This window comes from Triticum urartu, chromosome 4A, assembly GCF_056163025.1.
Source record: "Triticum urartu cultivar PI428250 chromosome 4A, HENAU_Tu73, whole genome shotgun sequence".
Classification (NCBI taxonomy): domain Eukaryota; kingdom Viridiplantae; phylum Streptophyta; class Magnoliopsida; order Poales; family Poaceae; genus Triticum; species Triticum urartu.
The window spans coordinates 503,062,068-503,134,156 of NC_141876.1; the positions used below are offsets into that span (position 1 = coordinate 503,062,068).

Consider the following 72,089-nt stretch of genomic DNA (forward strand, 5'->3'; position numbering starts at 1 on the left):
ATGATGATCAACACATTTTATTTACTTACAACTCAAGAATTACAACTCAATACTTAGAACAAAATATGACTCTATGTGAATGCCTCCGGCGGTGTACCGGGATGTGCAATGATGCATGAGTGACATGTATGAAAGAATTATGAACGGTGGCTTTGCCACAAATACGATGTCAATTACATGATCATGCAAGCAATATGACAATGATGAAGCGTGTCATAATAACGGAACGATGGAAAGTTGCATGGCAATATATCTCGAAATGGCTATGGAAATGCCATAATAGGTAGGTATGGTGGCTGTTTTGAGGAAGGTATTTGGTGGGTTTATGGTACCGGCGAAAGTTGTGCGATACTAGAGAGGCTAGCAATGGTGGAAGGGTGAGAGTGCATATAATCCATGGACTCAACATTTGTCATAAAGAACTCACATACTTATTGCAAAAAATCTATTAGTTATCAAAGCAAAGTATTACGCGCATGCTCCTAGGGGGATAGATTGGTAGGAAAAGACCATCACTCGTCCCCGACCGCCACTCATAAGGAAGACAATCGATAAATAAATCATGCTCCGACTTCATCATATAACGGTTCACCATACATGCATGCTACGGGAATCACAAACTTCAACACAAGTATTTCTCAAATTCACAACTACTCAACTAGCATGACTCTCATATCACCATCTCCATATCTCAAAACAATTATCAAGTATCAAACTTCTCATAGTATTCAACACACTCATAAGATTTTTTTACTAATCTTAAATGCCTATCATAATTAAAGAAAATTACCATGCTGTTTTGTAGGACTTTCAAAATAATCTAAGTGAAGCATAAGAGAACAATTGTTTCTATAAAACAAATCCACCACCGTGCTCTAAAAGATATAAGTGAATCACTAGAGCGAAAACTATATAACTCAAAAGATATAAGTGAAGCACATAGAGTATTCTAATAATTTTCAAATCATGTGAGTCTCTCTCAAAAGGTGTGTACAGCAAGGATGATTTTGGTAAACTAAAAATCAAAGACTCAAATAATACAAGACGCTCCAAGCAAAACACGTATCATGCGGTGAATAAAAATATAGCTCCAAGTAAAGTTACCGATAGACGAAGACGAAAGAGGGGATGCCTTCCGGGGCATCCCCAAGATTAGGCTTTTGGGTGTCCTTGAATTTTACCTTGGGGTGCCATGGGCATCCCCAATATTAGGCTCTTGCCACTCCTTGTTCCATAATCCATCAAAACTTAACCCAAAACTTGAAAACTTCACAACACAAAACTCAAAATAGAAAATCTCCTGAGCTCCGTTAGCGAAAGAAAACAAAACACCACTTCAAGGCACTGTAATGAACTCATTCTTGATTTATATTGGTGTTAAACCTACTGTATTACAACTTCTCTATGGTTTATAAACTATTTTACTAGCCATAGATTCTTCAAAATAAGCAAACAACACACGAAAAACAGAATCTGTCAAAAACAGAACAGTTTGTAGTAATCTGTAGCTAACGCAAACGTCTGGAACCCCAAAAATTCTAAAATAAATTTATGGACGTGAGGAATTTATCTATTAATCATATGAAAAAGGAATTAACTAAATATCACTTTCCAAATAAAAATGGAAGCAATTCTCGTGAGCACTAAAGTTTATGTTTTTTACAGCAAGATCAAAAAGACTTTCCCCAAGTCTTCCCAACGGTTCTACTTGGCACAAACACTAATTAAACACAAAAACACAACCAAAACAGAGGCTAGATAAATTATTTATTACTAAACAGGAGCAAAAAAGCAAGGAATGAAAAAAATTGGATTGCCTCCCAACAAGCGCTATCGTTTAACGCCCCTAGCTAGGCATAAAAGCGAAGATAGATCTAGGTATTGCCATCTTTGGTTGGCAATTCTTTAATGAGACATCTATCACCCTTAGGAGTTTCTTTATTTTTATTAATTATCAAACTTCTAGGCACAAAATCAAAAAATTCATTTGTGGCAAATGGTTCCTTAATGATAGCAAAAAGATTGGGATGAATACATATAGATTTGAGATCCGCAGTTTCCTTGCTAGAGGATTCACCCTTATTTTTAGGAACATACATAAGCTTGGCAATTTTAGTTGGAGGACTTGGAGTATTCTTTACGGAAGAAAAAGTGGTTCCCAAGTTGGTAATGATACCCTCAAGTTTATCGATTCTAGTGGAATCCTGATTTATTCTTTCATTAAGTATGGGTTCCTTCTCCTTAATATTTTTCAAAGTGACTCCTACTTTAGATCCATATTGGGTAATTTGGTTGTGGATCTTTTTATCCAAATTTTCAATTAACTCTACGATAGCAACTTTATTTTCAATAATTTCAAGTCTTTGCATTACATGCTCCAAAGTTAACATAGTTCCATTAACCAAAAGAGGGGGTGAGCCAAACAAATCTATCATAGCATTATAAGAATCAAAAGTATGGCTACCCAAGAAGTTCCCTCCGGTAATGGTATCAAGGATATATCTGTACCAAGGAGTAGCGCCTACATAAAAATTGCGGAGAAGAACGAAAGTAGATTGCTTCCTGGTAGATCTATTTTGAGCATTGCAAATTCTATACCAAGTGTCTTTTAGATTTTCTCCTTCCCTTTACTTAAAATTAAGAACTTCATTTTCGGGAGACAATGGAGAAGATAGGGGACTAGCCATAACGACAATCAAGCGATCCAACACATGAGCAAACAAGAAGCACGCGAAAAAGAGGCGAACGGAAAAGAGAGAGGGCGAATAAAACGGCAAGGGTGAAGTGGGGGAGAGGAAAACGAGAGGCAAATGGAAAATAATGTAATGCGGGAGATAAGTGTTTGTGATGGGTACTTGGTATGTTGACTTTTGCGTAGACTCCCCGGCAATGGCGCCAGAAATGGCTCGTTGCTGGGAGTCAAATCTTGACTTGACTTCGCGTAAGCCTCCCCGGCAACGGCGCCAGAAATCCTTCTTGCTACCTCTTGAGCACTGCGTTGGTTTTCCCTTAAAGAGGAAAGGGTGATGCAGCAAAGTAGCGTAAGTATTTCCCTCAGTTTTTGAGAACCAAGGTATCAATCCAGTAGGAGGCCATGCACGAGTCCCTCGCACCTACACAAACAAATAAAATCCTCGCAACCAACGCAACAAAGGGGTTGTCAATCCCTTCACGGTCACTTACGAAAGTGAGATCTGATAGATATGATACGATAATATTTTTGGTATTTTTATGATAAAGATGCAAAGTAAATAAAGCGAAATAAAATGGCACCAGAAATAGCTTGTTAACGGGAGATTAATATGATGGAAAATAGACCTGGGGGCCATAGGTTTCACTAGTGGCTTCTCTCGAGAGCATAAGTATTACGGTAGGTAAACAAATTACTGTTGAGCAACTAACAGAATTGAGCATAGTTATGAGAATATCTAGGTATGATCATGTATATAGGCATCACGTCCGAGACAAGTAGACCAACTCCTGCCCGCATCTACTACTATTACTCCACACATCGACTGCTATCCAGCATGCATCTAGAGTATTAAGTTCAAAAGAACAGAGTAACGCTTTAAGTAAGATGACATGATGTAGAGGGATAAACTCATGCAATATGATATAAAACCCATCTTGTTATCCTCGATGGCAACAATACAATACGTGCCTTGCTGCCCCTACTGTCACTGGGAAAAGGACACCGCAAGATTGAACCCAAAGCTAAGCACTTCTCCCATTGCAATAAAGGTCAATCTAGTAGGCCAAACCAAACTGATAATTCGAAGAGACTTGCAAAGATAACCAATCATACATAAAAGAATTCAGACAAGATTCAAATATTGTTCATAGATAAACTTGATCATAAACCCACAATTCATCGGTCTCAACAAACACACCACAAAAGAATATTACATCGAATAGATCTCCACGAGAATCATGGAGAACTTTGTATTGAGATCCAAAGAGAGAGAAGCCATCTAGCTAATAACTATGGACCCGGAGGTCTGAGGTAAACTACTCACACATCATCGGAGAGGCTATGGTGTTGATGTAGAAGCCCTCCGTGATCGATGCCCCCTCCGGCGGAGCTCCAGAAAAGGCCCCAAGATGGGATCTCATGGGTACAGAAGGTTGCAGTGGTGGAATTAGGTTTTTGGCTCCGTATCTAGTAGTTTGGGGGTACGTAGGTATATATAGGAGGAAGAAGTACGTCGGTGGAGCAACATGGTCCCCACGAGGGTGGAGGGCGCGCCTGGGGGCAGGGGGGTAGGCTCGCCCCTACCTCCTGCCTTCCTGGTTGCTTTCTTGACGTAGGGTCCAAGTCCTCTGGATCATGTTCGTTCCAAAAATCACGTTCCCGAAGGTTTCATTCCGTTTGGACTCCGTCTGATATTTTTTTTCTGCGAAACTCTGGAATAGGAAAAAAAACCCAGCAATTCTGGGTTGGGCCTCCGGTTAATAGGTTAGTCCCAAAAATAATATAAAAGTGTATAATAAAGCCCAATAATGTCCAAAACAGAATATAATATGGCATGGAACAATAAAAAATTATAGACACGTTGGAGACGTATCACATATCCTTAGTCCTTTTCAAGTACTTCAGGATGTTCTTGACCGTTGTCCAGTGATCCACTCCTGGATTACTTTGGTACCTCCCTGCTAAACTAATAGCAAGGCACACATTAGGTCTGGTTCACAACATTGCATACATGATAGAGCCTATGGCTGAAGCTTAGGGAACATCTTTCATTTTCTCTCTATCTTCTACAGTGGTCGGGCATTGAGTCTTACTCAACATCACACCTTGTAATACAGGAAAGAACCCTTTCTTTGCCTGATCCATTTTGAACTTATTCAAAACTTTGTCAAGGTATGTGCTTTGTGAAATTCCAATTAAGCGTCTTGATCTATCTCTATAGATCTTGATGCCCAATATGTAAGCAGCTTCACCGAGGTCCTTCATTGAAAAACTCTTATTCAAGTATCCTTTTATGCTATCCAGAAATTCTATATCATTTCCAATCAACAATATGTCATCCACATATAATATTAGAAATGCTACAGAGCTCCCACTCACTTTCTTGTAAATACAGGCTTCTCCAAAAGTATGTATAAAACCATATGCTTTGATCACACCATCAAAGCGTTTATTCCAACTCGAGAAGCTTGCACCAGTCCATAAATGGATCGCTGGATCTTGCACACTTTGTTAGTACCTTTTGGATCGATAAAACCTTCAGGTTGCATCATATACAACTCTTCTTCCAGAAATCCATTCAGTAATGCAGTCTTTACATCCATTTGCCAAATTTCATAATCATAAAATGTGGCAATAGCTAACATGATTCGGACGGACTTAAGCATCGCTACGGGTGAGAAGGTCTCATCATAGTCAACTCCTTGAACTTGTCAAAAACCTTTCGCAACAAGTTGAGCTTTGTAGACAGTAACATTACCATCAGCGTCTGTCTTCTTCTTGAAGATCCATTTATTCTCGATGGCTTGCCGATCATCGGGCAAGTCAACCAAAGTCCGCACTTTGTTCTCATACATGGATCCCATCTCAGATTTCATGGCCTCAAGCCATTTTGCGGAATCTGGGCTCATCATTGCTTCCTCATAGTTCGTAGGTTCGTCATGGTCTAGCAACATTACCTCCAGAACAGGATTACCATACCACTCTGGACGGATCTTACTCTGGTTGACCTACGAGGTTCGGTAGTAACTTGATCTGAAGTTTCATGATCATCATCATTAGCTTCCTCACTAATTGGTGTAGGTGTCACAGGAACCGGTTTCTGTGATGAACTACTTTCCAACAAGGGAGCAGGTACAGTTACCTCATCAAGTTCTACTTTCCTCCCACTCACTTCTTTCGAGAGAAACTCCTTCTCTAGAAAGGATCCATTCTTAGCAACAAAAGTATTGCCTTTGGATCTGTGATAGAAGGTGTACCCAACTGTTTCTTTTGGGTATCCTATGAAGACACATTTTTCTGACTTGGGTTCGAGCTTATCAGGTTGAAGCTTTTTCACGTAAGCATCGCAGCCCCAAACTTTAAGAAACGACAACTTTGGTTTCTTGCCAAACCATAGTTCATAAGGAGTCATCTCAACGGATTTTGATGGTGCCCTATTTAACATGAATATAACCGTCTCTAAAGCATAACCCCAAAACGATAGCGGTAAATCAGTAAGAGACATCATAGATCGCACCATATCTAGTAAAGTACGATTATGACATTCGGACACACCATTACGCTGTGGTGTTCCAGGTGGCGTGAGTTGCGAAACTATTCCGCATTATTTTGAATGTAGACCAAACTCGTAACTCAAATACTCTCCTCCACGATCAGATCGTAGAAACTTTATTTTCTTGTTATGATGATTTTCCACTTCACTCTGAAATTCTTTGAACTTTTCAAATGTTTCAGACTTATGTTTCATTAAGTAGATATACCCATATCTTCTCAAATTATTTGTGAAGGTGAGAAAATAACGATACCAGCCACGAGCCTCAATATTCATTGGACCACATACATCAGTATGTATGATCTCTAAAAAATCTGTTGCTCGCTCCATTGTTCCGAAGAATGGTGTCTTAGTCATCTTGCCCATAAGGCATGGTTCGCAAGTACCAAGTGATTCATAATCAAGTGATTCCAAAAGTCCATCAGTATGGAGTTTCTTCATGCGCTTTACACCAATATGACCCAAACGGCAGTGCCACAAATAAGTTGCACTATGATTATCAACTCTGCATCTTTTGGCTTCAACATTATGAATATGTGTATCACTACTATCGAGATTCAACAAAAATAGACCACTCTTCAAGGGTGCATGACCATAAAAGATATTACTCATATAAATAGAACAACCATTATTCTTAGATTTAAATGAATAACCATCTCGCATCAAACAAGATCCAGATATAATGTTCATGCTCAACGCTGGCACCAAATAACAATTATTTAGGTCTAAAACTAATCCTGAAGGTAGATGTAGAGGTAGCGTGCCGACGGCGATCACATCAACTTTGGAACCATTTCCCACGCGCATCGTCACCTCGTCCTTAGCCAGTCTTCGCTTAATCCGTAGTCCCTGTTTCGAGATGCAAATATTAGCAACAGAACCAGTATCAAATACCCAGGTGCTACTGCGAGCTCTGGTAAGGTACACATCAATAACATGCATATCACATATACCTTTGTTCACCTTGCCATCCTTCTTATCCACCAAATACTTGGGGTAGTTCCGCTTCCAGTGACCAGTTTGTTTGAAGTAGAAGCACTCAGTCTCAGGCTTAGGTCCAGATTTTGGTTTCTTCTCCTGAGCAGCAACTTGTTTGCTGTTCTTCTTAAAGTTCCCCTTCTTCTCCCCTTTACCCTTTTTCTTGAAACTGGTGGTCTTGTTGACCATCGACACTTGATGCTCCTTCTTGATTTCTACCTCCGCTGCCTTTAGCATTGCGAAGAGCTCGGGAATTGTCTTATTCATCCCTTGCATATTATAGTTCATCACGAAGTGGTGGCAGTGATTGAAGAATTCTGTCAATAACACTATCATTCGGAAGATTAACTCCCAGTTGAATCAAGTGATTGCAGTACCCAGACATTCTGAGTATATGCTCACTGACAGAACTATTCTCCTCCATCTTGCAGCTATAGAACTTATTGGAGACTTCATATCTCTCAATCCGAGCATTTACTTGAAATATTAACTTCAACTCCAGGAACATCTCATATGCTCCAGGACGTTCAAAACGTCGTTGGAGTCCCGGTTCTAAGCCGTAAAGCATGGCACACTAAACTATCGAGTAGTCATCAGCTTTACTCTGCCAGACGTTCTTAACGTCATCAACAGCATCTACAGCAGGCCTGGCACCCAACGGTGCTTCCAGGACGTAATTCTTATGTGTAGCAATGAGGATAATCCTCAAGTTACGGACCCAGTCCGTGTAATTGCTACTGAGGGAGTCCTGGATTAGGGGGTCTTCGGACAGCCGGACTATATCCATTGGCCGGATTGTTAGACTATGAAGATACAAGATTGAAGACTCCGTCTCGTGTCCGGATGGGACTCTACTTGGCGTGGAAGGCAAGCTAGGCAATACGGATATGTGTATCTCCTCCTTTGTAACCGACCTTGTGTAACCCTAACCTCTCCGGTGTCTATATAAACCGGAGGGTTTTAGTCCGTAGGACAACATACAATCATACCATAGGCTAGCTTCTAGGGTTTAGACTCTCTGATCTCGTGGTAGATCTACTCTTGTACTACCCATATCATCAATATTAATCAAGCAGGACGTAGGGTTTTACCTCCATCAAGAGGGCCCGAACCTGGGTAAAACATCGTGTCCCCCGCCTCCTGTTACCATCCGCCTTAGACGCACAGTTCGGGACCCCCTACCCGAGATCCGCCGGTTTTGACACCGACATTGGTGCTTTCATTGAGAGTTCCTCTGTGTCGTCGCCGTTAGGCTTGATGGCTCCTTCGATCATCGTTAGCGATGCAGTCTAGGGTGAGACTTTTCTCCCCGGATAGATTTTTGTATTCTGCGGCTTTGCACTGTGGGCCAATTCGCTTGGCCATCTGGAGCAGATTGAAAGTTACGCCCCTGGCCACCAGGTCAGGTTTGGAAGCTTAAACTACACGGCCGATATCCGTGGAGACTTGATCTTCGACGGATTTGAGCCTCTGCCTTGTGCGTCACACGGTCGCGATGAGTACGATTTAGCTCTACCATCAGACAGTGTTCAGGAGATCGCACCGGCAGCCGCCCCGACCCTCAATTCGGAGCCAGTTGCGCCATCCATGGATGGGTGGATGGACCCTACCACGGAGGCATTACCCTCAGCGGCGATCGAGCCGAACATCGACCTTACCCTTCACAAGAGCCGTGTTGTTAAACTATTGGATACTTCTCCGACCGCGGACTCCGAACCGCCTGCGCCCGCTCCTATCGAATCCGGTTGGGCACCGATCATGGAGTTTACCTCCGTGGATATCTTTCAGCACTCGCCCTTCAGCGACATACTGAATTCACTAAAGTCTCTCTCCTTGTCAGGAGAGTCCTGGCCGAACTATGCCTGGTAGGATTGGGATGCGGATGACGAAGAAATTCGCCGCCCACCCACCACCCACTTAGTAGCCACTGTCGATGACTTAAACGACATGCTCGACTCCGACTCCGAAGACATCGACGGTATGGACGACGATGCAGGAGATGAACAGGAACCACTGCCCACAGGGCACTGGACGCCCACTTCACCACATGATGTATACATGGTGGACACACCAAAAGAAAATGACGACGAGGAACGGAAGGACACAACGAAGGATTGTCCCCTCGAGAAGCAGTAAAAGTGGCAACGTAAGCGCCGCCCCAAATCCCGCCTCGGTAGAAACAACGATCATGCAGACCCAGCGTTAGAGCAGGGTGAACCATTGCCGAACAACGGCAACACGGAGAATCAAACCGAACAACCCGACTCTGTCAAAGATAATAGTCCAGACGACATCACACCGGACAGACACCCGGAGCAACAGAATGCCCATCAAAGGCTCATTTCCACCGTGAGGAGTCTGAAAAAGCAGAAACAAAGGCTCAAGGCTGCGCAAGACACACTCCAAATCAGATGGAGTAAAGTACTCAACACAACAGCGAAGTACGGCGGTAATTGCCCCACCAAGAGCTACCCAAAGCGGAAGTTGCTACCTGATTCGACGAGGAGGCCTTAGAGCCCCCACAACCAAAAATTAAAACAGCCATCTGGCCGGATAGACGACCTCACGGCCAACATAGAGCGGCAAACAACGCCGCACATAAGACAATACGCGATCCACGCGAGGGCTCGCATCAAAAGGACGGCGAACCCAGATCCATCTACGGACCACGCAAGCGTGCTCCAGCATGTGATGCAACACAACAAACATCCGAACAACGCGGTACACCCAGATACAGGGGTGCCACACCCCCTATGTTTCACCGATGAGGTGCTGGACCATGAATTTCCAGAGGGATTCAAACCCGTAAACATAGAGGCATACGATGGAACAACAGACCCTGGGGTCTGGATTGAGGACTATATCCTCCATATCCATATGGCTCGAGGGGATGATCTCCACGCCATTAAGTACTTACCCCTCAAACTCAAAGGGCCAGCTCAGCACTGGCTTAAAAGCCTCCCCGAAAGCTCCATTGGAAGCTGGGAAGAGCTCGAAGACGCTTTTTGGGCAAATTTTCAAGGGACTTATTTCCGACCTCCGGACGCGGACGATTTGATCCATATCACCCCTGGTAAACCCGCTAATCATACCCATAGAGAATGTTGGGTCTTCAAGCAGTCCGGCAAGCTCAACACCATACACAAGGGGGAGGATACACCAAGCGAAGACGAGGATGAGCCTCTCAAGCAAGACACTGGGGAACAAAAGAAATTTCTACCAGAAGTCAAAATAGTAAACGTGTTACACGCGATCAAGTGGAGAAACAAAGCGGCACTCCCAGAGAAATATGCCCAAGGGCCTATCACCGCGGAGTCCTGCCACTGGTCGTCTCAACCAATCACTTTCGACCATCGGGATTACTCAGCAAGTATCGGGCGTGCAAGATGGGCTGCCTTGGTATTAGACCCAATAATTGACGGATACCACTTCACACGAGTCCTGATGGACGGTGGCAGCAGTCTAAACCTGATATACCAGGACACAATCCGCAAAATGAGGATAGACCCAACGAAAATTTGCCACAGCAACACTACCTTTAAAGGAGTAACGCCAGGCCCAGGGGCTCATTGCACGGGCTCCCTGCTACTAGAGGTTATATTCGGCTTCCCCGATAACTTCCGTAGCGAACACTTAACCTTCCACATTGCTCTGTTCCAAAGTGGCTATCAAGCACTACTTGGACGCGAAGCTTTCGCTCGCTTTAATGCAATACCACATTACGCCTCCCTCACACTCAAGATGCCCGACCCACGTGGCATCGTTACAGTGAATGGAAATATTGAGCGATCTTTGCACGCCGAAGAGAGTGCGACTGCCTTGGCAGCCGCACACTAAAAACGGCCTCACCAACTAAAGCATTTGATAGGTCATCAAGACCACGGACACGGTTAGACGAGTCCGGCGCAGCTATATGTAATTCATACAGGATTGATGGCCACACCCCTATTACAAATACAAGGGGCTCAACGTGCGGAGACAAGTGGCAATTTTTACTCATCTTGAATTTTACATGGTTCCTTTAAAACTACCTTTTTGCACGACAACTTTTCACCTAAGTTCCTCTCTTTTACAGATGACCATCGTGCTACACCCGTCCAGGATATGGCACAACGGAGACACAGGTGCAGACGTGCAGCAGGGACCCGTTCCAAGGATTCTTTTTAGATTAAGACCCTGCGTAAACCTTTTTTACTATCTCTTGTTGATACACATCCCTCGGATTCTCAGTACAATTGAGAAGGATGCTGACGTCTTGGCATGTGGCCACGTCAGAATAACGCACGTACCTGGACACAAGGGGCTTCTTACAAAGGGCACTATTTAGGCCCGGTTTATACCGTAAAGACCGAATACCTTAGGGAGTGTTCGGCGTCACGAGTTTGGCCTTATATGCATCAGCTCCGAATCATGTCTTTGGTCAAACGTTGGGTTTTCCCGGCTCCTGTGTTTTGGTGCCTTACGTTCCGCTTTATCGGCTAAGGCAGCACCAGGAGAACTACTGTGATTGTGCCCTGGTTCATCCGGACGAGCACCTCAGTAGAGAAAGCCAAAAACTGACTATCATGATATAGCGCGAGACTGGTCAACCACTCGATGACCTATCAGAATGTTAGAATTCCTCCGCTTTAATGAAGGGTCGTTTCCCGGCCAGGCATATATGCACCCCAAGTTCGGGAGAGTGCGGAGCCACAAGGGGCTATATAGTAGCCCCACCGTCAAACTCCAATGGCTAAGTGAAAGTGTTAAAGCATCATAGTCCGGTTGCCTTGTTCGCTGCGCTATCACCTCCTTATCAGGACCAAGACATTGGGTTAAGTGTGAACACGCGTCTTCTGCGAGCACCTCCGCATTATATGCGTGGGGGTTGAAGCCGATGACTGCAATCTTTCAGGTTATATACATATATACATAAACGGCCGCACAAGAGGCATCATATTACTTTCAGGCAAAAGTATAAATACAGCCTTAAATATATTTCATAAAAACATTGTGTTTACAATGGGAATACATGTCACTCCAACATAATATTCTTCAAGCACTGGGTGTCGGTGTCAAAACCGGCGGATCTCGGGTAGGGGGTCCCGAACTGTGCGTCTAGGCCGGATGGTAACTGGAGGCAAGGAACACGATGTTTTACCCAGGTTCGGGCCCTCTTGATGGAGGTAAAACCCTACGTCCTGCTTGATTAATATTGATGATATGGGTAGTACAAGAGTAGATCTACCATGAGATCGAGGAGGCTAAACCCTAGAAGCTAGCCTATGGTATGATTGTTGTATGATGACGTTGTCCTACGGACTAAAACCCTCCGGTTTATATAAACACTGGAGAGGGTTAGGGTTACACAAAGTCGGTTACAATGGCAGGAGATCTTGAATATCCGTATCGCCAGGCTTGCCTTCCACGCCAAGGAAAGTCCCATCCGGACACGGGACGAAGTCTTCAATCTTGTATCTTCATAGTCCTGGAGTCCGGCTGAAGCTATAGTCCGGCTACCCGAACACCCCCTAATCCAGGACTCCCTCAGTTGCCCCTGAACCAGGCTTCAATGACGACGAGTCCGGCGCGTAGATTGTCTTCGGCATTGCAAGGCGGGTTCCTCCTCCAAATTCTTCATAAAAGTTTGTAAACACCAGGAGTAGTGTCCGGCTCTGCAAAATAAGTTTCCACGTATTGCCACAGAGAGAATAATATTAACACAAATCTAATCTACTGACGTATTCCGCAGCGTGTCATCACACTACGGCCAAGCCTTTATTCAAATCGTTTTCACTTTTCCACCTCAGCGTGTTTTGCGAGGCGGTTTCCTTGGCACGTCTTGTCAAAGCAGAGATCGTGTCCCCCATTTACGGGATTCTCACCAATACGGACGTGGGTAACCCAACCGCGCCATTTATCACGGCGCTTGGGAGGCAAGTGAGTTTTACTAGGCTGGTGGGAACGCATAGTCGCATCCGCTCATATAAGGGGATAAGGATCCACCTTTTTACCTACGCCTTCTTCCTCCTTTGCCTATCCATCTTCTGCGCACCCGAGCTCCAACGCCCAAGCCCCACTTCCTACCTCAACCTTCTCCAACAATGTCCGGAGCGGGAGGCAAGTGGATGGTCTCCTCCGTCACGGAGGGCCATGTCAAAAAGGTTAAGGAAGGCCGGATACCTATCCAAAGACATCGCGCACCGGCTTCCTAAGGAGGGGCAGCTTCTCCCCACCCCAAGGCCCCATGAGAGGGTAGTATTTCTTCCCCACTTCCTCTGCGGACTGGGTTTTCCTCTCCACCCATTTGTCCACGGGCTCATGTTCTACTATTGCCTAGATTTCCACGATCTGGCCCCGAACTTCATCCTCAATATCTCGGCGTTTATCGTCGTGTGCGAGGCTTTCCTCTGCATCCGCCCCCATTTCGGCCTCTGGCTCAAGACCTTCAACGTCAAGCCAAAGGTGGTGCGCGGCAACCAGGCGGAGTGCGGAGGTGCCATGGCGGGCAAAATAGCCAACGTCCTATGGCTCGAGGGCTCCTTTGTGGAGACCTTGAAGGGGTGGCAGTCAGGGTGGTTTTACATCACCGAGCCACGCGATCCGAAGTGGATCGCAGCCCCTGAATTCCGATCCGGACCCCCTATGCGGCTCACGTCCTGGAAGGAGACGGGCTTGTCGTGGGGCGACGAAGAAGAGGTGACCGGACTGCAAAAATGCATCCAGTCCCTGGTGAACAAGCAGCTCAAGATTGTCAATGTAGTCCAGGTCATGCTCGTCCGTCGGATCCTTCCGTGTCAAGAACGGGACTTCAATTTGTGGGAGTTCAACCCGGCGCAGCACCGAACTCTAAGCAGGCTCTTCGATACGACGTACGAAGATGTCTGGAAGGGGCTGACCAAAGGCGCCGAGGCTCCCACATCCGCCTCCGAAGACCGCAGATTCAGCTCGCAGCGTCCTGCTGGCGAGGTAAAATATTTTCATCTTTTACAGGATGTTAAGTTTTCTTCATAGTTTGACTCTATGCGGGATCTAAACTCCCTCACCTTTGACAGGATTGGCAGGCGAAGTCCTGACTGATTAATTGTCTGGCTCCCTTGCCTGAAGACCCAGCCCCTGCTCTCCTAGTGAAGCTGCTGGTTTCGGCACCTTATGTGGTGCCGGAGAAGAAGGCCAAGAAGAAGAAGGCCACGGGGACTCGAAAGAGTTCCCGGCATATGGTGGTGTCGGACTCGTCGTCCGACGAGTCCGAGACGCACTCCTCCCGTGAAGACGAGGAGGAGGAAGAAGAAACCTCTCCCCCTCCAGCGGGGGGAGGAAAGAAGAGGAAGGCAGCCCCAGTAGGGGAGGCCGAGGGGTCCAAGAAGAGGAAAACCCCTTCCGCCGGACTACGCCCCCGACGCCGACGAGGACGAAGAGGAGTGGCTGGACAGGGCTAGGCGTCCGGCGAAATCGTAAGTGTTCGGATACCAGAGTAACTCATGATATTCCTTTTGTTGCACAGCTTTCCCTAATGTCGAATATAATCATGCAGTCCGCCCAAGGACGGGCTCGACGAGTCGTCGAGCGGCTCCCTGGATTCATCGGATGTGAATTCAGTTCCGCCCGCTGCCTCCCCCTGTGCTGCGGATGACGCCGAAGTGGCATCGCGACAAGCTCCGGGGCAAGAGGAGGTGGTCCAGGAGGAGCCGCGAGGCGACCTCCCGGACTCCAGGAGTAAAGGGGACAAGACCCCCCAGGGCTCCAAGTCCGGCTTTAAGCCAAACACCGCGCCGGAATCATCAACGGTTCCGGACCGCGGCAGGCGAACTCCTGCCAAGAGGAGAAAGCGTATTGAGCCGGCGTCCTCCGCCCAACCGGAGGCACCGGACAATCTGCTGGAGGTGCTTAAGGGCGCCTCCATCGACGAGGAGCACCGTACCATTATGAGTACGGTGGTCCAGAAGGTTCAGTCCGCCAAAAGCGGACTGACTGAAGCTTGTGCTAGCCTTCTAACAGGCTTCGAGGTAAGTAAAAATATGTAAAAATATTACCGCATAGACAGTAGCTCCTGATGCTCTGTTTGGTGTTCGGAAAGAAAAGCCGAGTAGAGGATCTATTAAATATCACAGGATTCTAACTAAAAAGGAGTCAATATACGTATGCAGGCTTCGCTGCTGGCCACCGCCGCACTGACTGCGGAGGTGGGTGCCCTGAAACAGGGCCTCGAGCGGACCGAGCAAGAGCTCGGCCTTGCCAAACGGCATCTCGAGGAGAAAGAAGGTAGGAGATACCTTATAGAAAAAATGCCTATAAGAAGACGCAATTGCAAAAAATGACAGGAGTATACTACTTATTGTAGGGGCCACAACTGAGGTGGCGACCCTCAAGCAGGTGCTGTCCGAGGCCAAGAAGAAAGCGGCCACGGAGCGCACCGAGCGGGAGAAATTTGAGGCGCAGGTCGGTGAGGTGCAGCAAGAGCTTCAGGCTCTCATGAAAAAACATGAGAGTTTGGAGCTCGACTCGAAGAAGCGAGCGTTCGAGCTTGCTGCGGCCCTTAAAACTGCCAAATCTGCCAAGGCCGAAGCCCAGAAGGCCCTCCAGGAATTGGATGCGGTGAAAAAGATAGCGGCGGGTAAGGCATTCTCTATGCAAAGCAGACATATAAAAGTAAACTACTTGTTACTTACCCGAATCCGGAGCTCTCCAGGGGCATTCGCGGATCTTCCCCGCAGCGTATCCGATGCCGCCGCATTCTACCGAGCCGAGGAAGGTAGCTCGACGGAGAAGGTGTTCTGGTCTCAGTACGCTGAGGCCGGACGCCCCATGCCCTTGAGCGACCAGCTGAAGCAGCTGGTCGAGCTCCACAAGGTGGCCGAACAGGCCCTGAAGGGCTTCATAGTTCGGTTGTGGCCTGGAGAGGCCCTGCCTGGGAGCTACTTCGGACTGGTGCGGCGGCTGGTGGAGGCTTGTCCAAGGCTCGAGGTCATCAAGCGCTCTGTCTGCATCGAAGGTGCCCATAGGGCCCTTGCCCGTGCAAAGGTGCACTGGGGTAAGCTGGACGGTGAGAAGCTTGTGAGGGACGGGCCGCCGCCGAGGAAGGAGCATCGCAAGCCCGAGAACTATTACAAGGATGTTCTGGCCGGTGCCCGCCTTATGGCGGATGAATGCACCAAGGATGTAATTTTTGAATGAACTCGCTCGTGTTATCCTGTGCGCTGAAAACTTGTTCGTATGCGCTAAGCAATGCTTGAATTTAAAATATTACTTTCTGTGCGGCCGTTTATCAAAAAATTGAGAGATGGCCAGTCGTCGGCTTCTGCCCCCATGCCACTAGTGCTGGGGTGTTCGGGATAAACCTGAGCGCTCTTTTTCCCATGATTGGGTCCGTCGAGGGAGGCGCTCAGCACAACGAACAAGGCAATCGGACTATAATGCTTGAACACTCTCACTTAGCCATAGAACTCTATAATTTTAAATTTCGGCGAAGCCCCTAGTATTCGGAAGACCGAGTTCGGGGCGCTATCCACGCCTTGGCCGGACAAAGCCGGTTCCTCTCTCGAAGCGGCATAAGTCTTTAAGGACTCGAAAAACCTCTCGAACAGCGACCGGTCTCTCGCCTCATCATGACAGTCAGTTTTAGCTTTCTCTACTGAGGTGCTCAGCCCAGCTCAACTGGGGCACAATCGCAGTAGTTCTCCTAGTGCTACCTTAGCCGATATAGCGGAACGTAATGCACCAAAACATAGGAGCCGGGCAAACCCAACTATTGACCTAAATCATGATTTGGAGCCGATGCATATAGTGCTATAAGTTCGGGGTGCCGCACTTGTGAAAGTGTACGGACTTCTCACGCCATATTGATGGGTACTGAAGCCCCTGGCATATTTTTGCCGTACCACGGTGTACGGATGCAACATGTTATTGATAAACATATATATAACAAGAGGATAATGCGAAAAATAGACAAAAAGCTATGCATTTTTATAGAAAGGCTGCTATGAAAGCAGAACGATACAAATAGTGCGATAAGCAAAAGAAATTGGACTATTTAACATGTCCTGGACAGGGGCAGGCCGCGGAATTGTATTAAAAAACAGGTATACTGCTCGCAATAGAGACCACCTGGGAGTTCCATAATGCGGCGTGGCTTGTCTGCTTTCCTGGATCTTGTATCGTTTGTGCGGCAGTTGAATTGCCGAACGGGTCATCCGAAGTATGGAGTCCTGAGAGTAAGAGAAAAAAAGAAAAAAAGGAATCCGGCAGCCCCTGGTGCGGTTTAAGTCGTATTTCAGGTGTGCCGTGATAGTGCCCCTTCCCCTGTGCCCATGGTATTTCAAGAGCGTAGTTATGTATGCGAAGCACTGGTTTCGCTATATCGCGAGGGCTAGGGTTGGGGCCGCATTGCTATACTAGCTCAGAACGTGCCAGGCGGTCTTGTTGTAGGGTACTCCGGGCGCGCTTGACAGTGTCCGGCTTTTTGAAGGCCGAACTGGAGAACTGCCTAGAGAGGCTGCTTTGTACTTCTGCTGCGAGCGCTGCCGTGTGCTCCTCCGTTCGGAGGGAGCGTTCAGTGTTCCCATTGACCGTGATTACTCCTCTAAGGCCTGGCATCTTGAGCTTGGGGTATGCATAGTGCGGTACCGCGTTGAATTTTGCGAATGCGGTTCGCCCGAGCAGTGCGTGATAGCCACTACGGAACGGGACTATGTCGAAGATTAACTCCTTGCTTCGGAAGTTATCCGGAGATCCGAAGACCACTTCCAGTGTGACTGAGCCTGTACAGTTGGCTTCTACACCTGGTATGACGCCTTTAAAGGTCTTTTTGGTGGGCTTGATCCTCGAGGGATCTATGCCCATTTTTCGCACTGTATCCTGGTAAAGCAGGTTCAGGCTGCTGCCGCCGTCCATGAGGACTCTTGTGAGATGAAATCCGTCAATGATTGGGTCTAGAACCAATGCGGCGAAGCCACCGTGACGGATGCTAGTGGGGTGGTCCCTTCGATCAAAGGTGATCGGGCAGGAGGACCATGGGTTGAACTTTGGGTCGACTGGCTCCATCGCATATACGTCCCGTAACGCATGCTTCCGCTCCCTCTTGGGGATGTGGGTTGCGTATATCATGTTCACCGTCCACACTTGCGGGGGAAATCCCTTCTGTCCACTGTTGTTCAGCGGCCTGGGCTCCTCCTCCTCGTCGCTATGCAGCCCCTTGTCTTTGTTTTCGGCTCTTAACTTGCCTGCCTGCTTGAACACCCAATAATCCCTGTTGGTGTGATTGGCTGGCTTTTCGGGGGTGCCATGTATCTGGCACAAGCGGTCGAGTATCCGGTCCAAACTGGATGGGCCCTGAGTATTTCTTTTGAATGGCTTTTTCCGTTGACCGTATTTGTAGCCTCGGAATCCAGCATTAACTGCCGTATCCTCGTTGCTGTCGCTGTTAACGCGGCGCTTTTGTTTGTTCCGACGCGACCTGTCGCTTTTGTCCTTGGTATTCGAATTACCAGGGTTCTTGGTTAAATTGTTGCTGCGAGCTAGCCAGCTGTCTTCTCCCGCGCAAAAGCGGGTCATGAGTGTCGTGAGGGCTGCCATAGATTTCGGCTTTTCCTGTCCCAGGTGCCGGGCAAGCCACTCGTCACGGATATTATGCTTGAAGGCCGCTAAGGCCTCTGCGTCCGGACAGTCGACTATCTGGTTTTTCTTTGTTAGGAACCGTGTCCAGAATTGCCTGGCCGATTCCTCTGGCTACTGAATTATGTGGCTTAGGTCATCGGCGTCCGGTGGTCGCACATAAGTGCCCTGGAAGTTGTCAAGGAATGCGGCTTCCAGGTCCTCCCAAGAACCGATTGAGTCTGCTGGCAAGTTGTTAAGCCAATGCCGGGCCGGTCCCTTAAGTTTGAGTGGGAGGTATTTGATGGCGTGTAGATCATCACCGCGGGCCATGTGGATATGAAGGAGATAATCCATGATCCATACCGCAGGATCTGTTGTGCCATCGTACGATTCGATGTTTACGGGTTTGAAGCCCTCAGGGATTTTATGATCCATTACTTCATCTGTGAAGCATAGTGGGTGTGCGGCGCCTCTGTATTGGGCTATATCACAACGCAGCTCGAAGGAGCTTTGTCTGTTGAGTTCGGCCCGGCCGGATTCATTGCATCTGGAGTGATGATCACCGTCACGTGCCGTGGGGCGCCTGCGCAATCCGTAGATCGATCTTGTTTGCCTTGCCTTGTCCTCCAGTATGTCGCGTAGGTCAGGCGCATTTTCCCGTGCCTTAGTATGCTTGACGCGGCACCGGGGCATGGCTTGAGTGGAGGGCCGAGAGGCCTCTCTGTCACGGCCACGAGGTGGCCGGTCGGCCATGTCATGCGCTGGTGATGTAGATGCTTCCTCCTCTAGTCGGGGTAGCAGCCTGCGCTTTGGGTAACTCTTGGAGGGGCGTTCGAGTTCATACTCTTCGGCCGCAAGGACTTCAGTCCATCTGACAGCTAGCAAATCCTGATCAGCTCTAAGCTGTTGCTGCTTTTTCTTGAGGCTGCTTGCCGTGGCCATAAGCCTGCGTTTAAAACGCTCTTGTTCGGCAGGATCCTCTGGCACGACGAACTCGTCGTCGTCGAGGCTTGCCTCGTCTTTGGAGGGAGGCGTATAATTATCGTCCTCAACCTCTTGGTCCGCCGCCCTCTCGTGAGGGCTGGCTTCTCTGTCCTCCTGTGCTGAGTCTTGCTGGAGGGGGTGTTCTTCGGCGCTATCCGGAGTAGTATTATCTCCCGTGCCAAAATCACCGTTTTGCTTTGGCGGGATTTAGAGCGGCGCCGCTGACGCCGGCGCTTGGGCTGTTTCTTAGAGGTATCGTCCCCCGCTGTTCCATCGCCGTCTCCATCCTTTGGAGTGTCCACCATATATATGTCATATGACGAGGTGGCCTTCCAGCGCCCTACAGGTGCGGGTTCTTGTTCGTCTCCTGCATCGTCGTCCATGCCGTCGATGTCTTCGGAGTCGAAGTCAAGCATGTCGGTTAAGTCGTCGACAGTGGCTACGAAGTGGGTGGTGGGTGGGTTTTGAATTTCTTCATCGTCCGTATCCCAACCTTGCTGACCGTAGTTCGGCCAGGGCTCTCCTGATAAAGAGAGAGACTTTAGAGAATTCAGGATGTCGCCGAAGGGCGAGTGCTGAAAGATGTCCGCGGCGGTGAACTCCATTATCGGCGCCCAATCGGATTCGATCGGCAGGGGCGCGGGGGGCTTGGAGTTCGAAGAGGAATCCGGCTCCTCAGAGTCACGGGCCATGCGGAGTGTGGGGCTGGAGTTTGGCTCGATCGCCTCTGAGATCGCAGCCCCTGAGGCAGCGTCCAACCGCTGATCCTCGATCGGCGCAGTAGGCTCCAAATCAATGGTCGGAACCGATGCGTGTGCGGCCTCCAAGGTGCTGTTCGGCGGCAGAGCTATATCATGCCCATCGAGACAGTGCGGCGCGCTTGGCTGTGGCTCGAATCCGTCGAAGATCAAGTCCCTGCGGATGTCAGCCGTGTAGTTTAGGCTTCCAAACCTGACCTGATGGCCAGGGGCGTAGCTTTCGATCTGCTCAAGGTGGCCAAGCGAATTGGCTCGAAGTGCGAAGCCGCCGAAGACGAAGATCTGTCCGGGGAGAAAAGTCTCACCCTGGACTGCATCGTTGTTGATGATCGAAGGAGCCATCGGGCCTAAAAGCGACGACACAGAGGAACTCTCAATGAAAGCACCAATGTCGGTGTCAAAACCGGTGGATCTCGGGTAGGGGGTCCCGAACTGTGCGTCTAGGCCGGATGGTAACAGGAGGCAAGGAACACGATGTTTTACCCAGGTTCGGGCCCTCTTGATGGAGGTAAAACCCTACGTCCTGCTTGATTAATATTGATGATATGGGTAGTACAAGAGTAGATCTACCACGAGATTGAGGAGGCTAAACCCTAGAAGCTAGCCTATGGTATGATTGTTGTATGATGACGTTGTCCTACGGACTAAAACCCTCCGGTTTATATAGACACCGGAGAGGGTTAGGGTTACACAAAGTCGGTTACAATGGTAGGAGATCTTGAATATCCGTATCGCCAAGCTTGCCTTCCACGCCAAGGAAAGTCTCATCCGGACACGGGACGAAGTCTTCAATCTTGTATCTTCATAGTCCTGGAGGCCGGCTGAAGGTATAGTCCGGCTACCCGAACACCCCCTAATCCAGGACTCCCTCACTGGGCCTCTATCAAACGAGCACCCTCGAGAACTTCTTCAAAATAGTGCTCGGCAGCCACTCGGCCTATGGCCGAACCCTGTGCCGCAACGGTGGTAGCATCCATCTCCGCCCAGTATGCTTTGACACGGGCAAAGGCCATCCGCGAGCCTTCTATGCACGCCGACCTCTTCATCACATTGATGCGTGGCACCGCACCAAGGAACTACTGCACTAAGCTGAAATAGCTGTTCAGCTTCGGCTTCTCCGGCCACAAGTGATCTACGATGGACCTCATGGCAAGTCCGGACAATCTATTAAGTTCGTCCCATTCGGCTAGATGATCAGTCAAGGGAAGCGGATGCTCTAGAATGTTAAATTGCAACCAGAACAGCTTGTCCACTTCACGACCTGTCTGATCTCGGAAGTATTCGACTGCATCGATAGCGCTCGCTGCCAAGTCCATATATGCGTCTGCCGAACTCCATAGTCGATCCAGAGGGGCATACCGCGGATCTCCGAACTTCCTCTGCAGTAGAAAGGGCTTCCCAGCCGCAATATCCCCGGCTTCACGCAGCTCCTCCTTCTTCGCCCTCATAGCAGAGCGGGTGTCTTTGGTCGCCACCGTGGCCTTTTCAAGGTCCGCTGCCTTCACTCGGTTCTCTTCTTCAAGGAACTAGCAACGGTCGGCAGTATCTTTTAATTTTACGGCCATCTTGGCCAGCTTCTCTTTGCTTTCGCAATGCGCGGCCTTCTCGGCCCTTAACTCTTCGGCCGCCTTCAAAGCAGCCGCATTACTAACTCTTGCTTGTTCCTTGGCTCGGGCAAGTTCCGCCCGAAGGGTCTCCATGGTGGCAGCCCCGTCTGCAGTCACAACATATTAAAGATACTGGCATCATGCTGCTCTTATTATGTGACATTCACCAGAAAACATTACTTCCCCTGTGACTCGTCAAGCCGCTTGTTAACAAGCTCGATGTCGGCGTCTACCGCATCCAGTTGCCGCTTTAGTTTGGCAAACTCATTTGTCCGACTAGCCACCGGAGCTTCCACCACCTACACATAAAGGCAGTGTGGTTACTACCTGGGACTATGATCCTCTGTTCGCCGCTGTTCTCGACGAAAACCAGAGTCTTAGGGGCTACTATCTACACAGGGCACACCTAACATGTGAGGTACTATCAAAACGTATATCATCTCACGTACCTCAAAGCCCGTCAGTAGACTCATAAAGGCTTCATGTAATCCGCTTTCGGCGGATGAAATTCTTTCCATCACCGTACCCATCAACGTACGGTGTTCTTCTGAGATGGTCGCTCGCTCCAATAGCTCCCTCAGTACGTCCGACCGCATACCAGATGGTGCCGGACTCTTTTGTTTGCTCTCTTCGAGAGCCGGACGCTGGGGACTTTGGGTGACTATGGGATTATCTTCTGGCCTCACCGGATCCGGAGAGGCCCTCCGTGACGACACTTCGAGGTCGCCCGCTTCTTGAGTGGGGGAGTCCGGGGAAGGCGTTTCGCTCTCCATCATCTCCGGAAGAAGATCCCCCGAAGACGAGCTCAGCTGAGAAGGGCTAAGATCCGAACTGCAAGATATATGCTTTGGTTATTTTTCTCAGAGGAAAGGTAGTATATCTTCACTATTAAAGTATTTTTGATCACTTACGGCTCGTTGGAGGGCTGATCCCCGCGCGGACTTTGTGCGGCTAGAGCACCCCCCGAGACAGGACCCTCTGTTGGAGACTTCTTCTCCCGTTTGGAAGCCTCGGTTTCCGGATCCTCAAAGGCAGTCCTCTTCCTCCCCCATAGCGAGAGAAAGTCGGAGTCTTCTCCTTGGTTATCCTCCCTTATGGAGGCGCTCATTCCCTCGGTTGGAATTGGCAGCGATGGAAGCCCGCTTTCGCCCATATTATTCCCCCCTGTATCTTCCTTCGAGGGCTCCGGGCAAGGTGCGAGCTCGAGCATCTTTTCCAGTGCCGGATTTTCCAAACCCTCAGGGAGGGGGGCCGGACACCGAACCATCTTCGCCTTTGTTAGCGAATCCTGGTCAGAGGACGATCTCTCAGAAATTACGTCATGATAAATAAAAGACGGTGTGTTCGGCTAGAGGATTACTTACTTGTTCGGCGGCGCGGTTGCTACTCAGGCCCGCATCCTCGGTGGTGTCCAGACACTCTGTTTGAGGTCCGGAGAATGACTTGTACATTTCCTCGTGCGTCAGGCCGAGGAAACTTTGAATAGCATGTGGTCCTTCTGGGTTGAACTCCCACAAGAGAAGGGGTCGGCGTTTGCAAGGCTGGACTCGACGAACCAGCATGACTTGCATTACCATAACCAAATTAAAATCTCCCTCGAAGAGATCTTGAATGCGGCTTTGCAATATAGGCACGTCCTTGGCGGGACCCCAGCTTAGCCCTCTGCTAATCCATGACATCAGTTGTGGTGGGGGGCCCGAGCGAAAAGCAGGGGCAGCCACCCACTTGGCACTTCTGGGGGCTGTGATGTAAAACCACTCCCGTTGCCATAATCCGTACACCTCTGGAAAGGAACCCTTTGGCCACGGAGCTCCTGCAATCTTGCTTACTAAAGCGCCTCCGCACGCTGCGTACTGTCCCTCGATTGTCTTCGGCTTCACATCAAAGGTCTTGAGCCACAAGCCGAAGTGAGGGGTAATGCGGAGGAAAGCCTCACACACGACAATAAATGCCGAGATGTGGAGAAAGGAGTCCGGGGCTAGATCGTGGAAGTCTAGCCCATAATAGAACATCAAACCCCTTATGAAGGGATCCAGAGCGAGGCCTAGACCTCGGAGGAAGTGGGAGATGAACACAACGTCCTCGTTGGGTTCAGGAGTAGGGATGACCTGCCCTCGGGCAGGCAGCCGATGCGAAACCTCAGCGGTCAGGTATCTGGCCTCCCTCAACTTCTTGATATCCTCTTCCGTAATGGAGGAGGGCATCCATCGGCCTTGAAGGTTGGATCCGGACATGATTGAAGATCTGGAGCACCTGACCTGGGCTTTGGGTGTTAGAACTCGAGGCGGGGGAAGGATTCAATTGAGCACAGGAGGGAAAAAAGTGAAATCCTTGGCCCTTTATAAAGAGGGTGAATATCAAGCGTCCTCTCCGTGGCCGTTTGGGACTTGCCTATAATCTAGGAGTCCTAGACACGGTTGGGTTACCCACGCCCGTATTGATGAGAATCCCGTGATAAGGGGACATGATCTTTGCTTTGACGATACGTGTCAAAAAACTACCTCGTGTTATGTGCGGGGCTAGTTAAAGGAAACGGTTCGAATAATCACCGGGCCGTGACATAATGTCGTGTTGCCAAAACAAGTCAGCAAATTGGATTTGTGGAAATATTATTCTCTCTACGGTGGTATGTGGAACTTATTTTGCAGGGCCAGACACTATCCTTATATTCAAATTCTTCCGTGGTGTATTCGGAGGAGGAACCCGCCTTGCAATGCCGAAGACAATACTGCGCGCCGGACTCATCGTCATTGAAAGCCTGGTTCAGGGGCTACTGAGGGAGTCCTGGATTAGGGGGTCTCCGGACAGCCGAACTATATCCATTGGCCGGATTGTTAGACTATGAAGATACAAGATTGAAGACTTCGTCTCGTGTCCGGATGGGACTCTACTTGGCGTGGAAGGCAAGCTAGGCAATACGGATATGTGTATCTCCTCCTTTGTAACCGACCTTGTGTAACCCTAACCTCTCCGGTGTCTATATAAACCGGAGGGTTTTAGTCCGTAGGACAACATACAATCATACCATAGGCTAGCTTCTAGGGTTTAGCCTCTCTGATCTCGTGGTAGATCTACTCTTGTACTACCCATATCATCAATATTAATCAAGTAGGATGTAGGGTTTTACCTCCATCAAGAGGGCCCGAACCTGGGTAAAACATCGTGTCCCCTGCCTCCTGTTACCATCCGCCTTAGACGCACAGTTCGGGACCCCCTACCCGAGATCCGCCGGTTTTGACACCGACAGCTACCATCATCTTTCAACTTTGCTTTCTCAAGGAACGCATTAAAATTCAACTGAACAACAGTACATGCCATCTATCTACAATAACATAGACAAGCAAAATACTATCAGGTACTAAGTTCATGATAAATTTAAGTTCAATTAATCATATTACTTAAGAACTCCCACTTAGATAGACATCCCTCTAATCATCTAAGTGATCACGTGATCCATATCAACTAAACCATGTCCGATCATCACGTGAGATGGAGTAGTTTTCAATGGTGAACATCACTATGTTGATCATATCTACTATATGATTCACGCTCGACCTTTCGGTCTCAGTGTTCCGAGGCCATATCTGCATATGCTAGGCTCGTCAAGTTTAACTAGAGTATTCTGCCTGTGCAAAACTGGCTTGCACCTATTGTAGATGAACGTAGAGCTTATCACACCCGATCATCACGTGGTGTCTTGGCACGACGAACTTTGGCAACGGTGCATACTCAGGGAGAACACTTTTATCTTGAATTTTAGTGAGAGATCATCTTATAATGCTACCGTCAATCAAAGCAAAATAAGATGCATAAAAGATAAACATCACATGCAATCAATATAAGTGATATGATATGGCCATCATCATCTTGTGCTTGTGATCTCCATCTCCGAAGCACCGTCATGATCACCATCATCATCGGCGCGACACCTTGATCTCCATCATAGCATCGTTGTCATCTCGCCAACTATTGCTTCTACGACTATCACTACCGCTTAGTGATAAAGTAAAGCAATTACAAGGCGATTGCATTGCATACAATAAAGCGACAATCATATAGCTCCTGCCAGTTGCCGATAAATCTGTTACAAAGCATGATCATCTCATACAATATATATAGCGTCATGTCTTGACCATATCACATCACAACATGCCCTGCAAAAACAAGTTAGACATCCTCTACTTTGTTGTTGCAAATTTTACGTGGCTGCTACGGGCTTAGCAAGAACCATTCTTACCTACGCATCAAAACCACAACGATAGTACGTCAAGTTAGTGCTGTTTTAACCTTCTCAAGGACCGGGCGTAGCCACACTTGGTTCAACTAAAGTTGGAGAAACTGACACCCGCCAGCCACCTGTGTGCAAAGCACGTCGGTAGAACCAGTCTCGCGAAAGCGTACGCGTAATGTCGGTCTGGGCCGCTTCATCCAATAATACCGCCGAACCAAAGTATGACATGCTGGTAAGCAGTATGACTTGTATCGCCCACAACTCACTTGTGTTCTAGTCTGCATATAACATCTACGCAATAAAACCAGGCGCGGATGCCACTGTTGGGGAACGTAGTAATTTCAAAAAAATTCCTACCACACTCAGGATCATGGTGATGCATAGCAACGAGAGGGGAGAGTGTGTCCACATACCCTCGTACACGGAAAGCGTAAGCGTTAGCACAACGCGGTTGATGTAGTCGTACGTCTTCACGATCCGATCGAGCCAAGTACCGAACGTACGACACCTCCGAGTTCAGCACACGTTCAGCTCGATGACGTCCCGCGAACTCCGATCCAGCAGATCTTTACGGGAGAGTTCCATCAGCACGACGGCGTGATAACAGTGATGATGTTGCAGCCGGCGCCGGGCTTCTCCTAAGCACCGCTACGATATAGCCGAGGTGGAATATGGTGGAGGAGGGGGCACCGCACACGGCTGGAATAGATCAACAGATCAACTTGTGTGTTCTAGGGTGCCCCCTGCCCCCGTATATAAAGGAGCAAGGGGGGAAGGCGGCCGGCCAGGAGGAGGGCGCGCCAGGGGGAAGTCCTACTCCCACCGGGAGTAGGACTCCTCCTTTTCCTTGTTGGAGTTGGAGAGGGAAGGAAGGGAGAGAGGAGGAGAAGGAAAAAGGGGGCACCGCCCCTCCCTCCTTGTCCAATTCAGACTAGAGGGGGAGGGGTGCGCGACTGCCCTTGCCGCCCCTCCTCTTCTCCCACTAAGGCCCATGAGGCCCAATTAACTCCTCGGGGGTTCCAGTAACCCCCCGGTACTCCCGTTTTTATCCGAAACCACTCGGAACACTTCCGGTGTCCGAATATAGTCATCCAATATATCAATCTTTACGTCTCGACCATTTCGAAACTCCTCGTCATGTCCGTGGTCATATCCGGGACTCCGAACTACCTTCGGTACATCAAAACACAAAAACTCATAATACCGATCGTCACCAAACTTTAAGCATGCGGACCCTACGGGTTCGAGAACTATGTAGACATGACCGAGACACGTCTCCGGTCAATAACCAATAGTGGAACCTGGATGCTCATATTGGCTCCTACATATTCTACAAAGATCTTTATTGGTCAAACCGCATAACAACATACGTTGTTCCCTTTGTCATCGGTATGTTACTTGCCCGAGATTCGATCGTCGGTATCTCAATACCTAGTTCAATCTCGTTACCGGCAAGTCTCTTTACTCGTTCCATAATGCATCATCCCTCAACTAACTCATTAGTCACATTGTTGCAAGGCTTATAGTGATGTGCATTACCGAGAGGGCCTAGAGATACCTCTCCGACAATCGGAGTGACAAATCCTAATCTCGAAATACGCCAACTCAACAAGTACCTTCGGAGACACCTATAGAGCACCTTTATAATCACCCAGTTACGTTGTGACGTTTGGTAGCACACAAAGTGTTCCTCCGATAAACGGGAGTTGCATAATCTCATAGTCATAGGAACATGTATAAGTCATGAAGAAAGCAATAGCAACATACTAAACGATCAAGTGCTAAGCTAACGGAATGGGTCAAGTCAATCACAGCATTCTCCTAATTATGTGATCCCGTTAATCAAATGACAACTCATGTCTATGGCTAGGAAACACAACCATCTTTGATCAACGAGCTAGTCAAGTAGAGGCATACTAGTGACACTCTGTTTGTCTATGTATTCACACATGTATTATGTTTCCGGTTAATACAATTCTAGCATGAATAATAAACATTTATCATGATATAAGGAAATAAATAATAACTTTATTATTGCCTCTAGGGCATATTTCTTTCAGCCACTGGCCTCCGAGCTCGCGCCCGAGCAGTGCCTCAAGCTTCCGAGCCTCACCGGAGCTCAATGCGACCCCCAGCTCCCCTCCTAGTGCCCCTAGCCCCGGGTCCGAGTTCGCCCGACTCCCGTCACCGCCGACGTTGAAGCCCAGCTCCGGCCACCCCCGCTCCTGCTATTTACTCCACCGGATGCGCTGCATCGCCAGCTAGGTGTAGCCGCAAACCGTGCATGTTTTGGTGCCATGTAGCGACCGCGCGATGAAGTTCCGCCGTTGGTTGGGTCTTCGCCAGCATAACTTCGGCGGCGCTGATGTGTCCGGTGTCATTAGGCACTAATGACACTAATTAGGATAGCTTAATGAGAATGACAGCCAGGCCCCACCATTAAGTTAACTCTGCTTAATTTTCTGTTAGGATTAGTTTAATTCCCGTGGGCCCACACGTCAGCTTTGACTGCTGATGTGGCCTTTCACTAGGCCCAGCCATCAGTGACTGCGTCGAGATGACATGTGGGCCCCTTCGTCTTCGTTGACCAGTCAACGGGTCAACGTTGACTGCTTACTTGGCAGTCAATGGGGCCCACTGTTAGACTTTGTACTGCTTTGCTGTGTACACTTTGTGTGTGCACGTAGCAATTGAATCTTTATTTTCAAATTAGTACTAGTTCCATAATTTCTAGAATTGTACTAAAACTTTGTAAAATCATACAAAATAATCCGTAGCTCGGGTGATAAAGTTTCATACATGAAAGTTGCTCAGAAAAATCCAACAAATCCGAATACGCAACTCGTTCGTCCGCCACACGTCCCTAGCATAGAGAACCTGCAACCGTCCCCCTCTAGTCCGTCTGTCTGAAAACGCGAAACACCGGGAATACTTTCCCGGATGTTTCCCCCTTCGCCAGTAGCACCTTGATGACCCACAAGTGTAGGGGATCTATCGTAGCCTTTTCGATAAGTAAGAGTGTTGAACCCAACGAGGAGCAGAAGGAAATGATAAGCGGTTTTCAGCAAGGTATTCTCTGTAGGCACTGAAATTATCGGTAACAGATAGTTTTGTGATAAGGTAATTTGTAACGGGTAGCAAGTAATAAAAGTAAATAAGGTGCAAAAAGATGGCCCAATCCTTTTTGTAGCAAAGGACAAGCCTGGACAAACTCTTATATAAAGTAAAGCGCTCCCGAGGACACATGGGAATTATCGTCAAGCTAGTTCTCATCACTTTCATATGATTCGTGTTCGATACTTTGATAATTTGATATGTGGGTGGACCGGTGCTTGGGTACTGTCCTTCCTAGGACAAGCATCCCACTTATGATTAACCCCTATTGCAAGCATCTGCAACTACAACAGAAGTATTAAGGTAAACCTAACCATAGCATGAAACATATGGATCCAAATCAACCCCTTATGAAGCAACGCATAAACTAGGGTTTAAGCTTCTGTCACTCTAGCAACCCATCATCTACTTATTACTTCCCAATGCCTCCCTCTAGGCCCAAACAATGGTGAAGTGTCATGTAGTCGATGTTCACATGACACCACTAGAGGGATGACAACATACATCTTATCAAAATATCAAACGAATAACAATTCACATGACTACTTATAGCAAGACTTCTCCCATGTCCTCAGGAACAAACGTGACTACTCACAAAGCATATTCATGTTCATAATCAGAGGGATATTAATATGCATAATGGATCTGAACATATGATCTTCCACCAAGTAAACCAACTAGCATCAACTACAAGGAGTAATCAACACTACTAGCAACCCACAGGTACCAATCTGAGGTTTGGATACAAAGATTGGATACAAGAGATGAACTGGGTTTGAGATGAGATGGTGCTGGTGAAGATGTTGATGGAGATTCACACCCTCCCGATGAGAGGATCGTTGGTGATGACGATGGTGATGATTTCCCCCTCCCAGAGGGAAGTTTCCCCGGCAGAACAGCTCTGCCAGAGCCCTAGATTGGTTCCGCCAAGGTTCCGTCTCGTGGCGGCGGAGTTTCGTCCCGTGAGCTTGCTTATTATTTTTTCCTCGACGAAAGACCCCATATAGCCAAAGATGGGCATCGGAGGGCCACCAGGGGGCCCACGTGGCAGGGGGGCGCGCCCCCACCCTCGTGGACGGTGGGTGGCCCCCCTCTGGTACTTCTTTTGCCCAATATTTTTTTATATATTCTGAAACATGCTCCCTTGAAGTTTCAGGACTTTTGGAGATGTGCAGAATAGGTCTCTAATATTTGCTCCTTTTCCAGCCCAGAATTCTAGCTGCCAGCATTCCCCCTCTTCATGTAAACCTTGTAAATAAGAGAGAATAGGCATAAGTATTGTGACATAATGTGTAATGACAGCCCATAATGCAATAAATATCGATATAAAAGCATGATGCAAAATGGACGTATCAACTCCCCCAAGATTAGACCTCGCTTGTCCTTAAACGAAAGTCGATAATGAAAAATATGTCCACATGTTTAGAGATAGAGGTGTCGATAAAATAAAATACGGACATGAGGGCATCATGATCATTCTTAGAACAACAACATATATATGGTGAACCATATAACGAAATGCTTCAACCTCCAGCCTATTCTCACATTAGTTCATTACATTAGTTCCGTCCCCAATTCGCCAAATGATCCCTTTCTTGAGTACTTGCAGCCCTTTTAGGATACTACGCCAAATGTAGCTCATACCCGTCATTGGTTCAGCATCTAGCAAGTTTCCACCTGGGTAATATTTGGCTCGTAAGACACGTGCACAAAGGGAGTCTGGGGCCTGGAGTAATCGCCAACGTTGGCGCGCGAGCATGGCCAAATTAAATAAGTGGAGGTCTCTAAACCCAAGACCGCCTTCCTCCTTTGATAGTTTCATTTTTTTCCCATCCGACCCAATGCATTTTCCTCTCATCTGGTTGTTGGTTCCACCAGTACCGACATATGAACTGACTTATTTCATCACACAAGGATTTAGTAAGATCAAAGCATGCCATAGCATAGGCCGGAATGGCTTGGGCAACTGCCTTAACATAAACCTCCTTCCCAGCCATAGACAAACATATTTCCATGCCTCCGTGAAGTCTGCTCACAGTGATGTCCTTAATGTATGTGAAGCATTTCTTCGCTGACTTTCCAATGTATGTTGGCAGCCCCAAATATTTGCCTTCCTTTGTTTCAGCACCTAGCTGAAGTTCCTGCAATAATAAGTTTTTGACACACTGTTTGGCATTGGTACTGAACATGACAGCCAACTTTTCTCTATTTATCACTTGTCCTGAGCTTTCCTCATAGGCCTGTAGGATCCCGTTAATGGCCTGCACACTATGCACTATAGCTTCCATGACATGCAGCAAGTCGTCAGCAAAAAGGAGGTGACTGACCCGGGGAGCTTCAGGGGCAAGTTGAATACCGCGAACATGCCCTTCCATTTCCGCATGATGTAACAAAGCTGAGAAACCTTCAGCACATATTAAGAAGAGATACAGCGAGATTGGATTGCCTTGTCGTAAACCTCTGCCTGGAATGATGGTTTCAGTTAAGTCACCATTCACTCTAAACCGGTATGAAACAGTGGTGACACATTGCATAATAAGTTATACAAACTCCCCTGCAAAGCCCAACCTTGTCATCATTCCTTCCAAAAAGGGCCACTCAACCCGGTCGTAAGCTTTGCTCATATCTAACTTGAGAGCCATGTAAACATCTTTCCCACTCCTCTTTCTACGCATATAATGTGTCATCTCGTAGGCCAAGATAGTATTATCCGAAATCAATCGCCCCAGGACAAACACACTCTGGTTAGGCGAAATGAGCTCATCCAAGACCACCTTGAGTCGGTTGGCAAGAACTTTGGATACAAGTTTATACACCACGTTGCACAGGCTAATAGGGCGAAGATCCTTGATCCTTTCTGGGTTCCAAACCTTTGGGATGAGCACAACAATAGTTTTATTCCATCCGTCGGGTATACTGACGCCCTGCAACACGTGTAGAACTTCTTGGGCCACAACTTCTCCCACCGTACCCCAAAATCTCTTGTAGAACACTGCTGGCATACCATCAGCCCCTGGGGCTTTAAGATCACCCATATCATCTAGTGCATTCTTGATTTCCTGGGCTGTGTACTCTTTTAACAAAAAAATTGTTCATCTCAGGTGTGACTCGGGGAAAAACATGTTGTAGTACTTGCCCAATATTTGTACCTGTCATGGGGGTAAACAAGCCAAAGAAATGGTTAGATACGAGGGCCTTTAAGCCCTCCTATCCTTCTACCTCCACCCCATCATCTCCTTTTAAATTTGAGATCCGATTGTTTCTCTTTCGCGATGAGGCAAACCCATGAAAGTACTCGGTGTTTCGGTCCCCTTTCGTCAACCATCCCACATGGGCACGTTGTTTCCAGAACACGTCCAGCTGCTCCTCAAGACGCCCAAGTTTAAACCACACCACTTGCTCCTTCCTGACATTTGCTTCTGAAAGGTTGCTTCTTCGGCATTCCTCCAATTCAGCTCATAGCTTTTTGATTCTTTTCTGTAAGTCTCCTAACACTTCTCCGCTCCATTCATCCAAGCTCCTGGACACCACCTTTAGGCGTTCCATCACCTTACCTTCACCACTCCTTGCTGCATCTTCCCACGCCTCAGTCACCACTTGTTCACAATCATCCTCAAGAAGCCAGCGAGCTTCGAACCTCTTGTTTAAGTTGTTCGGCTTTGGTCTATTCTTTTTGGTCGCACCATGAACATCAAGGATGATCGGGCGATGGTCTGAATGTTCAGGGCAGCCGTTGCGTACCTTGTAACCTAGAAAACGCATATACCATTGAGGATTTGCAACAACCCTATCAAGACGCTCATGAATGTAACCATCCAAACGGAAATTATTATTGCACCAAGTAAATACATCACCCTCAAAACCAAGGTCGTTCAGGTTACAAAAATTTAAAGCATCACGAAACCGATCCATCTGAATTTGGGCTCTAGGCACCCCTCCTTGCTTCTCAAAGTTGTAGAGGATCTCATTGAAATCCACCATACATATCCAGGGTAGCCTTTCTTGCTGATGTAGGGTACGTAAAAGACTCCACGTATCTTGCCTGAGTTCAGTTCTAGGCTTGCCATAGATGCCTGTAAGTATCCATTTGTATCCATCATCTTCTTCGATCGTCACATCAATGTGCATTCTTCCAAGCCATCTCAGACTCAGGTTCACTTCCCTTTTCCAAAGCATAGCCAGTCCACCACTCTTCCCGGCACAAACCTTGTAGACGAGGTGCGGCATCCCCAAGGTTTGGCAAAGTCGTTCCACTTTATTTTTATTCATCCTAGTTTCTGAAAGAAAAATTACATCGGGATCCTCCTTCTTCTGGAGTTCCAGAAGACCTCGAACTGTCGGCCTATTCCCGAGCCCCCGGCAGTTCCACACCACAATTCTCATTTCTGCTCGCGGAGCTATACTGACAGCCCCGCTTTCTCATTGATGAGAACACCCTCTCCCCCAACTCCTTATGTATCCCTCTTTAGCTTCTTTCCGTCCCCATCTCCCTCACAAAAACTGAACACAGTATGGAAACTTGCCATTTGCCCTTCAGATCTTTTCTGCTCCCAACTTTTTACCTCAAGGGTAATGTCAACAATAATAGTTCATGAAAACCCACATCCAATTGGCCATATATATATCAGGATCTTTCCAACACATTGTGCTTGCCAAAGGATAAAATGTAAAAAGGAAAGGTGAAGATCACCATGACTCTTACATAAAGTAATAGACAAGAATAAAAGATAGGCCCTTCACACAGGGAAGTAGAGGTTGTCATGTGCTTTTATGGTTGGATGCACGAAATCTTAATGCAAAAGAACGTTACTTTATATTGCCACTTGTGATATGGACCTTTATTATGCAGTCCATCACTTTTATTTCTTCCATGTCACAAGATCGTATAAAGCTTATTTTCTCCACACTAATAAGTCATACATATTTAGAGAGAAATTCTTATTGCTTGCAACGATGACAACTTACTTGAAGGATCTCACTCAATGCATAGGTAGATATGGTGGACTCTCATGGCAAACTGAGTTTACAGATATTTGGAAGCACAAGTAGTATCTCTACTTAGTGCAAAGAAATTGGCTAGCATGAGAGGGAAAGGCAAGCTCAACATGTTGGATGATCCATGACAATATAATTTATCTCAGATGTAAGAAAACATAACCCATTACATTGTCTTCCTTGTCCAACATCAACTCTTTAGCAAGTCATATTTTAATGAGCGCTCACAATCATAAAAGATGTCCAAGATAGTATATTTATATGTGAAAACCTCTCTTTCTTTATTACTTCCTATTAATTGCAATGATGACCAAAACTATGTTTGTCAACTCTCAAGAATTTTTATTCATCATACTCTTTATATGTGAGCTCATTACTCTCCATAAGATCCATATGATCTCTTTATTTCTTTTTATTCTTTCTCTTTTATTTTATTCCCTCAAGAACATAGCAAGATAATCAAGCCCTTGACTCAACACTAATCTTTATTATATATAGCTCATGGACCCGATTACATAGAAGGATCATAAAGTAAAACTCACAACTAGATCATACTAAAACTTTATTCTACTAGATCAAGATATTACCAAAAGGATCGAGCTAAGAAAAATGGTAAAGATAAAAGTGTGATGGTGATACGATATCGGGGCACTCCCCCAAGCTTGGCAGTTGCCAAGGGGAGTGCCCATACTCATGTGTTTATGTCTCCTTCCTCGGAGGTGGTGATGAAGGAGTTGTTGATGATGTAGGCTTGTCGTCCATCTTCCAAGTAGGGATGGAAATTTTATCCATGGATCTGGATACCCATGGATACCCGAACCGGTTGGGCAAGGGTATGGAGCACATTTCTGCCCATGGGTCCATGGATATGGACACCCACGAACAGCCAGGTTGGGCACGGTTATAGTTTGTGCTCCATGGATATCCAATGGATACCCGTATGACATGTGGGGTCATATGCCAGTGACAGTAGAAAGAACGAATCAATGGAAAATGGCATGAAATATGCAACTTGTGCCATGAGCTATATGCTACAGAATCAACCTCTGGTATGTCACACTTAAGGACTCATCGTATTACTTGTTACCTACTTATGCATCTAGCTTATGTTGTCATTTGTGAGTGAATGATGATGAGTTGATTTGATATTTGGGAAGGCTTCATGCTGACTTTTCTATGCCCATGGAGCTCCATGGGTATGTGAGTATCTAGCGGGTTTGGGCATGGGCACAAGTTGTTCCCATGGATAATTTGGTGGATGGGCAGAGGGTAGGAATATGGGTCGTGGGTTGGATTTGGACCAGCTCCACCCGCCCCAAACCCGACCTATTGCCATCCCTGCTTCCAAGGCATAGGCTCAACATCATAGAAGGATGATCGAGTCTCCGAGATCCTCAAATCTGCAGCCAAACTCATCCTCTTGAATCTATATTCATACTCACAGTTTTGGTTTTGCAGGACATAGATCTGGGCTTGGAGGCGCTCGATTTTCTCGTGAAGCTTGAAGATGGCCTCCCCAATGTTCTTGCCATCCAGCTTGTGGTTGTTGATGAACTCCATGATCATTATATGATTGGAGTCAAGTCCATGTTCCACCATCTCCTGGCACTTGAAAACTTGTTGCTCCAATGCCTCGAGTCTTGTCTCCATGCTTCCGGTCCTCCTTGGTCCCTCAACATCACGGATGTGCAGCAACCCCTCACGCATCTCAATGGTTTGAGGGTGTTGCAGCACCTCCGTGAGGTAGGGGTTGATTACCGTCTCGAAGAACTTGTCCTTGGGGGCACTTGAAGATGCCATGGCGATCTAGATCTGTCAGAAAAACAGCTCGAAACAAAGACATGAGATATTTGCGTGATACGGTGGTCAAAACCTTCAGGAGATTATATAATGATTTTTTACCGACCAAAAGAAGTATCGTGCAAGAAAACAGAGTCCGGAGAGCACACGAGGTGCCCACGAGGCAGGGGGCGCGCCCAGGGGGTAGGGCGCGCCCTCCACCCTCGTGGAAGCCTTGTGTCCTATTTTCTTAAATATTCCAAAACAGATAAAAATTGCCATTAGAACTGTTTTGGAGTCGGTTTACTTACCGTACCACGTACCTATTCCTTTTTGGGGTCTGAAACGTTCTGGAAAGTGTCCCTTATGTATTCCTCCGGGGTTACGGTTTCAATAACATTAGTTTCAACATTTATGGGATTACCTGAGATATAATGTTTGATTCTTTGACTGTTCACCACCTTCGGATTTGTGCCTTCGAAGTTGTTGATTTTTATGGCACCAGAACGATAGACCTCCTTGATGATGTAAGGACCTTCCCATTTAGAGAGGAGTTTTCCTGCAAAAAACCTTAAACGAGAGTTGTATAACAATACATAATCACCTACATTAAACTCACGTTTTTGTATCCTTTTGTCATGCCTTTAAAAAGTTTGGCATTCTCGTAGGTCTGGGTTCTCCATTCATCAAGCTAGCTAATGTCAAAAAGTCTCTTCTCACCGGCAAGTTTGAAGTCATAGTTGAGCTCTTTAATAGCCCAATATGCCTTATGTTCTAATTCAAGAGGTAAGTGACAAGCTTTACCATAAACCATTTTATACGGAGACATACCCATAGGATTTTTATATGCAGTTCTATAAGCCCATAATGCATCACCAAGTTTCTTGGACCAATTCTTTCTAGATCTATTGACAGTCTTCTGCAAAATTAATTTAAGCTCTCTATTGCTAAGTTCTACTTGACCACTAGACTGTGGATGGTATGGAGATGCAATTCTATGATTAACATCATACTTAGCAAGCATTTTACGGAAAGCACCATGAATAAAATGTGAACCACCATCAGTCATTAAATATCTAGGGACTCCAAACCTCGGAAAAATAACTTCTTTAAGCATCTTAATAAAGGTGTTATGATTAGCACTACTAGCTGGAATAGCCTCTACCCACTTAGTAACGTAATCAACAACAACTAAAATATGTGTATACCCATTAGAGGAAGGAAAAGGTCCCATATAATCAAAGCTCCGGACATCAAATGGTTCAATAACAAGTGTATAATCCATAGGCATTTCTTGACATCTACTAATATTACCAATTCTTTGACATTCATCACAAGACAAGACAAACTTACGGGCATCCTTGAAGAGAGTAGGCCAATAAAAACCAGATTGCAATACCTTGTGTGCAGTTCTATCTCCAGCGTAGTGTCCTCCATAAGCCTCGGAGTGACACTTGCGTAGGATCTGTTCCTGTTCATGCTCAGGTACACAACGTCTAATAACACCATCTACTCCTTCTTTATAAAGATGTGGGTCATCCTAGAAGTAATGTCTTAAATCATAGAAGAACTTTTTCTTTTGCTGGTATGTGAAACTAGGTGGCATAAATTTAGCAACAATATAATTAGCATAATCAGCATACCATGGAGCAGTACAAGAAGCATTTATGACAACTATTGTTCATCAGGAAAGCTATCATCAATAGGTAGTGGGTCATCAAGAACATTCTCTAACCTAGACAAGTTGTCTGCAACGGGGTTCTCAGCTCCTTTTCTATCAATAGTATCCAAGTCAAATTCTTGTAGCAAGAGGACCCATCTAATAAGTCTAGGCTTAGCATCTTTCTTTTCCATAAGATATTTAATAGCAGCATGATTAGTGTGAACAGTTACTTTAGAATCAACAATATAAGGTCTGAACTTATCACAAGCAAATACAACTGCTAAAAATTCTTTTTCAGTAGTAGCATAATTTCTTTGAGCAATGTCTAGAGTTTTACTAGCATATTGGATAACATTTAATTTCTTATCAACTCTTTGTCCTATAACAGCCCCTAAAGCATAATCACTAGCATCACACATAATTTCAAATGGTAAATTCCAATCAGGAGGCTGAACAATAGGTACAGAAACCAAAGCTTTCTTAAGTATTTCAAATGCTTATACATAGTCATCATCAAAGACAAAAGGAACATCTTTTTGTAAGAGATTAGTCAAAGGCCGAGAAATTTTAGAGAAGTCCTTAATGAACCTCCTATAAAAACCGACATGACCAAGGAAACTTCTTATACCTTTAATGTCCTTAGGACACGACATCTTTTCAATAGCATCAACTTTAGCTTTATCAACTTCAATACGTCTTTCAGAAATTTTATGCCCCAAGATAATACCTTCATTAACCATAAAGTGGCACTTCTCCCAATTCAAGACAAGATTAGTTTCTTCACATCTCTGCAAAACTCGATCAAGGTTGCTTAAGCAATCATCAAAAGAAGTTCCGTAAACAGAGAAATCATCCATGAAATTCTCAACAATCTTTTCACAAAAGTCAGAGAATATAGCAGTCATACATCTTTGAAAAGTAGCAGGTGCATTACATAAACCAAAAGGCATACGTCTATAAGCAAAGGTACCGAAAGGGCAAGTAAAAGTTGTCTTCTCTTGATCCTCTTTTGACACAGGTATCTGAGAGAAACCAGAATAACCATCTAGAAGGCAAAAATGTGTATGCTTGGATAATATTTCTAGCATTTGATCTATAAAAGGTAACGGGTAATGATCCTTTTTAGCGGCTTTATTTAATTTGAGGAAATCAATTACCATTTTATAACCTGTCACAATTCTTTGTGGGATCAATTCATCTTTCTCATTAGGAACAACAGTAATACCCGCCTTCTTAGGGACATAATGGACAGGACTTACCCATTGACTATCAGCAACGGGATAAATTACACCTGCCTCTAGAAGCTTTAGTATTTCTTTTCTTACCACTTCTTTCATCTTGGGATTTAACCATCATTGGTGATCAACGACTGATTTAGCATCCTTCTCCAATTTTATTTTGTGCTGGCATAGAGTGAGACTAATGCCCTAAAGATCATCAAGAGTATATCCAATAGTAGCATGGTGCTTCTTCAGAGTTTTCAATAATTTCTTTTCTTCATGCTCTCAAAGGTTAGCATTAATAATAACAGGATATATCTCTTTCTCATCAAGATAAGCATATTTGAGAGTATCAGGAAAAGGTTTAAGCTCAAACATGGGATCACCCTTGGGTATAGGAGGATCCCCTAGGATTTCAACAGGAAAGTTGTGTTTCAAAGTAGGTCCCTGTTTAAATAATACTTCATCTATTTCCCTTCTTTCATTCATAAACATATCACTTTCACGGTCTAGTAGGTATTGTTCTAAAGGATCAGTAGGAGGCACGACAATAGAATCAAGACCAATAATTTCATCTTTACTAGGCAATTCTTTATCATGGGGTTGTCTACGAAATTTAGCAAAATAAAACTCATGAGACATATCCCCTAAACCAACAGAAACAATATCCTTTTTGCAGTTTATCTTAGCATTAACAGTATTCAAGAAGGGTCTACCAATTATAATGGGACAAAAATCATCTTGTGGGGAACCAAGAACAAGAAAATCAGTAGGATATTTAACTTTCCCACACAAGACTTCAACATCTCTAACAATCCCAACCGGTGAAATCGTATCTCTACTGGCAAGCTTAATGGTAACATCAATACCTTCTAACTCAGCAGGTGCAATATCATGCATAATTTCTTCATAAAGAATGAGGTATTGCACTAGCACTAGCACCCATATCACATAAGCCATGATAGCAATGATCTCCTATTTTAACAGAAATAACAGGCATGCCTACAACAGGTCTATGTTTATTTTTAGTATCAGGTCTAGCAATTCTAGCAGATTCATTGCAGAAGTAAATAACATGCCCATCAATATTATCAGCCAAGAGATCTTTAACCATATCAACACTATGTTCAACTTTAATTAGCTCAGGGGGTTTAGGCGTCTTAATATTACTTTTGTTAACCACAGTTGAAGCTTTAGCATGATCCTTTATTCTAACAGGGAAAGGTGGTTTCTCAATATAAGCAGTAGGAACAACAGGATCATTATAAGTGATAGTCTTTTCTTCAACTTTAATAGGTGCAACTACTTTTACTTCAATGGGAGGATTATATTTAAACCACTTCTCCTTGGGGAGATCAACATGAGTAGCAAAGGATTCACAGAAAGAAGCTACTATCTCAGAGTCAAGTCCATATTTAGTGCTAAATTCATGAAAAGCATCAGTATCCATAAAAGATTTAACACAATCAAACTTAGGTGTCATGCCTGACTCCTTACCTTCATCGAGGTCCCAATCTTCAGAGTTGTGTTTAATTCTTTCCAATAAATCCCATTTGAATTCAATAGTCTTCATCATAAAAGATCCAGTACAAGAAGTATCGAGCATGGAGCGATTACTGAGAGAAAGCCGAGCATAAATTTTTTGAATAATCATTTCTTTTGAGAGCTCATGATTGGGCATGAATATAACATTGACTTAAGCCTCCCCCAAGCTTGAGCGATACTTTCTCCTTCGCGAGGCGAAAAATTATATATATAATTACGATCACGATGAACCAGATGCATAGGATAAAACTTCTGATGAAATTCCAATTTCAATCGTTGGTAGTTCCATGAAACAATATCATCACATAGCCTCAACCATGTCAATGCATCTCCCTTCAAAGATAAAGGGAAGACCTTCTTCTTGATAACATCCTCGGGCATACCTGCAAGCTTAAATAATCCACAAACTTCATCCACATAGATTAAGTGCAAATCGGGATATAATGTTCCGTCACCTGTGAAAGGATTAGCTAGCAGTTTCTCTATCATACCCGAAGGAATTTCAAAGTAAAATTTTTCAGTAGGTTCAGTAGGTTGAGGAGCAACTCTTTGCTCTACTGGTCAGGGTGAAGATACCCCGAACAAGCCCCACAAAGGATTATGTTCCATAGTAACAAGTGACAATAAATTTCAGCACACTATATAAATTTTTCCTTACCAAATTTCACCTACCAAAGGCGCTTCACTCCTCGACAACGACGCCAGAAAAGAGTCTTGATGACCCACAAGTGTACGGGTTCTATCATAGCCTTTTCGATAAGTAAGAGTGTCGAACCCAACGAGGAGCAGAAGGAAATGATAAAGCGGTTTTCAGCAAGGTATTCTCTGCAAGCACAGAAATTATCGGTAACAGATAGTTTTGTGATAAGGTAATTTATAACGGGTAGCAAGTAATAAAAGTAAATAAGGTGCAGCAAGATGGCCCAATCCTTTTTGTAGCAAAGGACAAGCCTGGACAAACTCTTATATAAAGTAAAGCGCTCCCGAGGACACATGGGAATTATCGTCAAGCTAGTTTTCATCACGTTCATATGATTCGCGTTCGGTACTTTGATAATTTGATATGTGGGTGGACCGGTGCTTGGGTACTGTCCTTCCTTGGACAAGAATCCCACTTATGATTAACCCCTATTGCAAGCATACGCAACTACAACAGAAGTATTAAGGTAAAACTAACCATAGCATGAAACATATGGATCCAAATCAGCCCCTTACGAAGCAACGCATAAACTAGGGTTTAAACTTCTGTCACTCTAGCAACCCATCATCTACTTATTACTTCCAAATGCCTCCCTCTAGGCCCAAACAATGATGAAGTGTCATGTAGTCGATGTTCACATGACACCACTAAAGGGATGACAACATACATCTCATCAAAATATCGAACGAATACCAAATTCACATGACTACTTATAGCAAGATTTCTCGCATGTCCTCAGGAACAAACGTAACTACTCACAAAGCATATTCATGTTCATAATCATAGGGGTATTAATATGCATAATGGATCTGAACATATGATCTTCCACCAAGTAAACCAACTAGCATCAACTACAGGGAGTAATCAACACTACTAGCAACCCACAGGTACCAATCTGAGGTTTGGATACAAGAGATGAACTAGAGTTTGAGATGAGATGGTGGTGGTGAATATGTTGATGGAGATTGACCCCCTCCCGATGAGAGGATTGTTGGTGATGACGATGGTGATGATTTCCCCCTCCCGGAGGGAAGTTTCCCCGGCAGAATAGCTCCGACGGAGCCCTAGATTGGTTCCGCTAAGGTTTCGCCTCATGGCGGCGGACTTTCGTCCCGTGAGCTTGCTTATTATTTTTTTCCTTGATGAAAGACCCCATATAGCCAAAGATGGGCATCGGAGGGCCATCAGGGGGGCCACGAGGCAGGGGGCGCGCCCCCACCCTCGTGGACGGTGGGTGGCCCCCCTTTGGTACTTCTTTCGCCCAATATTTTTTATATATTCTGAAACATGCTCCCGTGAAGTTTCAGGACTTTTGGAGATGTGCAAAATAGGTCTCTAATGTTTGCTCCTTTTCCAGCCCAGAATTCCAGCTGTCGGCATTCCCCTCTTCATGTAAACCTTATAAAATAAGAGAGAATAGGCATAAGTATTGTGACATAATGTGTAATAACAACCCATAATGCAATAAATATCGATATAAAAGCATGATGCAAAATGGACGTATCACACCTAGTACTGCGTTAGGTCACCCGTAGCACCGTGTATTGTCATGTTATGTTTTTGTGATGCTTTGTTTGCTCTATATTTACTGTTTCTTCCCCCTCTTCTTCTCTGGTAGACCTCGAGGCCGACGCTGATGCCCCTGAGTATGACTACATCGACGACGACCCCTCCTCCTTGCCAGGGCAACCAGGAAAGCCCCCCTTGATCAACCTGATATCGCCTATTCTTCTCTCTACTGCTTGCATTAGAGTAGTGTAGCATGTTACTGCTTTCCGATAATCCTATTTTGATGCATATAGCCTGTATTTGCTACTATTGTTGTTACCTTTACCTGCAATCCTAAATGCTTAGTATAGGATGCTAGTATTCCATCAGTGGCCCTACATTTTTGTCCGTCTGCCATGCTATACTATCAGGTCGTGATCACTTGGGAGGTGATCATGGGTATATACTTATATACATAATATGTGATACATGTGGTGACTAAAGTCGGGTCGGCTCATAGAGTACCCGCAAGTGATTCCGATGTGGCGGCTGAAAGGGCAGGTGGTTCCATCCCGGTAGTGGTGGGGATGGGTTCCCGATGGCCCCCGACTGTTACTTTGTGGCGGAGCGACAGGGTACATCAATTAACACGCTTAATGAGATCTTGGTATTTGATCTGAGTCTGGCCACTGGACTATACACACTAACCAACTACGCGGGAACAGTTATGGGCACTCGACGTCATGGTATTAGCCGAAGCCTTCTTGACGTTAGCGACTGAGCGGCGCGCCGAGTTGGACCGCGTAACGCAACTTCCTTTGTAATGGAGGTTGCTAGGTCTGCTCACCAACCGTGTACGCAACGTGCAGGTGTGCAATGGGCGATGAGCCCAGACCCCTGCGCGCTTAGGATTTAGACCGGCATGCTGACCTCTCTGTTGTGCCTAGGTAGGGCTGCGACGTGTTGATATTCCGAGGCCGGGCATGGCCCAGGAAAGTGTGTCCGGCCAAAGGGGATCGAGCATGTTGGGAAATGTGGTGCACCCCTACAGGAAAGTTTATCTATTCGAATAGCTGTGTCCCTTGGTAAAAGGACAACCCAGAGTTGTTACTCTTGACCTTATGACAACTAGAACCGGATACTTAATAAAATACACCCTTTCAAGTGCCAGATACGACCCGGTGATCGCTCTCTCATAGGGAGACGAGGGGAGGATCGCCGGGTAGGATTATGCTATACAATGCTACTTGGTGAACTTACTATCTACTCTCTCCTATATACTTCAAGATGGAGGCTGCCAAAAGCGTAGTCTTCGATATGACTAGCTATCCCCCTCTTATTCTGGCATTCTGCAGTTCGGTCCACAGATACTACCCATTTCATTGATACCAATGCATATGTAGTGTAGATCCTTACTTGCGAGTACTTTGGATGAGTACTCGCGGTTGCTTTGCTACTTCTTTTTCCCCTTTTTCCGGTTATTGCGATCATATGATAGAGTCCAGGAGCCAGAGGATCCCGAGGATGTTTCTACGTAGAGTTCGGCTTCGAGGAGTAGTTAGGAGGTCCCAGGCAGGAGGCCTCGCCTTTTCGATTGTTGCTACTTTGGTACTAGCCTTCTTAAGGCAAATTTGTTTAACTCACGTCTGTACTCAGATATTGTTGCTTCCGCTGACTCTTGTGTATTCGAGCTATGTATTCGAGCCCTCGAGGCCCCTGGCTTGTAATATAAAGCTTGTATTATTTTTAATTTGTGTCTAGAGTTGTGTTGTGATATCTTCCCATGAGTCCTTGATCTTGATTGTACACATTTGCGTGTATGATTAGTGTACGGTCAAATCGGGGGCGTCACAGCACTCAAGATGAAAGAACAATGCCTTATTCATTGGAGGTGATTTTCAAGCAACTCAAGAAACCTGGAAGAATCTAGAAGATCTTTGATGTCGATTTCCGATGACAACACCTTAGGGACAAGACACCTATGACCAGTCTCACACGTTGATGCACGATAGAGATAAGGAAGACAATGGGCTTCAAAGGCATTGGCGGAGCTACATGCATTACCAAGGGGGGCGTTGTCCCCTCCCCGCCCCCTCCCACCCTAAATATTTAGTGAAATAAAAAAACAGACGCTTGAAGAGTGCAGTCATTTGGGCCCACCAATGATGCATATTTTCTCTTTGCCCACCTCCCCTTGCTTCTCTCTTAGCTCCACCATCGCCGAAGGCCAACTTGAGCAAAGACGCCTAGCCATCAATTCATAGACCCAAGTGGGCCACCTACATTTTTTTGAGGGACAAGTATGCCACCTACATGTTTCAACTCAAGAAAGAGAGCCACACAACATCAGCCTTTTAAAATGTCAATGAGCATCTCTAGGATGAAGCAAGGCAACAATGGCTTCATGTGTATGTTCCTCTTTATTCTTCCTCCTCGACACGTCGCATATGTGATAACTACCTGGATCAAACCATGTGAACTTGTGATTGTAATTTGGAGATGAATGAGTTCCTAGCGCCACGGGGTGTAAATGAAATGAAAAAAATAGAAGAACTCAAAAAGATGTGCACACATCTCGAGATGGAACATCCGTGTAGATAGTTAATGTAACCATGCGTACAAGTAGTACAAAATCAATATTGATATCTTCATGTGATTTTTTAGAAGTTCTTACATATTTTTCTCCTAAAACAGAGAAGTGAAGAAAGAAAAGAAAAGTGGGAATGAACAGAAAGCAAATCGAAAAGAAAGGGGCCGTCCCCGACTCGCGCCACCATGGAAATGGTGGAGGCGGACGCGGCGGTGGCGGCAAGTGCGTGGCCTGGTTCCTCCCGCCGCAGCCACCTCCTCCAGTTCCTCCTCCACGCCTCCAACGTAAGCATTCATCTCCCTCCGTTGTCCGCGACCCCGACCGAACTCAGTCTCACCCGCCGCCGTCCGCGATTTCCTTGTAGCGGCTCGACCTCCGGCCCATCGTCAAGTACTCCGCGCTCTCGTTCTTCGACGGACGCTTCCTCCCCGCGCTTCCGAGGTGAGAGGTGACGGCGGTCGATCTCCCACTCCCAGACACAATTTCTAGTTTTGGTTGGGGCGAGCTTTTCCTTCCTGACATGTTCGTGGCAGGAAGATGGGGTTCTGCGGCGCACGAAGTGGACGGGTCGTCAGGTCGTGGCTGATCGAGCCCCTCAGGGACAGCAACCTGGAGCTCTTCGCGCTCGTCGCGGTGTGGATCGCCAGCAAGGTGATACCGTGAGCATCTCAGCAAACTCTCTGTGCATGCATGCCATGGGGGAGCATCATTACCTTCCTTTTCGTGCTGTTTTCTGTTTCAGATCCATGAGATGAGGCCACTGTCGGTGAAGAGCCTCAAGGCGCTCAGCGACCGCATCATCGCCGACCAGCATTTCACATGCCGTGATTTCGCGGATGCTGTGAGTTCGTGGTGCATTGTTCTCTTTCATTTCGGTTCCTGATTATGCGGACTGAAGGTGTTTGTTGTAATGCCGCAGGAGCTGGTGTTCATGGAGGTAAAGCCTCTGGGCTAGCGCTGGAATGTTTGCTTTGTATTGCTTTCGTCTTCCCACACTATGAAATCGTTGTTTGTTGAGTGGTCTGTAGGTAGTGGATTATAATGTTGGGTGTTCCAACATTGCTTTCATATACCTGGAGCAGCTTCTCATTCAGTTCAGGTTCATCAAATTGCTTAATTCATTCGCTAATCACTGACCAGTACTCCAATTGTTAATACTTTCATTAGGAGCAATTCTTATAGCCTTTTAGAACCGTTATATACAATACTGAATTACTAGTTTGTGGTGAACATGTATCATCTTGTAACTCTGAAGTTCTGTAAGGTACACATCCATTTATATTGGGCAATGCATTATATGAGAAACCACAGTACCACACACCACAGGCAGGTTCAGTAATTAGTCACTAGAATTAGAATCTGTTGCATTCAGTTTCTCACTTCCCCCTGAGCAGTGCACTTGACTCTTTGTAAGTTTTTAGTTGGTGCACAGACACAGTATCACACCACCATCTGTTTACCAATCCCACGAAGTTACACTGTTAGTGCTTAGCACTACAATAATTTTGCTGATGTGTAGAAAGTATTAAACCATGAACATATGCTGCTCATATGTTCTTATTGTTCTGGATTCTCAGTACATGTGAAACGTAAGTATAGAATTTCAAATAACGTGCTGCTTATTTTCTTCTTCACTGACAGGGAAATATCGAAGTTGGGTGATCTTTTAAGTATGGATGTGTGCATGGAAATTTTGGATGTTCTTCATGAGACCGAAGATACCTCATGGCTTTTTGACTTTCCCTGTCCACTTGCTGCTTCAACTCTTGTATGTTCCCTAAATGCAGCATTCCCACTGACATTGAAAAGATGATAGATAGAGCTGCAACAATGTTATGCCTAACGCTGTCTGTCTCTTTTCTCTTAAGGTTACTGCATATGTTATGTCAGTTCCTAAGCAGACATGGGAGTTTCCAATCCTTCCTTGGGGTAAGCCATTAGCTGTGTGCTTCACTTTATTTATGTATGGTCCGGCAAAGAACCGCATTAATAGTTTCTTTGGTTTTTGTGATTTTTATCTCGAGTGAAACCATGAGCACTGAAATGTTTCTACTTTCTTCAGTTAAGACATTTTTGTTGACATCTTCTTTAGTTAAGACTTATTGTTCCCTGTGGTCATATACTACTAATGAATGAACAGCATGCCTTTAGATGGATTAGGCCTGCATATGTAAGAATTGTGTGTCTAATGCACTGATTTGCTGAATCAGTAAGGTTCTGACATTCATCACACACCTTCTAACAATATCTGCACTTTGCAGTCCGATTTACCACATCATATGCTGAAGAAGAGATCATGAAGATTGTTATGACAATTCTCATGCATGTACTCAAACCGGATGAAATCAAAGAGAAGAACAAGAGAGAGTTCAGTATCTGAGGCTCATTGCAAACTGTTTATGTGTAGAGCAAAAGTAGTTGTGTCCAAATTTTACCAGTGGTAAGTACTAACACCGTGCAACCAAGTGATTGTGTAGAAGATAGTGCAGCTTGTTTGCATCCACAATGTGGGATTAAGATTTCCAAAATTGCCGTGGCCGCTAATTAGATCTGTAAAAAAAATGTTGCTGAATGTATTGTTGCCACACGAGTACATGACAATTCAGCTCAGATGACTGACTGACTCACGCCGTGATGCTAGATCTCTCCTCGATCCTTGTGTCCATGTGGCACTCACCAATTTTCTTTCCATTTGATGGTTATGATGACATCAAGACTCTTGGATTCTGCTTTTGTCTTCCTGCAATTGTATAACATGACATGAAACAATTTTATTCAGCGTATCATGACAAGCATGACCCGTCAACTCTTCATGAGTTTTGATATGATATTCTCATACTGAAGATACTCCTTGTTCCATAATTGGAAGGAGAATGATTTGAAGATGTTCCTTTTTTCATAATTGAAAGTCACTTTCCCATAATTGAAGGAAACTTCATACTATAACAGAAGAATGAAAAACAGTATATATGGGGGTCCCGGGAGTCGGTACTCTGCAGGGGTGGGAGTGTTGCTACTTGCAACCGCCTCCACAGGCCATCAGCTTTCTTTATATTTGATGGCTTTTGTCTTGGTGCAATTGCAAAATATGACACGAAACGACTTATTCAGCATATCATGACGGGCATGACCTCTCAACTCTTAATTGGAACTGATAAAGAGTTGATGGGATATTCTCATATTGAAGATACTCCTTGTTCCATAATTGAAAAGGAAAAAGAGTGAAGATATTCCCTTTTCCATAATTGAAACAAAGAAAGTTTGTATAGACTGAAAGATCATATTTATGGGGCCCCAGGAGCAGGTGCTCGGTAGGGGTAGGAGTGTTGCTACTTGCAACCGCTTCCGCAAGCCATTGAATTGAATTGAATTGAATGGACAAGAGTCAATATTCTCAAGCTAAAAGGAAGAGGAGGGAGCCGACATGCCCTCGAGTTTATTGATCATCATCATATCAGGCATCACGCAATTCCAATCATGTCTTCTGTCTCTCCGTACCGTATCGAACTCAATAAACACGTACATTATTTTCTCAACATCTGTTGCGTGGTCAGTGTCCAAGCGTGCAACTTGCTATGCAGCTGCGGTTGTTTAATGCGTCGGCACCAATCTTTGCAGCCTGCTCCATGCATGGATTTCATGAACAAACAGAGACCAAGGCAAAATTTAAAATTGCCGCTGCAGAATAATGCTAGTCCGTTGGTTACATGTCTCCTCCGGAACCTTTTCGTCGGTCGTTGGTTGGCCTCACAACTATTACATCAAAAATCGAACCGCATTTTTTGCCGTTTTGCCTCAAACTGGGATGAGATCATCACCAACCGGAGCACTTCGCCGGAGACGCTTCGACGGGGCAGAAAAGGGGCTTCTGAACCGACGATGATTCCTGCCATGAGACCGCGATGTGCCACCTCGAGAAATGGGAACCCGCCGGCTGCCGGCGGTTCGCCGTGACGGGCCACACGTGCAGGGCGTGCCTCTCTTATACTACTGCTGCTGCCCTGCCAATGACGTGCCTTGGGCACTTGATCTGCATGCCGGATTAAGCCCAGCTACCAGTCAAAGAGCAGGGTTCGGTTCTGTGTAGTGATGTTTGTCTGATGTAAACAGCATTTTCTTTTTATTACTAAAGTAAACTGTAGTGTGCGCTTTGTTTTATGGGAAGAATAAACCATCGTGATCGACCTAGTTAGTAGCCTAGCCTTAGGATTTGACATGCTTTTATAGGCCTAATGATAGGCAGAATCAGCTCATGTTAGCTTGGAAGGTAGACTTAGTAAAGTGAAGTGGACCTCAGAATTGACTAGCCTTGTTTTAGCACCTCCACTAAATAAAGGAAACTGTCATTGACCCTACGTATTTTCGTACGGGGAGTACTACAGAAGATTGACGGTTTGTGGTTTTCGATCACGGCCAGGGGTATGCGCATCGCCCCCTGTGCCAGCCGGGGAATCTCTGGATGACGTCATAATCAGCCAACTAAACGTTTTAGTAATAAAAATATTAAGATGACAGTACAAACATAAAAGGTGTCGTGGTGTAGTTGGTTAGCACATCAGTTTAACACGCTGAGGAATTATTCTTATTATTTGATTTGCCTTTTTTTCTCTCTCTTTCTCTTATTGCCAAGTGCCAACTGAGTTGTTTATTACCCAAAAATAATTGAAAGGGTGAGTATTTACCTGCTATTTTTCCTAAATTCATTTACTCTTTGTTTTTTCTCTTTATTGTGCCAACCGAGCTATTAATGATGGTGTTAATTTTTAACAAAAGATGATGGTGTTAATTATTTAATATAATTGAAAGAGCATGTTTTGCATGGTATATTCTAATTTTATTTACAGTTTGTGTTCCCTTTTTTACAACAGAGTTGTTAATGATGAAATTAGTTATCTACAATGCGCAAAAAAAAACATTTTTACTTGGTGACGAGGGGGGGGGGGGGGGGTAGCTCTTAGTTTATTACGCCTTTTTCCTCTTGCGATGACTTGTCGCTCTTTTCGTGCTTCTCTTAAAACAAATCTATAGTTTCATATATGAGTTATCATAATGTACATGAATCGCGCTTCATATGCATTTGGAGACTAATCATATAACGGGCATGCTCATAGTAGTCAAATCCTAGCCTTAATTTTTTTCCTCATTCAAAAACTTCGATTGTAAATTTAAAAGTTTAGCAAATCAAGTAAACATACACGTAGTTTTTGATAAGTTGCACGAATAAAAGCATTTAACTGGTGACATGTACAAATTACATGTTGTCGACAAGTGCAGTGTCCCCTTCTTCTCTTGCGTATCCATTGTCCCCTCTTTGAGGTCCTTGAAGCATGCAATCGACATTCTTCTTCCATAAAATGCCCATCACTGGTTCTAAGGAGTCCAGACCCAATATGATGGACCAATTATCCCGGCCTATCTGTTTAGTTGTCGCCTGATACATCTGAAGTTTGAGCGTAGTCACCTAGGAGTACATCTCTTCATGATGCCATCAACTCTCTTGCATAGCATTCCATCTCAAAAATAATTGAAAGGGTGTGTGTTTACCTGCTATTTTTCCCAAATTCATTTACTCTTTGTTTTTTCTCTTTATTGTGCCAACCGAGCTATTAATGATGGTGTTAATTATTATTTGATTTGCCTTTGTTTTTACATGGCATTTTCCTCTTTTTCGGGGGAATTATTCTTATTATTTGATTTGCCTTTTTTATCTCTCTTTCTCTTATTGCCAGCTGAGTTGTTTATTACCCAAAAATAATTGAAAGGGTGTGTGTTTACCTTCTATTTTCCCAAATTCATTTACTCTTTGTTTTTTCTCTTTATTGTGCCAACCGAGCTATTAATGACGGTGTTAATTTTTAACAAAAAATGGTGGTGTTAATTATTTAATATAATTGAAAGAGTATGTTTGGCATGGTATATTCTATTTTTATTTACAGTCTGTGTTCCCTTTTTTTACAACAGAGTTGTTAATGATGAAATTAGTTATCTACAATGCGCAAAAAAACATTTTACTTGGTGCGGTGGGGGGGGGGGGATAGCTCTTAGTTTATTTACGCCTTTTTCCTCTTGCGATGACTTGTCGCTCTTTTTGTGCTTCTCTTAAAACAACTCTATAGTTTCATATATGAGTTATCATAATGTACATGAACCGCGCTCCATATGCATTTGGAGACTAATCAGATAACGGGCATGCTCATAGTAGTCAAATCCTAGCCTTAATTTTTTTCCTCATTCAAAAACTTCGATTGTAAATTTAAAAGTTTAGCAAATCAAATAAACATACACGTAGTTTTTGATAAGTTGCACAAATAAAAGCATTTAACTGGTGACATGTACAAATTACATGTTGTCGACGAGTGCAGCATCCCCTTCTTCTCTTGCGTATCCATTGTCCGTCTTTGAGGTCCTTGAAGCATGCAATCGACATTCTTCTTCCATAAAATGCCCATCACTGGATCTAAGGAGTCCAGATCCAATATGATGAATCAATTATCCTGGCCTATGTGTTTAGTTGTCGCCTGATACATCTGAAGTTTGAGCGTAGTCACCTAGGAGTACATCTCTTCATGATGCCATCAACTCTCTTGCATATAGCATTCCATCTCACCGCCCTCTTCTATTGGATCTTCTTCTCCTCCATCTCTATATTTTTCTTGCTTACTCTTCTCCGCAAACTAGTTCCTTGTCCTTATCGTCATCAACCTTTGTTACATCGCCTCCACCTCAACTTCTCTCTTGAACTTCTCCTTTCCTCTCTTCCCCCCGTCGGGTCGACCCATGCTACACGTGGGAGTGGGACTGGGCACCCTTTCCCTTTCCTAGCCATCACCATCCTCATCTTCACTTTTGTTTGATGAATCCAAAATATATGTTGTTTTTACATTTTGTTTTGTTCTTTAGCAGTAGGTTTTACTGTGTTCAGGGACCTCTTTTGGCATGTTTCCATCAGGATGCCACCTATGGAATTGTTTTGGGGGTATAGGAAAAGAACTCCAAGATATGGTGATAAAAACACGTCAATTAACGTGATATAATGTTCTTCATATAAAGATGCTAGAGTACCCGCATAGGAGGGCCTCCGCGTCGTCCATTACACGGTGGCGTGCTGTGGACACTACCCTGCGGCTCACTGTGTTGCCCAATCTACATAGACGGTGGGCACGGGGGGCTTGCCTTGGGGGTCGAGAAATTGTGTTCTCCTTGAGTATGCACCATTGCAAAAGTTCGTCGTGTCGAATCAACTCATGATGATCGGGTGTGATAGACTCTACGTTCGCATACAACGAGTGTAAGCCAATTTTACATATGCAGAAAACTTGGTTTAAACTTGATGAGCCTAGCAAGTACAGACATGACCTCGGAACATAGGAGACCGAAAGGTCAAACATGAGTCATATAGTAGATATGATCAACATGAAGATGTTCACCATTGATGACTATCCCATCTCATGTGATGATCGGACATGTGTTAGTTGATTTGGATCATATATCACTTAGGCAACTTGAGGGATGTTGATTTAAGTGGGAGTTTATTAGTAATTTGATTAACTGAACTAATTATCATGAACATAGTCTAAATTGTCTTTGCAAATTATATTGTAGATCAATAGCTCACGTTGGAGCTCCCTATTTTAATATGTTCCTAGATAAAGACTAAGTTCAAAGATATTGTAAGAAATTATTCGGACTAGGTCCGTAGTCTGAGGATTGTCCTCACTACTGCACAGAAGGTTTATGTCCTTGATGCACCGCTCGGCGTGCCAACCCCTCTAGCGTCGTTTGTGGATGTTGTGAACGTCTGGCAGGCACGTTCTGATGACTACTCGATAGTTCAGTGCGCCATGCTTTACAGCTTAGAAATCAGGGCCCAAAGACGTTTTGAACGCGACAAAGCATATGAGATGTTCCAAAGAGCTGAAATTGGTATTTCAGGCTCATGGCCGTGTTGAGAGGTATAAGACCTCTAACAAGTTCTTTGCCTGCAAGATGGAAGATAACAACTCAGTTAGTGAGCATGTGCTCAGAGTGTCTGGGTGCTACAGTTGCTTGAATCAAGTGGGAGTTAATCTTCCAGACAAGAAAACGGTTGGCAAAGTTTTCCAGTCACTGCCACCAAGCCATAAGGGTTTTGTGATGAACTATAATATGCAAGGGATGGAGGAAATGATCCCCGAGCTATTCACAATGCTTAAGGCCGCGGAGGTAGAAATCAAGATAGAGCATCAAGTGTTGATGCTCAATAAGACAGCCAGTTTCAAGAAGGGTGAGGGAAAGAAAGGAAACTTCAAGAAGAATGGCAAGACAGTTGCCGCTCCTGTGAACAAACCCAAGGTTGGACCCAAAACAGAGACTGAGTGCTTTTATTGCAAGGGGGAGGGTCACTGGAAGCGGAACTGCCCCAAGTACTTGGCAGATAAGAATGATGGCAACATCAAACATAGGTATATTTGATATACATGTTATTGATGTGTGCCTCACTAGTGCTTGTAGTAGCGTCAGGGTATTTGATACCCATTTAGTTGCTAATATTAGTAACTCAAAGCAGGAGATGCAGAGTAACGGAGACTAGCTGAGGGCGAGGTGACGATGAGTGTTGGATGTGTCTCCAAGGTTGATATGATCACCATCGGCACACTCATAATACCTTCGGGATTAGTATTAAACCTAAATAATGGTTATGTGGTGCCTGCGTTGAGCATAAAAAATTATATCTAGATATTGTTTATTGCAAGACGGTTATTCATTAAAGTCACAGAATAATGGTTATTCTGTTTATATGAGTAATATCTTTTATGGTCATGCACCCCTTGTGAATGATTTATTCTTATGAATCTCGATCGTAGTAATACACATATTCATAATATTGATGCCAAAAGATGCAAAGTTGATGATGATAATGTTGGGGAACGTAGCATGCAATTTCAAAAAAAATCCTACGATCACGCAAGATCTATCTAGGAGATGCATAGCAACGAGAGGGGGAGAGTGTGTCCACATACCCTCATAGACTGAAAGCGGAAGAGTTAGTTTAACGTGGTTGATGTAGTCGAATGTCTTCTCGATTCAACCGATCAAGTACCAAACATACGCCACCTCCGAGTTCTGCACACGTTCAGCTCGATGACGTCTCTCGAACTCTTGATCCAGCAAAGTGTCAAGGCAGAGTTTCGTTAGCACGACGGCGTGGTGACGGTGATGGTGAAGTGATCCGCGTAGGGCTTCGCCTAAGCACTACGTGAATATGACCGGAGGCGAAACTGTGGAGGGGGGTGCCGCACACGGCTAACAATGTTTGTTGTGTGTTCCAGGTGCCCCCTCCCCCCCCCCCACATATATATATATAGGTGGGAGGGGGGCAGCAATGGGGCGCCCCAAGTAGGAAGAATCCTACTTGGGGGTCTTGTCCAATTCGCCCCCCACTTACAATCTTTTCCGAAGAGGGAAGGAAAGGGGAGAGATGAGGGAAGGAAGGGGGAGGCCGAATTGCCTCCCCTTTGTCGGTGTCAAAACCGGTAGATCTCGGGTAGGGGGTCCCGAACTGTGCGTCTAAGGATCGAGGGTAACAGGAGGCAGGGGACACAATGTTTACCCAGGTTCGGGCCCTCTTAATGGAGGTAATACCCTAATTCCTGCTTGATTGACTTTGTTGAGTATAGGGGTTTACAAGAGTTGATCTACCATGAGATCGTAATGGCTAAACCCTAATTGTCTAGCTTGTATGATTGTGATTGCCTCTACGGACTAAACCCTCCAGTTTATATAGACACCGGAGGGAGCTAGGGTTGTATAGAATCGATTTACAGAAAAGGGAATCTTCATATTGGTATGCCAAGCTTGCCTTCCACGCCAAGGTGAGTCCCATCCGGACACGGGGAAAAGCCTTCCATCTTGTATCTTCACGACGCATCAGTCCGGCCCATGTCACATAGCCCGGACGCCCGAGGACCCCATAATCCAGGACTCTCTCCGTAGCCCCCGAACCGGTCTTCAATGACGACGTGTCTGGCGCGCAAATTGTCTTCGGCATTGCAAGGCGGGCTGCTCCACCAAATACTTCAAAGCATCTGAACCAAGGGGCTATATTCGGCCCTTACATCTTCGGTCTTGGTAAGGTGAATTCTTCGAACAGCCCGATTTTACATTAAACGTCATACCCCTCGACTTCTGTGCTTCCACTACCTTGGCTTCCACGTTGCAAACAAATATGAAGGGTCCAAGTAATTTTATAGATAACCCCTTGACAGTGTACGGATGGTGCCTATTTAAGGAGGTTGGATCTTAGATGCCATTCCATAGCAAGCGAAAATCCTTCGAATGCGCCTCAAGAAACCACACAATCATGGCCAGCGCTCCTAGTTCTTCCTCCCGCCCCCTGCCCCTCAAAAAGGCTATTGGGAGAGCTGCTCTGTATTCCATGACCGGTTGACCAAGCTCCAGATCCAGGGCTATCTCCCCCCTACAGATCTAGTCCCCGTTCAGGCAGGATTGACATCCTTTATTGGCGAGGCCCTAGCAGAAAATTTTCCGAATCCTTCACAAGGGGTGAGGGAGTCCTGGATTAGGGGGTCTCCGGACAGCCAGACTATATCCTTCAGCTGGACTGTTGGACTATGAAGATACAAGATTGAAGACTTCGTCCCGTGTCCGGATGGGACTTTCCTTGGCGTAGAAGGCAAGCTTGGCAATACGGATATGTAGATCTCCTCCCTTGTAACCGACTTTGTGTAACCCTAGCCCCCTCCGGTGTCTATATAAACCGGAGGGTTTAGTCCATAGGACAACATACAATCATACCATACGCTAGCTTCTAGGGTTTAGCCTCTACGATCTCGTGGTAGATCAACTCTTGTAATACTCATATCATCAAGAACAATCAAGCAGGACGTAGGGTATTACCTCCATCAAGAGGGCCCGAACCTGGGTAAACATCATGTCCCCTGCCTCCTGTTACCATCCGCCTTAGACGCACAGTTCGGGACCCCCTACCCGAGATCCACCGGTTTTGACACCGACATTGGTGCTTTCATTGAGAGTTCCACTGTGTCGTCATCATAGGGAAGGATGGCTCATCTCATTGTTAAGGACAACATCACCTCTCTGGGAGCCCTGGCTGTAGGCCAAACTCTCTGACTAGGCGGCTTCGTCATGACCACCCGCTCGGCCGCTGCGCCGACGATGACTTCTCGGGTCATCGAAAATAGCCTTCACATCGGCTCGAAATTCACCGTGCAGATGGATTCAAGGGAGCTCTTCTCGTTGAACGAGCTCTTGGATCGCATCGCCGCTCTGGGAGTCGCTACGGACTATGATCGGATTGGGCTTAAACCCGACCAAAGGGAAATTGTCTCTCCGCCGGTCACCCATCAGATAGCGGTGGTGGAGGAGCAATGCGGCGATTCTCCCTCTATCCCGAGGACGAACTATGTCCGGATTCCCGAGCTCTCCGAGCCGGATACCCGCTCACGGGAGGACATCGCCCTAACTCTGAACCTAGAATCAGGCTGCATATCAAACCTGCGGGGCAACATCCCGGAGCCCGAACTTCCAAGATCGGAAACTCCCCCGCCCCGGGGTCTCAGATTGGGTCAAGGTCTGGACTTAAATCCACCCACCCACCCAGATACAGACGATCTTTCCCACATTAGGCAAGAGCCCCAAGAGACAGTACATCACTATTGGGCCAGATTCCTCCTTGTAATGAACAAGGTCAAGGACTGTTGCGAGGAAGACACAATTTCGTTCTTTTGCAACAATTGCACGGACAAGGGAATCCTCAACGCCATAAGTCGCCGTGACATAGCACACTTCGCTGACTTGGCAGCTATAGTACGGAAGTACTGTGCGATGGAAAGCACCTGGAAAACCCAAACAAAATTTTGGGATAATCCGGCTCTGACAAAACCCCCAGTCCGAACTAAAAGGGTGCGCTCTCATAAGTCGCCCGACTCAATTACAAAGAGGAAAAAGCCCACTACAGGGCGTGGAACCGTATTGGAGGGATGACTTAACGGGCCCTGCAAAATTCATAATACAGCGGATACCATACCAACACACAGCCTTAGAGCATGTTGGGTACTCCGGCAGGTGGCCAAGAGCGGTGAGGATCTCCTCATCCAAAACACCTCAGAGCACCTTCCCGTGGATATCAATACAATATTGACAGTCTTCGATACATTCGCCTCAAATAATAGGCGCAAGCGAGCACTCCGCAGCCTTGCCGAAGTCTACCACGTGGCAGCAATAAATCCATGGAGCGACACAGCTATCACCTTCAATGCCAGTGACAAACCTAAATTCCGAACAGCCCGAGCACCAGCCGCCTTGGTCCTCAGTCCAATTGTGGATGACTTTCGTCTCACTAAAGTGATCATGGACGGCAGCAGCGGGTTAAACCTCATTTATGAGGAGACTCTTCAAAAAATGGAAATAGACAGCAACCGTATTGAGCAAAGCAGCACGACCTTCCGAGGAATCATCCCTAGTCGGGAGGAACGTTGCGCTGGGAAAATCACACTAGATGTGGTATTCGGCACTACAGAGAATTACAGGTCCGAGGAAATTACATTCCAAGTGGCTCCGTTCAGTAGCGGATACCACGCCCTTCTAGGGCGGGAGGCATTCATGATCTTCCAAGGCATACCCCATTACGGGTAAATGAAGCTCAAAATGCCCGGGCCCAATGGAATCATCACTCTAGCTAGTGATCCGGACATAGCACTCCGCGCCGAGAACAAAACAGCCGCACTGGCCCTCGAGGCATTATCCGAAGCCCTTGTGGCGGAGGAATTAACCGCGCTGCGCTCCACAGTGGACAGGGACGACGTGATACTAGACAAAAGATCCAAGTCCACCTCTTTTAAACCAGCGGATGAAATAGTCAAATTCCAAGTCCATCCAACGGACCCCACAAAAACAGCATCCATCGGGGCATAGTTAAACCCCGTTGTAGACGCCGCACTACGGGAGTTCCTGCGCGAGAATTGGGACATATTCGCCTGGCATCTTTCAGACATGCCAGGAATCCCGCGCAGGCTGGCCGAGCATAGCCTTAACATTCTAAAGGGACTCAAGTCGGTCAAGCAGACTCTTCAGCGTTTCTCCGAACCTAAGCGTCAAGCCATGGGATAGGAGCTAGCCAAGTTACTGGAGGCCGGATTCATTAGAGAAATAAAGCATCCGGACTGGCTAGCAAACCTGGTGATGGTACCAAATAAGGAAAAATTCTGGCGCCTATGCGTCGACTTCAAGGACCTTAATAAGGCTTGCCCAAAGGATCCCTTCCCCCTCCCTCGCATCGATCAAATTATCGACGCTACCGCAGGACACGACTCATTGTGCTTCCTTGACGCATACTCCGGTTACCACCAAATTAAGATGGCGGAGTCCGATCAAGCCGCAATGACATTTATCACTCCATACGTCCCCTTCTATTTAACACAATGCCCTTCGGGCTCAAAAACACTGGCGCAACGTATCAGCGCATGATTCAGACATGTCTGGAGAAGCAGATTGGCAAAACAGTGGAGGCATACATCGACGATGTGGTCGTTAAAACCAGACATGTCGACTCCTTAATAGACGACTTGAGGCTCACGTTCGACAATCTCCGAACATACGACATTAAGCTCAATCTGGAAAAATGCATTTTCGGCATACTCGCCGGAAAGCTCCTGGGCTTTATCATCTCCAGTAGAGGAATTGAAGCAAATCTGGCTAAGATTCGGCCTCTGTCGCAGTTGGCTATCCCAACTGACCTCAAGCAAATCCAGAAGTTAACTGGATGTGTGGCGGCCTTAAGCCGCTTTATCTCTTGATTAGGAGAAAATGCACTCCCCCTCTATCGCCTTCTTCGGCGCACCAAACACTTCGAGTGGACGGATGCAGCCACGGCCGGATTGGAAGAAATAAAAGCCATCTTGGCCACCAACCCAATCTTGTCCGTGCCAAATGTCGGCGAACCAATGCTGTTATATATAGCGGCAACTCACCAAGTTGTAAGCATAGTGCTCATCGTCAAACGAGAGACGGACGGACATAAATTCCCACTTCAAAAGCCGGTATATTATGTATCCACGATCCTCACTCCATGCAAATCACGGTACCCACATTATCAAAAGATAGCATACACAGTATTCATGGCATCCCGGAAATTACGACACTACTTTCAAGAGTGTTCAATTACGGTGGCCTCAGAAGTACCACTCAATGACATAATAAACAACCGCGATGCCACGGGCCGGATTGCCAAATGGGCTATCGAGCTCCTCCCGTTTGACATAACATATAGACCACGGCGAGCCATTAAGTCGCAAGTACTGGCCAATTTCGTCACCGAATGGACAGAAGCCGAACTCCCTAAAGAGTACGGCGCATACTCCAATTGGATCATGCACTTCGACGGCTCTAAAATGCTGGCTGGTCTGGGGGCTGGCGTCGTCCTGACGTCCCCCACCGGAGATACAGTGCAATACGTACTCCAAATACTATACATAGACTCCAATAACGCAGCCGAATACGAGGCCCTATTACACGGTCTCCGGATGGCAGTTTCCATGGGCATTCAACGCCTGGAGGTGCCTGGGGACTCGAACCTCGCAATATCTCAAATAAATGGATACTTCGATGCCAAGGATCCGAAAATGGCGGCATATCCCAACGTCGTCCTCAAAATGTCAGCTCGGTTCGAGGGGCTTGAATTCCACCATGTGGCTCGGGAAAACAACCAGGCGGCGGATATCCTTGCCCGTATCGGCGCTAAGCGCGACCCTGTCCCACCTAACATCTTTCTGGAAAAACTGTTTAAGCCATCCGTGGTATGGGAAGGGTACACCGGTAACAATAGTCCAGACCCGGCCACAACACCAGATACCGAACACTCTGACACAATCGGAGGCTCTGCCATCGAAATAACACCTTCAGCCCACGTAATAATGGTCGTCATCGCCCCGTGGACAGAACCATTCCTGGCCTACCTAACCAGGCAGGAACTACCCGAGGACCAAAATGAGGCACGTTGCATAGTGCAGTGATCTAAAGCCTACAAGGTCCACGAGGGAGAGCTTTATAAGAAAAGCACTACCGGAGTCCTTCAAAGGTGCATCTCCGAAGAGGAAGGGCGGAAGCTTTTGGCAGAAATCCATGCTGGACTCGGCGGCCATCACGCCGCAGCCCGGGCCCTTGTAAGCAAGGCCTTCCGTACATGTTTCTATTGGCCGATGGCCCGAGCAGATGCACAACATCTGGTCCAACATTGTGTCGGTTGCCAACTTTTTGCAAACGAAAGCCATATGCCGCCTACCGCTCTCCAAACAATCCCCATTACTTGGCCCTTTGTGGTCTGGGGGCTTGATATGGTCGGACCCCTTAAAGGGGGAACCCATAAGAAAAAATACTTACTGGTCATGGTGGATAAATTCACCAAATGGATAGAAGCCAAACTTGTCAAAATGGCTGAATCCGGACCGGTGATAGACTTCATATATGGGGTTGTACACCGTTATGGCATCCCCCACAGCGTCATCACTGACAATGGCACGAACTTTACCGCTGACAAGGTGAAACTTTGGTGCAGCAACATGGGCATCAAGCTCGATTATGCTTCTGTCTATCACCCGCAAACTAACGGTCAAGTCGAGCGAGCAAACGGTCTTATCATGAGCGGCATCAAACCCATATTAGTGCGGTCCTTAAAGGAATCAAACACGCACTGGGTAGAGGAGCTCAACTCCATACTATGGGGGCTGCGGACCACACCGAATCGCACTACCGGATACACACCGTTTTTTATGGTGTACGGCACAGAGGCGGTTCTGCCTTGTGACATAATTCATGACTCACCTCGAGTGCGCATGTACGAAGAAAAAGAGGCCGAGCTCGATCGGCAGGACAGTTTGGACGCCCTAGAGGAGGAGCGCGACGTGGCAAAAGCTCGTTCCGCATTCTATAAGCAACAGGCTCGAAGGTATCAAAGCAGAGAGGTACGGGCCAAAACCTATAACGTTGGCGAACTAGTTCTACGCCTGCCGGAGAAGAAAAAGAACAAGCTCAAGCCCAAATGGGAAGGTCCCTTCATTATTGACCAAGTTCTGACCGGCGGAGCGTACCGTCTGTGGGATGCATCGGACAATCGACTAGAGCCAAACCCATGGAACGCAGCCAGACTCCAAAGATTCTATGCCTAGTGCCGGACTCTATGTTCGTCTACTTACCCCCGTCAATTTTTCGCATATTTGTTATCTGTCTTTTCTCTCTTTCTCTCTTCCTTTTTCTTATCCTCAATGCCTTAAAAAGGCTAACTCGTGTCTTGACTACACAATCTTGACGCGCTAAACCGCGCTCATTATACCTGGGGGCTTCTTATACAGAAGCTTAATATAACTATTTTTCTGGGCTTTTATGCCCCGCACATGTGTTATTCTTCCGCATGTACCTTTTTTCGCCATTGTATGCATCGATATGACTTAAGTTTTGGCCAAGCTGGGTTGCCTGGCTCTTGTATTTATGCCCTACGTTCCCGTTAATTCGGCTAGGGCATAAGGGGAGCACCTCTGCGATTGTTACTGCCGGGTCAGCCGGATGTGTACCTCAGACTGGGTGAAGCCGAAAGCTAGCGTTCTTAAGGGAATATTCGGTCAGTGAACAAAAGATGACTTTTATTTAATTTGACACATGCCCCCAGACATTTATAGCCTGCGTCTCTTTTCGTAGTTTGGACATGCACACTAGGGCATGCGTACCTAGGGAAAGGAACCCTTAACGGAACTATTCTCCCTGGAAGATGTTTTTTACTATCCATGTAATATAACATAGCTAGTTGGGTACTTGTCTGTTCAAGCACTTATGACCCCTACACCTGGTTTCCATGCATACCCCGGTTTTTACATAACCGAGCGGGTATTCGGATACACTCCAGACTATCGGGTCCAGAGGTCGAAGCGAAAAGGTCTGCCATGACAAATGATTTACAATCCGGCTAGGGACATTATACATGTCACTTGAAGTACACAGTCGCTAAGACTGATTAATTTCTTCTTCTATACCATCCAACAGGCTGTCTAGCCTACAATCCTGTTGGGAATACTTTGCGGCTAATTCTACTTGGTCATACATCAAACTGACGGCGATCTCCTTCCCATCGGGCCCCATAGGTCCGACCTCGGCCATGTGGTTTGGGTCAGCTTTGGTATATCGCGTCTTCACCATAGCCCAGGCTTCCCTTGCACCTTGTCGGCAGGCCGATATCTTCCATAATTGAAAGCGCCGCCGCGCTCCCTTGAGCTTCTCTATAAGCTCCCCCCATGCCTCCTGGCGGGGACGCGGATGGCCACAAGGCTTGGACGATACCCTGCATCACCTGCCGAACTTGTTCGTGCAGTTGTGAGAGCTCTGGTAGAAGATCACCTGCAGACCCGGGCATCTCCTCCGTGGGATGACCCATCAGCATACCTACAGACATAACTCTGTTAGCCAGCTTCTCCGCCGAACTCCTTCCAAAGTTCGTTCAAAGCACTTACTGAAAATACCGCGTCGAAGCCGCTTATTCTCCTTCACGGAGTCCGCAAGCTGGGCTCGGACATCTTTCAGTTCCACGCCCAGCCGGATATTGGCATCTTGGAGATTATTTTTCTCCTGCCTGACTCGCGTAAGCACGTGCTCGCCAGCATTTAGTTGTCGATCAACACGTGCCGCATTCACCGCCACGGCCTCCGGATTCACTCCGGGGTCATCTACAACATCTATTGTTAGATTTGCATGCATGCCGCATACTATCTGGTACCTGTATTCTTTGCAATGGAAATAAGTGTTACCAGAGGGGCCCTTCTCGGACTCCTTCAACGTGGCAACAGCGGCCCCTAGCTGGGCCTTGCACTCTTCCAGCTCTTGAGACAATTGGAAATTCTTCTCTATAAGAACCTGCACAAATAATGATCCTTAAATCAGTTGTGTCAACTGTTTCAAGTCTCAGGGGCTACTGATATATATATAATCGTCAAATTTTCTTACCCGTATATCCCTTACATACTGGTCCGTGGCTCTGGCTAGACCATTTTGAGCAGCACAGATGTACGCGTCTCCTGAGTTGAAGGCATCGAACGCCTCTTGGGATAAACAAGCATCACGGAGTACGGCCCGGTGACGCCTGTGATTTATGGCACTCTCCACTTCGGAATTTCTAGCAGATAGTCGGTCCGCATCCCCTGTAGGAGAAGCATCGGCGTTCGCCCCGTGTTAGCTTCCACCTCTATGTCTGGCCCTGGAGCCCGACTAGTGGAGGCATGGTCGGCAACCTCTCCGGATATAGTCCGGCGAGCGTTTTTTTCTACTAGGAAATATGGACGTCATTATATTTTAAGAAAGACGACAACCACGGAGCGAGGTTTTGTATCATACCTCTGCGCCGGCGTCTCAGTCCCAACCGCCTTCCTTTTTGGCCTACCCGGCTTCGGTGCCCCTTGTTGGCGAGTCACTGCGGGTTTGGCATGGCGTCCCGAAGGCCTTCCCTGTAAAACACCATATGTGTACGGTAGGTGAAGTGCATAAAAGGGGAATCCTTCTCGGAAGTTGGGACTCCGGTTTTTTCTTACATGCGATGCAGGAAGTAGCCCAGGATAGTCGGCCATGATGGCCACCATGGCGTCATCGCAGCTCAATTGATAGAACGTCCTGTCTATCAGCTCCACAAATATGTCCGGATCCTCTTCGAGTCTGGGATCGAGGGCCCGGTCAGGGTCCTCTGGTTGTGGAGGTGGGCTGCTGACCTCCCTTACAACTTTTCGCAGTTCCTGCCGTGAAACGGCAAGGTGAGTATTTACGACGAAGAATGCGGGAAGGTTGGGAATAAAGAGTGACAACTCACCTAGCTTGGAGGGTTGTACATGGAGAATCCATCCCGTGGCTTGATATGGGTGAACTCTTCTTCCTCTCCCTTGAACAACTCGGACATGATTTTTGCTAGAGCAGCAGCGGAGTCTGGTCCCTTACGCCCGCAACGGGTGGCATCATCTTCCCCGTTAAAGCACCACAGGGGGTGCCCTCGATATGAAGTGGCTGCACCCCCCGCATTATGCATATTGGCATAACCTCGATTATTGTCAATCCTGATTGAGCCAGTACTTTAATCCGGTCCATCAGGTAAAGGACTTCTCCGTTGTCTTCCTCCTGGGGGCTCCATGGGCGCCAGCTTCGGCGTTTCTTTAGAGGAGCATTGTTGAACTCGGGAAGACCCCTCCGAATAGGGTCTGGAAGGGGGACGTCCTCCATGTAAAACCACTTCGAAGGCCAGTCTTCGGACATCTTCTTTGGGGTACCGGATAGGTATCCGGTCTCGGTGATGCGCCATATTTCGGCTCCGCCCACTTGATATAGTGACCCCTCTTGTGTATGGGGCACAAGGCAGAATAGCCTCTTCCACAGCTCAAAATGAGCCTCACAGCCCAGAAACAGCTCACAAAGGGCAACATAACCGGCGATGTATAATATGGAAGCGGGGGTGAAATTATGCAAGTGGAGGCCGTAAAACTCCAGGAGCCTGCGGAGGAACGAATGGATTGGAAGTCCAAGTCCCCTTAGTAAATAAGGGACAAGGCATACCCGCTCCTCCTTGGAGGGATTGGGGAAGCTCTCTGCTTGCTCCCGCCATTATAGGTGGCGAGCCCGACTCAAATGGGGACCATATATGCTGGAGGGAGAAATCCCTGGGTCTGCAACTCTACTAATTGGCTGTGCGGGACGGAACACTTCTCCCAGTCACCGGGCATAGGGCTACGGGAGTGGGAGGAGGAGCTGCGATGGCCGGCCATGTTGGAATGGATTTTTCTGAGCGTGCTCCGATGGATACTCGTCGTGGGAGGATGGTGTGGATTGGATCTAAGAATCCCCGTCCCTTTAATAGACAATTTATTTACATGGCTAGGGGGGCGAATGTAAAAACACCCCGGCTCCTCGCATTCGCTCGACACGTGGAAGATAGCCCTTATTGGGCGCAGAAGCCAAGAAGTGCAACATTTATGGGGAGCCGAACACTAGTCAGCAGATATTCAGAATTTGGAGAAGAACCCGCCTTGCAATGCCGAAAACAATCTGCGCGCCGGACTCATCGTCATTGAAGCTTGGTTCGGGGGCTACTGAGGAGTCCTGGATTAGGGGGTCTCTGAACAGCCGGACTATATCCTTCGGCCGGACTGTTGGACTATGAAGATACAAGATTGAAGACTTCGTCCCGTGTACGGATGGGACTTTCCTTGCGTAGAAGGCAAGCTTGGCAATACGGATATGTAGATATCCTCCCTTGTAACCGACTTTGTGTAACCCTAGCCCCCTCCGTTGTCTATATAAACTGGAGGGTTTAGTCCATAGGACAACATACAATTGCACCATAGGCTAGCTTCTAGGGTTTAGCCTCTACGATCTCGTGGTAGATCAACTCTTGTAATACTCATATCATCAAGAACAATCAAGCAGGACGTAGGGTATTACCTCCATCAAGAGGGCCCGAACCTGGGTAAACATCGTGTCCCCTGCCTCCCGTTACCATCCGCCTTAGACGCACAGTTCGGGACCCCCTACCTGAGATCCGCCGGTTTTGACATCGACAAGGGGAGCGAGTGTGCTTCGTGTCTTTTCTTTTGAGAGGCGTTGGATTCCCAATCCATCCTTTCCTCCGGGGTATCCTGGAGTACTACGGCCTCCAGCTGCACAATCTCACACCGGGCTCCATGAGGGAGTCCCGGACTAAGGGGTCCTCGGGTGTCCGGCCTGTTATCTATGGGCCGGACTGATGGGCTGTGAAGATACGAAGACCGAAGACTACACCCGTGTCTGGATGGGACTCTCCTTGGCATTGAAGGCAAGCTTGGCGACGGAGTATGTAAATTCCATTCTTTGTAACCGACGTTGTGTAACCCTAGATCCTCCCGGTGTCTATACAAACCTGAGGACTTAGTCCGGATAGGATATACTCAATACCGTAGTCATACAGGCTAGACTTCTAGGGTTTAGCCATTACGATCTCGTGGTAGATCAACTCTTGTAATACTCATATTCATCAAGATCAATCAAGCAGGAAGTAGGGTATTACCTCCATAGAGAGGGCCCGAACCTGGGTAAACATCCTGTCCCCTGTCTCCTGTTACCATCAATCTTAGACGCACAGTTCGGGACCTCTATCCGAGATACGCCGGTTTTGACACCGACATTGGTGCTTTCATTGAGAGTTCCACTGTGTTGTTGTCGCAGAGGTTGATGGATCGACTTATCGTCAAGGAAAATATCACCTCAGGAGGAGCTCTGGCCTTGGGCCAAACCCTCCGGCTGGGCGGTTTTACCATGATCGCCCGCTCGGCCTCTGAGCCGACGAGGATGACCTCCTGAGTCACCGAAAAACGTATCCGCGTTGATTCTGAATATGCCAAATGGATGGATCCGACGGAGTTATCGTCTTTGAACGAACTCCTAGATCGCATTGCCGCCTTGGGAGTCGCTACAGACTACGATCGGATTGGGCTTAAACCCGACCAGAGAGAGATTAATTCTCCACCGATCACCCACCAGATATCGGTACTCGAGGAGCAAGATAACCCTTCCTCTATACTGAGGACGAATTACGTTCGGATCTCCGACCTCGAGAAGCCGGACACCTACCGGCAGAAAGACACGCCTCGTCCTCCGAACTTAGAGTCGGACGGCGGGCTTCAAAAATCAGAAGATACTCCGGAGCCCGTACTGTTCAGTCCGGAAAAACCTCAGACTCCGGATCATCGATCAGGTCAGGGTTCAGATCCAACGCCACCCACCCACCCTGACATAAGCGCTCTCACGAGCATACAACAGCAGCCCCAGGAAACGGTCCACCACTTTTGGGCCAGATTCCTCCTTGTCAAGGACAAGGTCAAATATTGCCGCAACGAGGATGCAATATCAGCATTCCATAACAATTTCACGAACGAAGGACTCCTCAACGCCATTAATCGCCTGCGCATACTACACTTCGCCGACTTGGCAACTATTGTACGGAAGTATAGCGCAATGGAGAGCGCCTGGAGAGATCAGACAGTCTGGGAGCTATCGGTCCCAACTCAACCACTGGTCCAGGCAAAAAGGGCGCACCCTTGTAATGTGCCCAGACCAATAGCCAAAAAATGCAAACCCATTACACGGCACGGAACCGTTCTGGAGGGATGGCTTGATGGCCCATGCAAAATATACACCACACCGGACACCATACCAACCCACAGCCTTAGAGCATGTTGGATACTTTGGCAGGTAGCCAAAAACGGTGAGGACATCCTCACCAAAGACACCCCAGAGCAGCACCCTCCAGAAGACAACAAACCCAGAATCCCAACAGTCTTTGAGACATTCACTTCAAACAATAGGCGCAAAAGGGCACTCCACGAACTCGCCGAAGTCTGCCAGATCGAAACAATAAACCCTTGGAACGACACATTGATAACCTTTAACGCTGGCAACGAACCAAAACACAGGACAGTCCGAACACCAGCCGCCTTGGTCCTCAGCCCAATTGTGGATGGCTTTCATATCACCAAGGTTCTCATGGATGGCGACAGCGGACTGAACCTCATCTATGAGGATACAATACGAAAAATGGAAATAGACAGGAGCCGCATCGAGCAAATCAGCACGGCCTTCCGAGGAATCATTCCCAGTCGGGAGGCATGATGTGCGGGAAAAATCAGACTCGACGTGGTATTCGGCACGCGGAGAACTATCGGTCCGAAGATAACCTTCCAGGTGGCCCCCTTCAACAGCGAATATCATGCCCTCTTAGGGCGAGATGCATTTACGCGCTTTCAAGCAATACCCCATTACGGGTACATGAAGCTTAAGATGCCCGGGCCCAATGGTATAACCACTCTAGTTAGTGATCCGGACATAGCACTCCGCGCCGAGAATAAAACCGTGTCCCTGGCCCTTGAGGCATTATCTAAAGCCCTCGCAGCCGTAGAGTTAACCGCGCTGCGCTCCACGGTGGACATAGATGATGTGGTCCTAGACAAACGACCCAAATCCACCTCATTCAAACCGGCAGAAGAAATAGTCAAATTCCAAGTCCATCCAACGGACCCCAAGAAGACAAAATCCATCGGAGCACAACTAGACCCGACGGTTGACGCCGCTCTATGAGAGTTCCTGCGCGAGAATTGGGATATATTCGCCTGTCACCCTTACGATATGCCAGGAATCCCATACGAGTTGGCTGAACACAGCCTCAATATATTGAAGGGACACAAGCCGGTCAAGCAAACACTGCGGCGCTTTTCCGAACCCAAACGCCAAGCTATGGGGGAAGAGCTAGCCAAGTTAATCGAGCTGGCTAGCAAATTTGGTGATGGTACCAAAGAAGGACAAATCCTGGCGCCTGTGCGTCGATTTCAAAGACCTCAACAAGGCATGCCCCAAGGATCCCTTCCCCCTCCCCCGCATCGATCAAATCATTGACGCCACCACAGGACACGACTCACTATGTTTTCTTGACGCATATTCCGGATACCATCAAATCAAAATGAAGGAATCCGATTAAGCTGCAACAGCATTCATCACCCCATATGGGCCATTCTGCTTCAACACCATGCCCTTCGGGCTCAATAACGCTGGCGCCACATACCAACGCATGATTCAAACATGCCTGGAGAAACAGATCGGAAAAACAGTTGAAGCTTATGTGGACGACGTCGTCATCAAAACTAGGCACGTCGAAACACTAATAGATGATTTAAGTCTCACATTCGACAACCTCCGCATGTATGACATTAAGCTCAATCTGGAAAAATGCGTTTTTGGCGTTCCCGCTGGAAAACTGCTGGGCTTCATCGTTTCCAATAGAGGAATTGAAGCAAACCCAACCAAAATCCGAGCTTTGTCACAATTGGCTAAGCCAACAAACCTTAAACAAGTTCAAAAGCTCGCGGGTTGCGTAGCAGCTCTAAGCCGCTTTATCTCCAGATTGGGAGAAAAGGCACTACCACTCTATCGCCTTCTACAGCGAACCTACCGCTTCGAGTGGACGGATGCGGCAACAACCGGATTGGAGGAAATAAAAGCCCTTCGTACGAGCAATCCAATCCTGGCTGCACCAAACGCCGGCGAACCAATGTTATTATACATATCGGCAACACACCAGGTAGTGAGCGCCATACTCGTCGTTGAACGAGAACAGGACGGGCATAAATTCCCGCTTCAGAAGCCAGTATACTACGTATCTACTGTCCTTACACCATGCAAATCCCGATACCCTCATTATCAAAAGATAGCATATGCGGTCTTCATGGCATCCCGAAAGCTCCGTCACTACTTTCAGGAGTGTTCGATGACGGTGGCCTTCGAAGTACCACTCAATGAGATTATAAACAACCGCGATGCTACGGGCCGGATTGCCAAATGGGCCATTGAGCTCCTCCCACTTGACATTTCATATAAACCACGTCGAGCTATCAAATCCCAAGTACTGGCCGACTTCATCGCTGAATGGACAGAGGCCCAACTCCCTAAAGAGTACGACACATACTCCAATTGGGTCATGTATTTCGACGGCTCCAAAATGCTGGCAGGGTTAGGAGCGGGCGTCGTTTTAACGTCCCCTACTGGAGACGTCGTCCAGTACGTCCTCCAAATACTATACACAGACTCCAATAACGCAGCCGAATATGAGGCCTTATTACATGGTCTCCGGATGGCTGTCTCCATGGGCATACAACGCCTAGAGGTGCGCGGGGACTCAAACCTGGCAATATCTCAAATAGATGGAGACTTTGATGCCAAAGATCCGAAGATGGCAGTGTATCGTAACGTGCTACCTCTTGAGCACTATGTTGGATTTCCTTGAAGAGGAAAGGAGATGCAGCAAAGTAGCGTAAGTATTTCCCTCAGTTTTTGAGAACCAAGGTATCAATCCAGTAGGAGGCTACGCGCGAGTCCCTCGTACCTGCACAAAACAAATAACTCCTCGCAACCAACATGATAAGGGGTTGTCAATCCCTTCATGGTTACTTACGAGAGTGAGATCTGATAGATATGATAAGATAATATTTTTGGTATTTTTGTGATAAAGATGCAAAGTAAAATAAAAGCAAAGTAAAAAGCAAAGGAAATAACTAAGTATTGGAAGATTAATATGATGAAGATAGACCCGGGGGCCATAGGTTTCACTAGTGGCTTCTCTCAAGAGCATAAGTATTTTACGGTGGGTGAACGAATTACTGTTGAGCAATTGACATAATTGAGCATAGTTATGAGAATATCTAGGTATGATCATGTATATAGGCATCACGTCCAAGACAAGTAGACCAACTCCTGCCTGCATCTACTACTATTACTCCACTCATCGACCGCTATCCAGCATGCTTCTAGAGTATTAAGTTCATGAAAACAGAGTAACGCCTTAAGAAAGATGACATGATGTAGAGGGATAGATTCATACAATACGATAAAAAACCCATCTTGTTATCCTCGATGGCAACAATACAATATGTGCCTTGCTGCCCCTACTCTCACTGGGAAAGGACACCGCAAGATTGAACCCAAAGCTAAGCACTTCTCCCATTGCAAGAAAGATCAATCTAGTAGGCCAAACCAAACTGATAATTCGAAGAGACTTGCAAACATAACCAATCATACATAAAAGAATTCAGAGAAGATTCAAATATTGTTCATAGATAATCTTGATCATAAACACACAATTCATCGGTCTCAACAAACACACCGCAAAAAGAAGATTACATTGAATAGATCTCCACAAGAGAGGGGGAGAACATTGTATTGAGATCCAAAAAGAGAGAAGAAGCCATCTAGCTAATAACTATGGACCCGAAGGTCTGAGGTAAACTACTCACACTTCATTGGAGAGGCTATGGTGTTGATGTAGAAGCCCTCCGTGATGGATACCCCCTCCGGCGGAGCTCTGGAATAGGCCCCAAGATGGGATCTCGTGGATACAGAAAGTTACGGCGGTGGAATTAGGGTTTTGGCTCCGTATCTGATCGTTCGGGGGTACGTAGGTATATATAGGAGGAAGAAGTATGTCGGTGGAGCAACAAGGGGCCCACGAGGGTGGAGGGCGTGCCTGGGGGGGGGGGGTAGGCGCGCCCCTACCTCGTGGCCTCCTCCTTTGTTTCTTGACGTAGGGTCCAAGTCTCCTGGATCATGTTCGGTGAGAAAATCACGTTCTTGAAGGTTTCATTCCGTTTGGACCCCGTTTGATATTCCTTTTCTTCGAAACCCTAGAATAGGCAAAAAACAACAATTCTGGGCTGGGCCTCCGGTTAATAGGTTAGTCCCAAAAATAATATAAAAGTAGATAATAAAGCCCAATAATGTCCAAAACAGTAGATAATATAGCATGGAGCAATCAAAAATTATAGATACGTTGGAGACATATCAAGCATCCCCAAGCTTAATTCCCGCTCTTCCTCGAGTAGGTAAATGAAAAAAATTGATGTGGAGTGCTACTTGGCATAATTTAAATGTGACTCTTCTTAATTGTGGTATGAATATTCAGATCCGAAAGGTTCAAGATAAAAGTTTAATATTGACATAAAAATAATAATACTTCAAGCATACTAACAAAGCAATCATGTCTTCTCAAAATAACATGGCCAAAGAAAGTT

General features: G+C 46.5%; 1 protein-coding gene and 1 pseudogene across 1 annotated transcript; one reads left to right on the forward strand and one right to left on the reverse strand.

The window, feature by feature from the left end:
• Positions 1 to 31,763: 31,763 nt before the first annotated feature.
• LOC147976321 (uncharacterized) lies at positions 31,764 to 33,871 on the reverse strand (annotated as a pseudogene).
• An 11,732-nt stretch (positions 33,872 to 45,603) lies between these two features.
• CYCJ18 (cyclin J18) lies at positions 45,604 to 48,260 on the forward strand. The gene is made up of 9 exons (XM_048717654.2): positions 45,604 to 45,752; positions 45,833 to 45,909; positions 46,002 to 46,119; positions 46,211 to 46,309; positions 46,388 to 46,405; positions 46,497 to 46,567; positions 47,110 to 47,236; positions 47,337 to 47,397; positions 47,730 to 48,260. The coding sequence occupies exons 1-9, from the start codon at positions 45,654 to 45,656 to the stop codon at positions 47,846 to 47,848; spliced, it is 789 nt and encodes a 262-aa protein (XP_048573611.1). The 5' UTR covers positions 45,604 to 45,653; the 3' UTR covers positions 47,849 to 48,260.
• The last annotated feature ends 23,829 nt before the right edge of the window (positions 48,261 to 72,089 follow it).

Coding starts and splice junctions, on each gene's coding strand:
- CYCJ18 (XM_048717654.2), top strand. CDS start 45,654: ATGGAAATGGTGGAGGCGGACGCGGCGGTGGCGGCAAGTGCGTGGCCT. Junction 47,237..47,336: donor CACTTGCTGCTTCAACTCTT/GTATGTTCCCTA, acceptor TTTTCTCTTAAG/GTTACTGCATATGTTATGTC. Junction 47,398..47,729: donor GTTTCCAATCCTTCCTTGGG/GTAAGCCATTAG, acceptor TGCACTTTGCAG/TCCGATTTACCACATCATAT.